Here is a 70931-nt window from a genome sequence, read left to right on the forward strand (position 1 = left end):
TTCTAAGTTGTCTGCGTAATCATGGCCATACACGCACCTGGGTGTCTTGATAACGCCATCATCCGGGAACTTGAAAGATTCCCCATATTTGTTGCAGTTCAGGTCTTCTGCTCCAAAGGCTTTCAATTGGTTCTCTATGGATTCTCCCATTTCACAAGTATCATCCGATCGAAGGTCATGGTGATATGCTGCGAACAGCTGAAACACTTTGCTCGCTTCCTTGTCGTTGCCAAGACAAACATTGAATATGGCGACAACCAGGGTTGAGAATCCATGCATTGGGACATTTGGTTCCAATATTTTAATACTCTCCTCAAGTCCTATGCTCGGTGCTGTAAGGAGACCTCCATAGTAGATTGCCTTTATGTTGCCAGCACTGACACACTTGAGATGAAACTCCCAGAACTGACAACCTTGGCGTATTTGACGAACCCGTCCTCCATTTCATTAACATCGCACTTCTTCAAGACTGAGGGCTCGTGTGCGAGGGCGTAACCGTGTTTTCTAGCCCGCAGAAAAGGGCCAAGATTGTAAAATGATTCCTCTCCGACAAGCTCAATGATTTTGCACACAATTTCCTGGGGAAGATTTGGGAGTACGTGAGCTTCCATACTATTGGGGTCACTTGTTGGAGTTTTTTTGTGGTCTGTTTTATGGTTGGTATGAGAGGGATTATAGAAATTTAATAGACAGGTTTGTAGAGAAAACGTGTAAGGTTAATACGAGAATTTATTGTCCCACCTACATTTGAAACCTAACACTGTCAAATCATGTTTTAAAGGGTCAATAAAAAATCCATTATTTCGTTTGTCTCGGTATAGGGTCAATGCGTCTCCTCGATATAAGGACTTATACGGGCGTGACCATCGTAAATAGACAACCCTTCGCTTGCCGCCGTCCGCTCACTATAATTACTGAATTTTGGACATCATTTGCACAACGCTGAAAACACAATCTGACTATAATGGCAGAGACGACTTTTCTAGATCTCCCTTCAGAAATCCAACAATTGATTGTCTCCTGTGTCGCAAAAAATTCCTTTCAAGATCTGTATAGACTCAGATCTACTTGTAAGTCAATGCGTACGCTGGCAGAGACGCCTGACGTCTATTCTTCATTTGATCTGTATAAATACCCTTGGTGGACAGGCTTGCGTGATACGTTGTTGAGAAGATGCTACGATGTCGGAAACCCAAGTACTCTTTACATCAAGGGTGTTGAGTATTTCTACGCCCTACAACGCCACGAAAGGTCTTGCTTTGATGAAGAGAGCAGCGGATGCTGGATACGAACGAGCGTTGTATACCTATGCAATGACTTGCAAACTCTACTGGGATGATGAGGAATACTTCGCTAGTTTTACGAGAGAAGCAGTTGGTACAATTGGATGGCTTGTTAGAATGGATGATGTTCCGTGGGTGCCGGTCGTTAACGAGGGGTTCTTAACAAAGAAGTTCATGTTCATGTCAACAGATCGACCCTTGTTTTATAATAGCCCCTGTGCACCTACGTTGGATTTCGATTGGGATCTGTGGCAGATGGAGTTAAGCAAGACTGAAGACATGTGTAACCGATGCTTCTGGATAAAAGAGGTTGGTCTTTTCCTCCGAGATTTTCTTTGCGCCACGAGTTTTCCGCCCTTCGACAGTTGGCAGTAATTATTATTTGTTGTAATGCATTTATCACATTAAGCATTGTTCTAATTCCGTTGTCGAGTATAACATTAGCTGTTATTTTGGAAAGTGACGTATACCATCAAAGCTAAGGAGACAAACTCCAACATCGGTTTATCGTTTCTTTACTCATACAGTTATCATGAAAAGATAAGACTCGGTGTACAACATTAAAACAACGGTGTACACGATTTATAAACAAAACAATGTGTTTTACATAATATAATACAACAACCGTTACAAGGTCTAAGAAAGTCAATACATATGGTTGATGTGAAATGTCAGACTTGGTGTGCATCATTACGCCAATGGTGTACGATTTTTAAAGACCAAACAAAACGTTTCACTTTATATTGTACACCAAACGTTACAAGGTCTACCACCGACAATACATGTAGTTCATTTTGTTCAATGATGTGACTTTTTATAATACAATCAAACATCACAAATAGTTCTAATTATAACACAATAACATTCGCAATTATTTTGTTCAATGATGTATACCTTCATGTAGTTACAACAACATTACAACAACGGTGTACGAGGGTTACAAGGTCTACCAAAGTCAACACATGTAGTTGGTGTGCAGCGTTTTAACTCAGGTGTACATATCTAGAAATACCAAAGTCAATACCGATAAACTTTTTTGTTTCTCGATGATCATAAACGCATAATCACACAAACACACCATAAATATACCATTAAGTTCCATTTCGTTCACAAAAACATAAGTACCATTGGGTTCGAACAACATTCTGACAAAGAAAACAACTTCAAGTTTACTCATTGTTTACTTTAGCATCGCCCACGAATTCTTCATAGCAGTCCATTGCATACTGCTCTCGAAATCTGTCAACATCTTTGTCGGTAATCCGACTCATTTCCTCCGTTAAGCCGGCAGCATGCATCTCTATGAACTTGGCAGCACATGGCCCACAGTCGCCACCCCTTTTGTTGTGATAAATGCCTTCTGCGCGGCTCCAAGAGTAAATTCGAAGACCTTCCTTCACCTTATAGCATTTATGCCCCGCATATTTTTCTAATATATAAGGCAACGACTGTACAACCGAACACATATGTCCTTCCGCAACCTCGATCTCAGTATGAGGAACATAGTAATCAAATACCGTCACATGACCTTCAGTCAGCTTAATGCAGAGACCAACCCAGTGATCTCCACCCCAATTCATCGGGGTGTACACGGTGTCGACATCGCGGCCAAGTCCCAACTTCATTTTCTGCCCCTTGCTCTTTCCTGTCACATACTGTGCTACGTTTTTCCCCCATTCGAACTGCAGCTTATCATTGTCTGCGCTAAAGGCACTCCAGTTTGACTGAATGATTTTTATAAAGTACTGATCCAAGATCACCATCCTCTCCTTCTGTAGATAAATCCCGCGACGCCTCCACAAAATGTTCATTATCACATGCATGTGCTGTCCCAAAAAAATATGTAACAAATATTAGTTACATAAGGTGACTGTCAAAGGTATAATGTGACGACTATGCAGAGCTTAATAGTACCTCGTCAGACATCCATTTCCCCGGTTCAGCAATTTCAAGGAAGAAGTGATCACACACAGAGTGACCGGTAGCGATATCCCACATCCTGCAAATTTAACCAACAATCAGGAACTTATGCACGAGTGTATGTATATAACCTTAAAAAGAGTTAGAAACTTACTGCTCGGGGTTTTCCCTCAAAATTTCGGCAAACTTCTTAAACTGTGTTCGATTCGTTTTGGCAATGGGCTTATACTCAACCTTCTCCTCGCTCTTAGACAACTTTTTCACCCTTGGGTCAGGGGTGTACACCCCTGAAATCTTGCTGGATCTCATGCGATGCCGTTTACCACCACTGCCCACATCTTCAGAGTCCGCATCCGTTTCACCACACAGATCACGTGGGTTCTCTTGTATCTGGCTATCAGTGGACATGTCGTCTTTACAACTGTCATATCTCTCTTCGTCCTCCGTCCCCTGTAATTCAGCGTTGATCTCCTTAACACTTGCCTCACCACCCGCCTTGGGAGGAGCAACTTTTCCAACCGCCTCCATAGGCTTTGGAAACTTCATATTTGATGTTTCAACGGAGTCAACAGATTGGGGCTGTTTGTGTGCCGTCCTCACTTCTTCACCACCGTCAGAATCCTCCTCAACGAACTCACCACCGTTGTCGCCACCCGTTTTCTAGATGGAGTCAGTAACCTATGTCAACAGGTGTACACCAAAAATAAAATGTACATGTGTACACCAATAATAAAATGCACACCACCTGCGCAAAGCCAATCCCCGCCGTTGGTGTCATGCGGGCAGCCACAGACTTGTTTTCTTTTGGTTGTGCACCCTCCCCACCCCTCGTTGCCCTTATTTCCTGAAATTTAAAATCAGTTAATTACGCTCTCTGAGAATTGTCGAACAACAACAGACCTAAACCATTGCCTAAGATATAACTACCTCGTCCACCCCCGGGATTTCAGGGTTGATCTCATTCACAAGTGCCTCAACAAACCCCATAGGAGCAGAGACTTATTCAAGCCTCTCTCCATCATTCTTATTTGATGTTTGACCGGACTCACCACCGTTGTCGGCACCCGTTTTCTAGATGGAGTCAGTAACCTATGTCAAGAGGTGTACACCCAAAATAAAATGTGAATGTGTACACCAATAATAAAATGCACATCACCTGCGCAAAGTCAATCCCGGCCGTTGGTGTCATGCGGGCAGCTACCGACTCGTTTTCTTTTGGCTGTGCACCCTCCCCACCCCTCGTTGCCCTTATTTCCTGCAATTTCAAATCAGTTAATTACGCGGTAATTGAGAATTGTCGAACAACAACAGACCTAAACCATTGCCTAAGATATAACTACCTCGTCCGCCCCCGGGATTTCAGAGTTGATCTCCTTCACAAGTGCCTCAACAAACCCCATAGGAGCAGAGACTTGTTCAAGCCCCTCTCCATCATTCTGATTTGATGTTTGACCGGACTCATAGCCCACCGGTGGAGCACCTACCCATTTTTGATGGCCCTCCCCACCTTCTGGAGCACTTCTTTCCTGCATCAGATCCGTTAATAACGCACTTCAAGTAATGTACAACAATAACAGACCAAACTTAATGTGACAGATATAACTACTGTCTATGATATAATCAGTAGCGGACACGTTTCAATTCCGGTGGATGCAACCTTAGATTTCGAGGAGGGGTTTCCATCCCATGAAGGATGAAAGGAGCGTACACTACCAACCGAACTGTAACAGTTCGGCTTTGTTTTCTCCCATGCGACTGGGGAGCCTTGCTCATACCGGTACGTTGGGTTTCTTTTCTGCCATGCCCCCGGGGAGGTTACCGCATGCTGGAAGGTAGAAGAAATCCGCAAATATTCACAACTATTGTTATTACCACTACTTAGCCAAACACTACACAACTAATTAAGATGCAAACGAACCTCTGCTGGTAACACATAGGACTCAGGCTCAACATCTAATACATCTCCAAACTGGACGAGGGCATTCGATTGTGTTTCTTGCTGCTGACCATCCCCCCAGCGTTGGGTTAGAAGTCTAAGCAATAACACAACAATAAAACTATCTATCACATTACCTGATCGCCTTTGTTTCCGCCGGATGGTGGAAAACGTGCATTGTCAGACTCGTTTTCTTTTGCATGATCATCATCATTCTGGTGACCACTTTCTCTCTCTGATGAGGGTGGGTTCTTCCTGCTCACTTCCTGGAAAACAGAAAAGGTGTCAGGACAGTAAATGACCACGAATTTGTATATTATGCGGAAAAAAAACTTCGGCGTACAACCTTTGTCACCTCCTTTCCACCTCCAGATCGACGCCGAGGCAACGTTTTTTTCCCAACATGCCGAGTGCCAACCGTTTTCCTTTTTTTCCCCTTCCTGTTTTGCCCCTCGGTTTCACTCACAATACTATCATCAGGAGACGGAGTGCGACGCACCTGCGGATCATCCATCGCTTTCCTCTTCCTAGCGTTGCGTTTGCTCCCCTCGGGCAGACCCAAACTCTTGCAAATCAGTGTCCGCAACTCTTCAATATTGTTCTCCATCCCCTCAAACCGCTGGGATATCCAATGTTTTAAATTTTCATGCGTACACCTCTCTGAGCATTGACGATTCTCTTCTCCGCTGTTTCCAGAAGAAGAAATATCTTCAACTTCAATGGGCGTTGTATTACGCGGTCGCAAATTTATCTGGCGTACGGGAGTGGGACAAGCTCCCTCCCCCTGGGCAGCGTCTGGAACCTTAAACTTGGGGGAAAATGACTGGTCACCACCTGGAAAGTCCTCAGGTTTGAATAATTCCCCACAAAGCAACTTCTGCACCAAAGAAGTAACTTGCCTATCTTCATTCTGGTCCACCAACAGCAGCCGTTCCTCATCAGGAATCACGGTGAAGTGGACAGAGAGCTGCAGCCAGGCAAAAAGCAACGGAAGACACGTTAACCACAAAAGCCGTAACCGTTTAACTTCACCGTATTTTTGCATCCGCTGTATTTAAAACAAAGGGAAAACAAACTTACGTCTGGGTCTTCCTCGACAGCAACTATTTCGTTGACTGTGAGAATAGTGGACGGCGAAGAGCAAGCTCCGGGGGAATCAATGAAAGTCGCGGTGTTCCCTGCGTCGGGAATTTTCTCCAATAGCAGAGGCACATCATCAAATACGAACAACTGCAGAGCAAGTGGAAACCCATAGCAAACTGTTGTCTTTTGCGATAGCCGATCACGCATAACTTGCAGTGGGTTCGCACCTGGTCCGACAACAAGGGGAGGCAGGAAACGCGGCACGGTCATCAAGAACGACTCTCGACCCCATGGATACGCTAAAAAGCACTCAACGTCTGACAGCATCTCAACGTACCTGGGCGTTAGTTTAAGATCTTTGTTACTGGGGCAGAGAACACCATCAACCAACACGATCAGAGCCAAAGGGAGCCGTTTCTCCACAGCTAGATATTCATTTCCCAACATGCGCAGTACACTCAGGACTGTTAACTTACCGACAGCCGTATCAAAGAGCTTGTTCCACATCGTCGGAGGAACAGATTCAGATGCTTCCGAATCCTGAACATCGAAAGCTCCACAGTTCAAACCTGTAACGTCTCAGAATTCATCCAGCGAGAAACGTAGTGGATCGGGCCCGAAGGTGAACCAGAACTCGTGTCTGCGAGCCGTAACGAGCTGTCGGCTGAGGAGGCAGCCGATGAGCTTCGTAGAGTTCTGGCAGCGTACAACGGGAAGCTGAAACAGCCCCCGAAACTGGGAAGCCATCAAAGTGTCCATCGCATCCGTCCCCTTTAGAGCAGCAGCAACAGAACCGATGACGTGTGATTTTGAGTAGATGTTTACTCGCAACTTTGTCGGGTACGCACCATATGCGAACAGTCTCCGGGGCAACACAGATGAGGGGACCCCATCAGAGAATTGTCCCCCTGAGGAATCACCACCACCGGGGCCGTCGTCAGATCCAGAATCTACAAATAGAAGAAAAATCGATAACTCAAATAAATGGCTTCGAACACAAAACGTTGTCGACTAATCATTACTTAAGAATCTGTCCGATGACATCCAAAGACGGAATCCACATGAACGGAGGTGGACGAAACACATACCCGGATAGCGCTGCTGTTTCGCAGGAGGGCGCTCCGGGAGCTCCTCGCCAGAGGATCTGGTCCGACGACGAACGGTTGTCTGACTTAGCTTGGACTTCTTCATCACTGCAGGCGTTGTCTGGGGTCTAATTATCGCCGGGGAAGATTCTCCAGCGGCTGCGACAGGCTAGGGAACACTGGTGGATCTAGGTCGAAAGACGAATAGTCCTCTCAGACTTTCACTGTAAAAGAATTTACCAGAAGGTCGTTTACCGCCCAATGCAGGTAAGACGACGAAGTTAATGACCCGGGTTTTTTGGGAACCGGGAAAGTCGCCGAAATTCTCACGTGCGAGAGATGAGTGGCATTTACGATATTCCGCAGCTGGAGTAAGGATCGTTTCGTCTTTTGCTTTCAAGTCGCATAGGGTCACAAATACACGCGACCCATTTGCCGAATTAAAACTCTGCGCAGCCCAAAGCCTGAATTATAAACTCGAAAGTGACCCACTTTGCCAATATTTCCGGTTTAGCCGTTTAGGTGGCATTCTTGCTGTTGAATACGTTCACGCCGTCTCAGTCTCACAAAATGTTTAAACTGACGTCTGAGAATATGTTGGTTAGTGTTGAAATCTCATAAAAACATTGTTACTCACTTAAATAACAGCCACATGATCAAGATTCTTGGACCCACGTTCGAACTAACAAATCATCAACTACGCACCAACAGAATGTTATGTTGGGTATATTAATGGGACTCACCCGAAAATTCATGAAGTCATTCTTCCCACTTATATTCAAACAAAGTCGTTTTAAACTCTTCGGCATTCATAAATGATCTTATACTAATCTAGCAAAAATATACTATTGAATTTGCTATCATCCAGCGTATAGGAAAAAAAATTGATTTTTAAATTAAAAAGTCGATCGTTACGACTTCTTTTTAGAGAAATTCTTTAAGATAGACATTTTTAAATCTTTATCACAAAAATAGCCCTCAATGAATAAAATGACCAAAATAAATTTTATTACAGGGTAAAAGATGGTTAACTAATGTAGACTTAGGGTTTAGACTTAAAGGATGAGGTTTTGGGGATATGTTTCAAATTTTAAAATTAAAAAAATAAATATTACAAATTTCAAAACAAAAAAAAAGACTATTTTTTTTCTTTCTTGAGTGTTATTTTTACGACAAAAACTTAAAAATAATTATTCGAGAGAATTGCCTATCTTTTTATCTCTATCTATTTTTTACTGCACGTCTATACTATACTATACAAATTTTTTTACTTACCATCGATTTAACAAACGGCATAAGTATACAAAAAAATTAGTTTGGTACTAAAAAACTTTTGCCCTTTGATGAAGTGAAAGCTTGCGTGAATAATAAACCCACGAAAAACGCTGTTTTTCTTCTTCAAAATACGTTGTTATTTTACTACCGCTTATGCGAGAAGAACTTGCGGTTGCGTAGATATAAAACGGCGGCGAGAACGGCGGCGATCGAGCAGAGCGTTCCCCAAAATATGAAAGTGGTTTGAAAGCAATACATCCCGTAACACTTTCCGTCAAAACGTCCGTCCAAGGCAGCTCTATCACGGTAAACTTTGGCGGCGAATAAACCAAAACCGAAAGAACCAATCGGAATGCTTCCGACAACGATGTTGTGGTTAACTCCAAAGTGTTTTGTCCCAAAAAGCTCGGCGGTCATTGTGACCGAGAGAGAAGTCAAAGCTCCTAAGAAGACACCGATAATCGCCGTGCTAGTGTAGAGAGCGATGTCGGAGTCAATGAGGAGGACTAGAAACGAAGCAACCATTGCTACCAATGAAACTGCCATAGAAACCGGGCTTGATGGCATGTACTTGTTCCTGTAATAATAGAGTTAGAATACATTCCGAGAAATAAGGGAAAATATTTTGTGACAAAAAAAAGAGGGAAAATATTTTGTGACAAAAAAAAGAGGGAAAATATTATAAAAATGGTGATCGATTTGTCGAAGGTTGTTCAATGAACTAGACCAACCACGTAGGTGCAACATGCAAGGAATACAACATATGTTATAATTGTCCCGGCTAGGTCAACGTAGTTGTATTATTAATGGGACAAATTATTAATGGGACAAATTATTAATGGGACGAGAGCATCATTAATGGGGGTTCTTAGAGTGAAATTTTTAGTAGAATATAAAAAACCGTCTTTTAAGTTTTAACTAAAAAAGCTAAGGTAAGAACCAATTTTTAAATATATTTCAAATATATTAGGGTGGAGTTCTTAGCTTTTAACTTTTAACTATAAAAGTTAAGAGACGGTTTCTTATATTTAAGAACCGGTCCTTAGTTTTTTTAGTTTAAAGTTAAAAGACGGTTTCTTATATTCCGCTAAGAAGATCTATCCTAAGAACCTCATTAATCATGCTTTAACTGATTAGTTTTTTTTAATTAGTACTATCTTTTTGATTAATAAAAAGGGCAACCGATAAAAGGTCAAAAGTGATTTTACCTAGAGAGGAAGTAATCAAGTAACGAAGGAAGCAAGCGGCCAAAAAACCCGAACGACGACGAGAGAGCGACCAAGGAAGTGGTCGCGGCACAGCCACGAGATTCAGCTATTTGACCAAGATTGTTCATAAACGCTAGCCCCACCGTTGGACCGAACAAATACAGACCGAAGTAAATCCAAAAATTGAGTTTCTTACATAGTTTTGTCCACTCAACCTCTTCTTTAACTCCAACTATCACCTTCTCATCAAACTGTTCTTCCTCTTCTTTATTTTGATCTTCTTCAACAGGAACTTCCAAGTCGTGTACCTTTTGTTGACTTCTTCTAGAGGATATAACCTCTTTGACTCCAACTCCAACTGGTATAGCGAGAGGAGCAAGAAGAAACAAAACAATGCCAACGAGTACTAAAACCGCAGGAACAGTGAGAAGACTCGTAGCCACAGCGTAAATCCCCGTGGCTATAGTCACAACAAACAAAACAATAAACCCCACGTTAATATCCCATGACGAAGACGACGTCGCTTTTGCTTCTCTCACCAGCATAGGAGCCGTCACGAGACAACCGACCAATGGAACGAGAGAGTTGAGCAAAAGATAGCCAGAGGCAGCTTCGCGTTGAGACGAGTAGAAGAACGTCTGAACCATGTCGGTGTAGATTTTCCCGCTCAAACCTTGATAACTCGCCGTGATCCCCACGGCAACTTGACGGTTCACCGGAAAACTGTTGATGGCTACGATGTAACAAGCCGTGTTGATCCAGCAGATACTGTTCCCCGCCAAGAAACTCAAGCCCCAGATATGGTAAAACGACAACGTGAACATCTTTTTGACGATGCAGAGATACTGGAGACCGTAGCCGGCGAAACCTAAAGAACCACCGGCGAGAAGGACGAGTGGTAAAGGAAGATAGACGGCGGCGATCCCGGAGATAAAACCGAGGACCTTTCCGGCGTCGGAGGCGAAAGAGAGGTAGTTGAGTTTGAGCTGAGAGATTGAGAGAAACTCTTTGAGCTGTGAAGAGTAAGCAGGGAAGCTCAAGTTGGTGCCGTTGATAGACTGAAGCCAGAGGATAGCGACGAGGCTAAACCACCGGAGAACGTTTGGAGACATGTTTTCTTGAGAGAGTGCTTAATTAACTCTGTTGAAAAATAGAAAATATGGAGATGATTCGTTGAGTGGATTCGAAGTCGATTTTATATTCCTAAAGGGATTTAGTGTTGTGGTAATGAGAAGGAACGTGTGGTTAGTTTCGTAATCAAGAAAAAGGAAAGAGCTAAATTAATGCATAAATTAAATGCTGATGTTGCCTGTTTTCTTTTAAAATTTTGGTTCAGTATTTACTAGTGTTTTACTTTTAAGTACATTTCTATTAAATGATTTAGTCTTCTATTTTATTTAAACCTTTTTTTTTCACTGCCAAATAATTATAATAAACATTAAATAATGATTTCACAATCGATAATTCTATTTAGCTTATGAAAATTTAGGTATTCTTTGAACTATGCTGAAGATTTACATATTTCTTTCACTAATAAGTGTGTAATTCATATTTTCTATGACTCGAAATCTAGACTTTCTAATATAGAAACATTGATGAACTCAAACCACCGGACTAAAATGATTTCCACAAGAACTTTTATTCTTACCGTCTAAAAATTAATTATGATTTAGTAAAGTTGTTAGATGGTAAAATAAATTAACTAACTACGATAGTAATAAATTTCACAAACTCACAAAGACCACTAATCTTTTATATATGGCATTCTTAAGTTATGTTACTTAGTACTTACGTACACCGGTATGGCGGTATATAAGTACATGACAACAGAAGTACGTATAAGAAACTTCGTATAAATATAACTAGTGATGGAGCGAGTTTCCTGACGTATCAGAATTATGTGTTTTCATCAAAGTAAAATGTTTACATAGAACGTTTCTATCATACCGGCAACCAACTCTTCATGTCTTTTTTATATCATCCCATGAGAAGAAACATATACTTTTGTGTGAGAATTAGATCACACCACAGTTTGCTAACCTAGTTTAAAAAGAGAGGAAATATACATTCGGGAAAGATGTTAGTACATGATCAAGTCAATATGTACATTAACATTATCGATGTCAATAAAATATTAAAAACTCACATATTGTTTATTAAATTTCTGAAGTGTAGCACACCAACATTTTTAACTCTGTCCGAACATGAAGAAATTGTGAAGCCCCTTCTTTGAGAATGCAACCAACCAAAGAATCTCGCAAACATCAAATACAAAACGATGTATTCAACCTTTGCAGAAGCCTTAACATAACATGATGCTTATATTAGGTAGATTTCCAGGAAATCAATGAATATCCGAGAGAAACAGACAGTAGCCCCTCATAAGTACCTTCTAGCATCTAAACAAGAGACTCATAATCCGCGTATGTCCTTTGAGTTCTAGCTAGAGAAAAATCTACAAAAATATTTTAGACGCTACTTTTAACATAATATAACACCTTTAAGGCTGCTTGATATAGTGTATACGATGAACTGATGAGATTCATGAGATCTGGCTGAGCCATAGTCGTGAGATATGGGCCAATGCAAAGGTATATCTCTAACATCTCTCTACATTTCAGACTGGAATCTACAAGGATAGAGGAGACTTGCAAGTAAACTTGTTTCATCTAATAATTTGATAACATCAAACAATTTCCAAACCAAATTATTCACTCTTTGATATCTCAAAAATTCAGCATGTCTAAAATACTAACATATATGATTCATACAGACGCTATATCTAAATTCAATATGGATAATGACACGATGATACTAGAAAAACTTAGAACATGATTATCCTAAATCTCCTCTTAGAACACCATTAACGGGACTGCTTAGAGGGGTGCTTAATATTTTTTAAATTAAAAAAAAAAAGAAAAATTCCATAATTAAGAAGCGTCGATGCTTAATTAAGCCCATTAAGCATCGGTGCTATTGGACACGCGTCTCTCTCTCAGCGCTCCTTTCTCTGTCTCTGTCTCTCTCTCGACGAACTCGAGAGCAATCTTTATCCGTTTCTTCATCTTCTTCCCGACGAAAATCTATTCATCTTCGCCAACCGGAGATCGATCCTGTTCGACTTCGTCAATCACCGAATCACTGGCTCCTCCGTGCTCCTCCCTCTCTTTTATTTCTGCTTCTGCTTCCAAGTCTAATTCTTTTGATTCAGATTGATAATAGTTTCCAGATTCTCATATAGTTGGCGATCAGGTACATCGTTGATGATTGGGTCATCATGTATGCTGATTTTGTTACTTTTACTCGTTTGATTGGAACGTAGAGAGATATGTATGGTGTTTATGTGGAATCATAGTTTCTCTTCTGTGTTGAATTGATCTTTGATTTTACTTAGCAAATGAGAATCTGACTTTTTCTGCTGATAATGTTAAAGCTTTAACTTGTTTGAACCTTGAAACGTTGTGAGAACATAAAAGAGAGAACTTTGATTTTTCATCTTGATGTATTATTGTTATCTTGTGGTGAAGGTTATAATGCCTTCAGGACAAGGACAGTGTTAAGTGCGAGTGTCCTCCAGGATTCAAAGGAGACGGTTTTAAGAAGTGTGAAGGTTAGACTCTCTTTTTTTTTTTGTCAAACTTGTATTTACAATACTTCTTAGTCGTTGTTGATTTAAGCATTTCAGTGCTTCTTTTGACAGACATCAACGAGTGCAAAGAGAGGAAAGCCTGTCAGTGCCCGGAATGTAGCTGCAAGAATACTTGGGGAAGCTATGAGTGCTCTTGTAGCGGGTTCACAAGTGAGATCAGCGTGGGCTGCCGTTTGGCTTATAATGTTATCATTGGGACTTGCAGCCGGTGGGGCGTACCTCGTTTACAAATATAGATTAAGGGTGAGCTTTTCTCCTCCATTTTCTCTCCCTTGTGGTAAAATCCCAAGATTAATCTTTTTGTTTTTGTTTTGTGGCCTGAGATGTGTATTAAAACATTGTCATGTGTCCTTGGTTTCACAACAATACATGGACTCAGAGATCAGAGCAATAATGGCACAGTACATGCCACTGGACAGCCAACCCGAGGTTCCAAACCACGTGAATGATGAACGTGCCTGAGTGAGCGGAATGATGATCCATCTATTTATTCCTCGTTAAGGGCTCAAGGTGACATGTTCTTTTAACCGTTTTGGCCCTTGATGCCTCTGTATCTCTGTAACTCTTTTACTAAATAGTGTGTTTGCTAAAACTTGATGTCTTTTACTTTAAATGGCTTATACTTTTTTTACTCGTATGTCTTTTACTTATGTTCATGGGACTTATGTAATAGGAAAAACTTGATTTAGCTTTGGAGATTTAGAAAAGAAAGATGATAGAATCTAAAGTTCAGTTTGTTGGTTTTTTTTTCCAAGATTAGTCCTCCTTGCAAACATTAAGCACCTTGCAAACATTAAGCACCTTGCATTGGAGGTGCAAAATATAGAAGTTTCTTAATCAAATGCTTAACACATATTTAATACTAAAAAAATGATTAAGCACCCCATTAAGGGTGCTATGGATAATGTTGCTCTTAGGGTCTCTTGTGATTTATTTAATAGTATTAAGTAATAAATGTGAGGATAAGAAACCTAATCAAGAGACCCCAAAATTTAGTGTCTCCATTGCAAGTCTCTTATTTTTCGGTTCTTAAAAAAAATAAATTTAAAAGATAATTTTTTTATTAAATAAAACATAAATTTAAATATAAAACTTAAAAACAAAGATTAATAAAAATACAATAAAAATAGAAAGATGCATCCGAGATCAATTGTTGTCTTCATCACGTCCAAATTTTCGTCATATATGTTTAATTAGATCAGCTTTGAGTTGTTGATGCATTTGTCTATCACGAATTCTAGTTCGAACACCCATCAAATTGGCGATATTTGTAGGCATATCTGTAGAATACGTGAGATCGACATGTGAACTTCCAGTGTCTTCTCCTTCTTGGAACTCTGAAATATCAAATTGAGTGTAGCCATCTCGTTCGTCTTCTACTATCATATTGTGGAGTATGACACATGCTCTCATAATCTTCCCAATTTTGACTTTATCCCAAAAAAGTGCCGGATTTTTAACTACGGCAAAGCGAGCTTGCAAGACTCTGAAAGCGCGCTCGACATCTTTGCGGACAGCTTCTTGCCGTTAAGCAAATAAAACTGCTTTCGGTCCTTGTGGTATTGGAATAGATTGGATAAAAATTGCCCCTTTTAGATAAATACCATCGGTGAGATAGTAAACCATATGATACTCTCTTCCATTGACGAAATAAGTGACTTGCGGAGCTTGACCGTTTATTATGTCATCAAAAACAGGTGAGCGATCGAGAACATTGATATCATTTAAGGTACCTGGAGGTCCAAAAAACGCATGCCATATCCAGAGATCGTATGATGCAACCACCTCTAAAACGATTGTCGGTTTACCCGAACCACGATAATATTTCCCTTTCCAATCGGTGGAACAATTCTTCCACTCCCAATGCATACAATCGATGTGTCCTATCATCCCGGAAAATCCACGATACTCTCCAATATCAAGTAGACGTTGAAGGTCAGCCGGTGTTGGTCTTCTTAGGTACTCATCGCCAAATAAATTTATTATTCCTTCCACAAAATTTTCGACACATAACCGAGTTGTAGTTTCACCGAGCCAGAGGTATTCGTCGACCGTATCAGCCGCAGTACCATACGCCAAGACACGAATGGCTGCAGTACACTTTTGGAGGGGAGAGAGACTCATCCTTCCGAGACCATCTTTCTTTTGCCAAAAGTATTGAATTTCGTTCGAGAGTCGATCAACAATGTGCATGAACAATGACTTGTTCATTCTAAAACGTCATCGGAAGAAATTTTCAGGATACGTTGGAGTTTCACTGAAATAATCAATCCATAAACGAATATGCCCTTCTTCACGATTTCTTTCGATATAAGCTCGTTTTTTTCTTTGTTTCCTTGCTTCTTCTTGATTACCAACGGTTAAATTCTCTAAAGTTTGATCAACATATTGATCAAAATATTGATCAAATGTATCATCAAGTGATTCTTCAAAAGGGTTTTGAGAAGAAGATGCCATATTTGTGATCCAAAAGAGAAATTAAGCTTGAATAAAGATAATGAGAAATAAAAAGAAGAGAAGATGATATTGTTTTTGAAGATGATTAATAATCTTCGTTTTATAAGAGTAGAAGAGAAGATGGTATATTGTTTTTGATTCTTTCGTTTGGTGAGAATGAGAGGAGATGACTCGTTTTCGGTGAGAAGGAGAGAAGATGATATTGTGTTTGATTGTTATGTTTGGTGAGAATTAGAGAACAAGAGAATGCGAACTATATATAAAACTTGGTTCACAAGACAACAAAAGTTTTACAAATCCGTGACACAACACAAGATAAAAAGTTAAACACAAGACACAAGACAACAAGACAAGATAAAAAGTTTTACAAATCCGTGACTGATACCCAAGACACAAGACAACCAGACAACAAAAGTTTTGGCCCGTGATACACAATGCCACACTCGTCTTGGCCCGTGACTGATACACAAGACAACAAAAGTTTCACACTCCATGAACTGACACAAGACAAGAATACAACGTCACACTATTCTTGGCCCGTGACTCCGTGAATCTACAATGCCACACTCGTCTTGACCTGAAAACAACACAAGAGATAACATGAGACAGTGAAAATAACACAATGCAATAACATTTATATCCGATCTTAGCTAACAAGAAAATTAACACAATGCCATAACAAGAACAACAGACTTTAACTACACAGCTTCATCTTCAGAACAAGAACAACAAATCTAAGCAGTTCAAGACACACCTAAACAGAACAAGACATACTTAAACTAATTAGACATCAGCTCATCAACGAGCTTCTTCTTCAGAGCTTCTTCATAATCTGCTAAGGGTCCTTGCTTTCCAATGAGACTGTCAAGGAGCTTAATCTTCGACAGCCTCTCCTTCATATCCAAGTTTTGCTTCTTAATGCTCCACACAGTCTTAAAATCAGACAGCTCCACGGGCTTTTTACCACGACATTTTGCAGCCTTAACACCCGGAGGGCGAGTGGTGCCTTCATCATCTAGAGCACTGTCAGTTTCATTTCCTTTAGAGCTTGCAGACTGTGAACCTTCCTCACACTTCCTCTTTTTGGAGCTTCCATCATGTCTAGCTGTTGAGAGATCACACCACTTCTGGTCATTTCTAAGCTCCTTCCAAGCATGTTCAAGGGTGAACTTCTTTTTGTCGTTATTAAAGAAGATTTCGTGGGCAAGTTTGAGAACATAATTCTCACTTTGCCCACTACTCTTCTGTCTCGTTGCTGCCTCATAAGCACCACAAAACTTACACACTAAGTCATTCATCTTGTGCCACCTCTGCTTACAGTGAGTAGCCTCTCTTTTTTCACACCCAGCCAGCTTCGGACTAGCATTGAAGTACGTTGCAATTCTTTTCCAGAAGGCAACAGACTTTTGCTCATTCCCAACAACCGGATCTTTGCTCGTGTTTAACCACGAGCTGATCAGCACCACATCATCTGTTGGTGTCCAAGTCCTTCTTTCTTTGCGCACTGGAGGACCCTCTTGTTCGCAGTGTGCAGCTTCTTCAATAATATCTTCCCCTAAACGACACACTCTCTTGTTGACTATTAAGAAGGTCAACAAAGTTTGGTGGCTGCATATATGGATTGTAATCCATATCCGAAATTGTGAAGAAGAGATATAGAAAAGGAGAAAGACAGAGTAGACAATGTCTTGGATCTGGAAGAGAAGAACACAATTTGTAATGTGTTCAAGAAGGAGAAGAAGGACAAAGTTTATAGAAGGAAGACGCATTCAACTCAACCAACCAACCTTCCTCTACATTAAACTCTACAAAATATTATATGGAAGACATAAAGTATAAACTCTGCTATATCTTTATGGAAGACAGAAAGTATAAACACAGTTTTACTTCCACAACCAATTCGAGTTGACATAAAACTAAGTCATTAACCACAGTTAAGCATCTATTTCAACCTAACCAGACGAGATTCAGAATCAATTCTTCTACCTAACTCATTAATCACAATAAATGTATTCAAACCAGCCGAGAGTAGACACAATTCAAACCAGAATCCTACAAACATTGATACAGATCAAAGGTTGAAGCAAAGAGAAACAAAGAGAAACACAAACCAAAATGAATCAGAACTTAGTAATATATCAACACACAATCCTGTTATGCAATTCGTTCCAGACCACAATCAATTCTTCTACCTAACTAATTAATCACCATGAATTTATTTCAAACCAGACGAGATCAGACACAATTCAGACAAGAATCCTACAAACATTGATCAAAGGTAGAAGATGTACCTGTAGTGTAATTGTTCCGTGACCTTCTTTGAAGAAGCTTCATGCCTCTGGATCCGACCATCTAGAGAAACAAATGCAGAGACAAACCAAAATGAATCAGAACTGATCGATATATCAACACACAATCCTCTAATGCAATTCGTTCCAGACCACAATCCTATTAACATCTAACAGATCAAACATCTAACACAAGAAGCCATCATCTGTTGAATCAAAGACATATACATAAACAAACACAAGAGACTTCTTATGTTGAATCCAAGACAGAGACATAAACAAAGACAAGATACGCATGCAACACAACAAACGAATCAAAATAACAAAGAAGGTTTCAAACTTTAAAGGACAAATACATAGCCTTACCTTTGGATTTGATTTCGTCGAGGTGAGCCGTCGAGGAGAGCCGTGGAGGAGAGCCAGAGAGACATGGAGGCGTCGACGAGATCGAGAGAGACGAGGAGTCGTCGAGGAGATCGAGAGAGAGACGCGGAGGCGTCGACGCGATCGAGAGAGACGAGGAGTCCTCGAGGAGATCGAGAGAGAGAGAGAGACGGAGGCGTCAACGCGATCGAGAGAGACGAGGAGTCGTCAAGGAGATCAAGAGAGAGACGGAGGCGTCGAGGAGAGCGACAGAAATGACGATTCAACCGCTAGAAACACCGGCTTATTCCGTCGACGACTCCTCATCGGTTGATTCCGTCGCGAGGAGGTCATCGCCGAGGAGAGATCACCAGATGCCTTCGGAGTCGTCGAGGAGACACGAGAGAAAGAGAGAGGAAGTTTCGGTGGAGAGCGAGAGAGAGGGTTGATATTATGACACGTGTGCACAACAAACGTCTCTTGTGTGCCTTCATTAAGCTACGTATCCTGTTTACTTAAGCAATTTTTATTTTATTTTAATTCTAAAAAGACAGGATATGCAGTTCAAGAGTCCGCGATAACAATGCTCTTATAAACTGCAACGTCTGGTACTTATTTTTCGTTTTCATATAAAGTTGTACCTTCGACTATATATTATTATATTAGAATAACATATCAATACATAAATGCACCATTTGAATTTCAAAATCAACATTATTGGAAACACTTACAACAAAACACATATTGTGACAAAACATATATGTTTATTTGTAGGGAATAAATATGACGTTCTAATTAAACGCTAAATTTTCTATTTTTCACAATGATAAGTTACATTCAACTACTATTTAATTAAAGTCTAACCAATTAATGAGTACGGTCGCAAAATAATTCGAATTCCTGATATAAAATAAAACTCACTAATTCACAATTGGCATATAAATATGTACTAAAACAATATAATGTTCACAACTAAATTAAAAATCGTGATTGATACTTTCATTCTGTTTCACGTTTCATGATAAAAGAAGTAGCGTTAATTAATGTCCTTGTTTCTAGGAAACGCGCACCATGACACATGTTTAGGATCAAAACTGACTCTCCCGTCATTGACCTAATTTCTTGCGTATTGTGCAATTTGTTCTTTTATTTCGACGTAGAAATTGTAGATTGGACCGACTCGTCCGTCATTGAAAATTTTCTTGCCTATTTGTCATCTTGCCCTATGTTTTGGTCTTTTGGACGACGTGAGAATGGTAGCTCAGGAAGAAATGATGTTTAAAAACACAGCAAAAGAAAGAAGTCGTAGCTCGTTGGTTGATATCCAGCTGTGTGTTCTTCATCAGACAATTTCCAATAATTTCATACCGACACCAACTCCAGTGGTACTCCAGTTGCCAATTCGGCTTACCTTCAAGTTCAGCCCTTTTTAAAGACTTCTAACACGTTTATTTTATTCAAATTAAACATTTAGAACATTAGAGATTCTTTTAAAAAAAATTGATCAGGAAGGCTTTTTCTTTTTAACATCTCTATTAATTTACCTTTTTATAAATAAAACTTTAAATTTATAGAACAATAGTGAAAAATATTCACATACATAATACTGTGAGTCGTCTGTGACTATGATAAAGAATAAAGAATGGAAACAAACAACCATACACAGAAACTAAGAGCACCATTATCACTAGCACTTCTAATGGTAGCTTAATCATTTTTTTACTAATCAATGTGTGTTAAGCACTTTATTTAAGAAACCTCTATTTTTTTTGCCTCCAATGCAAGTTGCTTATTTTGGGATTCTTAAAAAAAATATTAAACATTATTTCATTTAAGATAAATTTTATTTATTATATAAGACATATTAAAAGGATAACATTTAAAACATAGAATTTTTTTTAAAAACATAAAAACTTAGATTAGTAAAATAATCAAGAATAATTTCAAAGAAACATCTGAGCTCAATTGTTGTCTTCATCACATCCAAATTTACGCCATACATGTTCAACCAAATCAGCTTTCAATTGTTCATGCATTTGTCTATCACGAATTCTAGTTCGAACACCCATCATATTGGTGATATTTGTAGGGATATCTGTAGAATACGTGAAATCGACATGTGAACTTCCGTTGTCTTCTCCTTGTTGGAACTCGGAAACATCAAATTGAGTGTATCCATCTCGTTCGTCTTCTACTATCATATTATGAAGTATGATACATGCTCTCATAATCTTACCAATTTTGACTTTATCTCAAAAAAATGCTGATTTTTTAACGATGGCAAAGGATTAAAATCCATTTCCACAGTGAAAGAGGAGATAAATAACAGATAGGAATCTCTTGGAGATGGAAGAGAAGGTAGGAGTTATAAAGATGGAAGAGATATCACACTTCTTTTACATATAGCATTCAACAACTAACAACAAACAGTTTCGAGTTGACATGTATCTAACTTATATTAATTACCATTTCACAACAATTATCAAAGACAGAGCAAATCATTAATTTTCGACAATTCAATTCATTATCAAACACAAAGCAATTCATTTAACTCTCTTCCTCAACCATAACCAATCCTTTATTCATTTCAACACATCAAAGAGACAATCAATTCTATTTATTACACGGGTTTATAACCAACAGAGCAAAACATTAACTCCCTAACTCAACCATAACATCAAAGAGACAATCAATTCTATTAAAAGAAGCATAACGTTTACCTATATTGACGATCCTTCCTCATTTGCCTTGACCCATGCATATGCACTCCTCTGCTTTGACTATCATGCGTCATTTGCCTTGATCCATGCAGCTCAACAGAGAAACAAACAGAAGCAAATCACAAATGAGAGCCAAAAAAGCAAACACATACGCACTAACCTAACATCATCTAATCAATACAGACAAGAACAACAATCAATTCATTTGAGACCACAGTCCTAAAAACACACACTCAATATCATAAACGACAAACAAATAATTTGACAATCTATTCATTTGAGACCACAGTCCTAACATCATCTAATCAATACAAACAAGAACAAACATTCAATCCATTTCAAAAATAAACACAAGAGACAGAGACATATGTTTACCTTTTTGCAGTTGTAGTCATCTTCTTCAACGAACCTTCGTGTCTGTTGATCCTTCCATCTTAAGAAATACAGACATAACAAATTAAAATTAATCACAAGTAGCCGACACAACAAACAAATCAAATAACAAAGAGAGAGAGAGGTACAAGTTCTCACCGTCTATGAGATCCACCGAAGGAGAGGACAGAGGCGAAGTCTTCATCGTCGGGGGAGATGAGGAGACAGAGGCGGAGTCTTCATCGTCGGGGGAAGATCATGAGACAGAGGCGGGCTCTTCATCATCGGGGGAAGATCACAAGAGAAACGGGGAGTCATCGAGGGAGAGAAAGAGAGAAGCGGAGTCGTCAAGGGAGAGAATCAAGGAAGGCAAAGCCGCCGAGGAAGAGAAAGAGAGAAGCGGATTGGTCGAGGTTTCACCAACACGAGGCGGAGTCGTCGAGGGAGAGAATCGAGGAAGACGGAGCCGCCGAGGAAGAGAAAGAGAGAAGCGGATTTGTCGACTTTAACGGAGAGCGACGCGGAGTCGTCGACGATCCAATCGACAAACGAGTCGCCGAGGGAGAGAGAGAATCAAGTGGAGTCGTCGAGGGAGAGAATGAGGAAACCGAGTCGTCAAGGGAGAGAAGGACGCGTCTAATGACACGTGTCTCATTAGAAGCGTTGTTTGTGCCGCTTAATTAAGCAGTGTCTCTTCGCTTATTACATTATTTCTTTTTTTTTAATCCGAAAATTATTAAATACCACCCCCTCCCCCCCAAGCTCATGCATTAATCGTGCTCTAAAGAGTAAGATAGACTCAAAAGCACTGCATCTACATTTAGAAGCATAATACTTCTTATTTTGATCAACAGAAGCATCATATTTCAAACCATCTTTCTTAGGAGAGAATCTAAACTTGTGTGGAGTATAGGCAATCAAAACTACATTATGTTAAAGTCCACCTTTTCTCTAAGACGAATGAGATGTTTAAGCGGAAAATGACCCAGCTGATTCCATGTCACCTAGAATTCTCTCCAGTCACACATAATAAGTCGTTGCTTAATTGGAACAAACATTTCAGAATGAATATGGTCCATTTGAAATCAGTTTATGTATATTTCTTAACCAGGGTGTTTCTATGTTTGTTTTGTGCTTTCTAATTATAATTCAAAATGTTAAAGTGTTTGATCATGTTTTGACATGATCATAGCGAAATATGCAAAAAATCAACTGATGCTGTCCAAATACTTTACTCGGTAATATATTATCAATTATGTTATTCTTAAGAATATCATCACCTATCTTCATTGAAAATAATTTAGTCGTAAACGCACACCTCTTTGTTTATTTGTCAAGACAAATCATCATATCTATTAATATAAAAGCTTTATTCTCTTCTCCTCTTGCCACCTAATAAAATAGGGGTAGGAGAGCATTACACGTGTCCCATCGTTTTGATCTAACCTGTCCGATTTTTTTTGGTTTGGTCCATTGATCCATATTGATTCATATTTGGGCTTTTGGTGCCTGAGGCCCGTAACATTGTGACGTCGACAGAATCATCCGGATGAAATGCCGTGTTTCCTCCATTAGGTTTAACGCGAGATCGTCGTCACAACTCTAAAGCTCATGGCTATTCGTTTGCGCAGTAGAGATCTTTCATCTTCTTCCTAACAGTACCAGTAACCGATTATCCTCATAAAAACCTCCATTAATCGACATCCACGATCTATATTCAATACGGCTCTTGAGACTGCGAGCCGATTCCGTTTGACTATAAAAGGTATGAATTTCTGCATTTACAATCATCTCTCATCTATTCTAAAGTTAAAAAGCAAACCAAAAATTCTGAGTTATGGCTAACGCTTTGGTTTTCTTCTCTGATCTACATACTGGCCGCTCTTCCTCCACCGTCCAAGTTCGCCTGCTCCATTTCTTGGAGGCCAGGAGTTACGCTGTGGTGGAGATTACATGGGAGTCGACATGCTCCTCCTTGATTCTCAGGTTATATATTTAGCTCCGCCTTTAGTTTTGGTTTCACCAGTTAAATGATAGATAGATTTCACACTGAGTTCTTTTTCAGCTTCTGGTGATTGCTGTGTAAATATTTGATGTTCATACACTTTCACCATCTGAATAAATCACCGGTGCAATGTTTTACACATCTCCGCTTCCTTAAATTTAGATTATGTTAAGTATTTGATGTTCATACACTTGAATTCCATGTTTGATCAACTCCACCGTAGAAGCTTTCTTTTATAATTTTGTTAATTTTGATGCTTCATTTGTTAATTTATTCTGTGTTTATTTCTTTGTATTGAGGCGACAATGATGCCGGCGAATGTGAGTGTCAACCGGCTTGCACTACACCGGCCTAATCTGAAAGCGGTTTCGGTCTACCCCCTAACCGATTTTGATGTCACCTGGTGTGATCATGATTACCGTCTGTTAGACTCTTCCTTATTAATCCGGTTTAGCGACTCAACCTCTTTCAATGAGGTCACTGAACCGGCTGTTCCGATACCTCATGAGTCATTCCGCTTCCTTAACCACAGTGGGATGCTTGGTCTTGCGGACTCTAACAATCAGCTTCCAGGTAATGCTTCTCATATCATCTCCTCTGACTACTGAATTGGAAATATGATACACTTTTCCACGAACCTTATTAGGGAGATTACTGCTGTCAAGATTATTGTTACTGACCCTCCTCAAGACAAGAATCGTGTCATGGCAACGATCAAGATGGAGAAGTAAGTTTTTGAGTTTTGTTATGTCCACAACTATTTAGACTTAATAACTACATTTTTCTAACTGTTCTGATTTCGAATGATATCAGTGACGCATCTGTGACCATGAGCCTCTTTGACGCTCAGGCTGTTAAGATCCATAATCAACTCGAGAAGATGGGAGGTGATCCAAGGGTTGTCGTTATAACCCGCGTGAACCCGAGAATGGTGGGAGGTAAGCAACCAGTTTGACACATACATGGCCAGTTTTATAATGATGTCAAGATTGTTTAAGCATTATTCATAACGAATGATAGTCAGTCGAATAGGTGACAGGATAGTAGAAGTTGAGATCATGACTGGAACAAAGGTAGGAAAACATGTATTGATCCCTCGGATACAGCTTACCCCTCTCGATACTTTGCATCCTGTCACATTTAATCGACGTCAATATCCACTGCGGCTATGTTATACGATGACAATCAACAAAAGTCAAGGACAAAGTCTCAAACAAGCTGCTTTATATCTCCCTAGGAAGGTCTTCACTCGCAGCCAGTTGTACGTTGCGTTATCTCGAGTGACATCACGAGAGGGTCTTAAGATACTAGACGATAGCTCTGACTCAGATGGTGCTGATGGAGTAACCAATATAGTCTACAAGGAGATCTTCCAGGGCCTCCAAGACACAAAGGTTAGCATTTTACTAGTTTGGTTGGTATGCTATTTCTGAAACGTTATGTTCTCAATTACTGATATCATCACTATCATCGCAGGGAAAGAAGCCAATGTGGTCTAGAACAATTATGGAGTTCGACCAAGACAACGTTATTATCTTTTCTGAGCATCATTTTACACACGCTCGACTCTCTCTGCAGCTGGTGAACCGTGACTAGAATCTCCCGTAGATTTACGTCCTTTTTTCCTCCATTTACCCATTTTAGTTGACGTTTCTTAAATTCAGTTTCCTTTTACTTTTCTCCTACTGCTTATGATCATGACATCTACCCTTATCTAAACTAATGATTTCAGCTTCTGTTTTAAATAGTGCACATTTTATTAACATCTGTTAAAGCCTATGGGGTTGATTGGCAAGTGCTTTAGAAGTGCTGTAAGATCTCTCTACAACCCAAATTTTTGTCAATGTAAAGATTTTTTAAAACTACATATTTTTCTTTCTTTTTTATTTATTTTTAGCTGTGGAAAGGTATAAATCTTGAGCACTTATTTTTTGCTTTAGAAAATTTATACATAAGTCATTGAGTCTTTTTAAACCTACAGATAATATTATACAGCAAAATTATCTACAGCCACAACAAAACAAATCTACAGTTTTATTTTTAAAGCAAAAATATAAAGTTATAGCTCATTTCAATCATTCCCTATGTGAATACGAATCATAAAAACGAAATCAGACTTATGAATCAATACCAAAACCGAACAACAGTTTTCTCAAATAATAAAATATAATGGCGTTGGGCTACTTAGGATTCCCAATTATCTAAAAGAAGTTGTTAATGGACCTAAAATAATGAAAGTAGGTATCGAATTATAAAACTTGGCAAAAATTGCAAATATGTTAAATGGTTCTAGCGTATTGTATGTAAATATTACAATAAAAACTCCACAACACCACAACACCACAACGTCTAACGTTACAATAGGAGGCTCAAACTCTAACCTATAACTTACATTACAATAGGAGGCTCAAACTCAACCTATAACTTACATCTGAACTACATAAAAACACCACAACACAACAGAGAACCTACATATCCTCTACTCCAATCGCAATGAACGCAGAACCAAATTAGGCTCTTGCCTTTGACTCTTACACAGAACCAGCGACATCGCCTCCAGAAAGAGATCTCACGATAAACATAAAGAGGGAGACTACGAACCAAACAGACATATCCATTAAAATACATATCCATTAAAAAGTAAATTAAACCCCGCCCGTTTCATATACAAAAATCAAAAACCAAAACTCAAATAGAAAAACCAAAGATCATTTCAAAAGCCACATTGTATATTAGTGTTATTGGTCCATTCAGCCCAATATCATAAACCTTTTAGTATTTACTATTTAGAAAAGGGAAGCAAAATTTGAGGAGAAAAAATGAACAAAGCGAACACAACTAGACAACATTCGCAATTCGGTTCGGGTATCCCAAATAACCCAATCGGGTGGGTCCGGATGCTTAACCGAATATTTGCGTATCGGTTTAATTAGATTTTAGGGTTTAGTCTTGTTGAATCTGGTCTGTGCGAGTCCTTCTTGATTTCTCGAAGCAGAGCTGCTTCGTTGTCTCCGGCGAACAGAACCCTGACCCCGGCGACTTGGACTCCGGCTCTGGAAACTCAGCAGACCTCGATTCGAAGGTGATCGACCCCTCTCTCTCAATTGTTCTTGATTTGAGAAGCGAATGAAACAAAAAACTCAGAGTGTGCTTAGGCTTAGGGAATTCTGAAGGTTTGACAATGGATGGTGAGGGTGAAAGCTCTTCGGTAGGAGAGAAGCCTGTGGTTGTTAGGGTTAAGCGTAAAGTAGGACAATCTCCGCTCGATGCTTTCTGTAAGTTTCAGTAGAAACTCTCTTTGAATCTTTACGCATGCTATCTCCTAATTGCAAATGTTGTGGCAATTAGGGTTGGAGATAAATGAAAGACCTTTCAAACGACCCTTCCTCGACTTCTCTAAGCTATCTTTATCCAATTCCGAAAAGAAAGGTAGTTTTATCATCATCTCTCAAGCTTAATCTACTTGGTATCATATGATGAATATTGAATCATGTTCATGTGGCAGAGGATGTGAAGCCCAAGAAGGTGCTAGTGCGGCATTTGGAGACCGTCACGGACTCTGAAACCACTGTTGATATCATCCACTCTTTATTTGTGAGTGAACTTTTCTTTTTTCTGGTTGAAAGTATAAACCTTTGCACGTGGTTGTTGTTTTATATCTTCTGATTGTTGTTACTGTGTGTTCTGCAGGAGTCTGATCTTGATGAGCAGAGTTGCAGTAAAGGAAAGTTTGAGGATCGAAAAATTGCCTTCAAGAAAGACAACGTATGTATTGTTTTAGTCATGTATCTTCACTGCTACTCGAGTGCTAGCTTTAAGTTCGTTTTGTTTTTTGGGTCTGCAGAGAAAGGAACAGCTCTTGACAAAAGCTGTACTGCAGCAACAGGTAACATTTTCGTACAGTTTCTTTGAGATTTAACATTTTAGGAGGAGATCTCGGTACTCTTTTTTTAGGTATCTAATTCAAGACTTGTGTAATCAATTTAATCAAAAGTTCAACAATTCTGTTTAGACCGCTGCACAGAATGCTCGGTTTGAGCAAATATGGCGGAGTAGGAAGGGAAACAAGGAAGACATCAATGATAAAGAACTTCATGAGAGGTGTAGTTTCTACGATGTTATTCGTGTTGATGCTGAAGAAAGACCAGGCGATGGACCACCAGAGTAAGTTCCCTTGTAACATGCATTTGTATTTTAAATCCCAATACCAATAGTTTAGCTTTGGCTGAAGTATTTTATATCTATTGCTTTAGGGTTGAATCCTTGGAGGACCAGAAAATGCTGGCTAGTTTCTTGCCTCTCCTTAGAGAATGTATTCCAACAGCAGCTGAAGAGATTGAAGCTGGTATCCATTCCAGTCATACCGAAGACTATGTTTATGATTTCTATGCTGTAAACGAAGAGATGGATACCAGTGAAGACAGTTCTAAGCACCAGTTTCCTCTGTGCGTAGTTTTTTCATAGTGAACTCCTTTCATTTATTCGTCTTTTTTGTGTGTCACCTACTAATTTTGGTTCTTGGGGTTATTTTAGTGTCGTAGTCGAGGAGGAAGAAGAGTTCTACGATGGACCTGATGATGAATCAGACTATGACTCTGATGATTCAAACGGTACACTTTTACCGCCATTCTTGTTGTACTCTGTTGCGTCCTAGAAACAGAAAGTCAAGAAAGAAGTAATGCTAAACTGTATAAATCTTTGTATGACTCAGCTGAAGATCATCCAAGGAATGATTACCCAGACGAGATCTCTGAAGAGGAGGAGGAAGAAGAAGATGAGGAAGATGAAGATGAAGAAGAGAAGAGTGAAGCCTCTGACGATGAATCAAAAGACGAGGAGAGTTTAGAAAGACGTGTGAGAGTGGTCCTTGATGAGGATGAGGAGTTCTTTGATGGTTATGCAGAGGATGATGTGAATGTTTATGGGGACAGCGATGATGAGGAGTTTGAGGACATTAAGTGGTCTTACCGGTGAGATTGGTGTAGCAAATGAAGATGCTAATAAAAGACTTTAGTGCAAGGCTCTGTGAATCAAAATTGTTCATCTACTGTTAAAACAAAACAAACCAAGTTTGGTAGATTTCGGGGTATTATAAGAGATGAAAAACTCTTTCATGTTATTCACTTTCGTATAGTTCTTACAGAAAAAGACAAAAATAGCACTAAATCAAGTTTTTGTTCCCAAACTATCACTCAAGGTCAAAAGTCACAAAAATAACACTTAATGTTTTATCAAAAGTCACAAACTTAGGGTTTAGAGTTAAAGGGTGGGGTTTAGGATTTATGAATTAGGGTTTAAGGTTTAGAGTTTAGGGTTTAGGGTTTAGAATTTAGGGTTTAGTGTTTAGGGTTTAGGGTTTAGAGTTTAGGGTTTAGTGTTTAGAGTTTAGGGTTTAGGGTTTAGAGTTGAGAAATGAGGTTTTGGGGATAAGATTTCAAATTTTGAAAAATAAAAAAATTAAATTTTTAAAAGATAAAATGCTATTTTGGTCATTTTAGTTTTTGAGTGCTATTTTTGTGATATAAACTTAGAAAAGCGATATTTTGGAGATTTGCCCTAGTTCTTATGCCAAGAGAAAAAAAAAAAGAAGTGACCCTGATATAGTGCTTAAAAATATTTAATCTTGTTGCTGTGAGCTCACTATTCATAAAAGAAAAATTAAATCTTAATAAAATCATCTTTATTATTTTATAAAAAGAAATATATTAAAAACTTATAAAAATTTCAGTCGGCGATTCGATTCCCGGTTCGACCGGTCCAAATGAAACAACCATTGGGAATCGAACAACAAACGAGACGACATCGTTTAAAGGTCACGAATAGCGAATTCTTAGGGCTTCCGCGTCTCTCTTTCAAAATCACATTTAGGGGCTCTCTCAGACTCGGGTATCGTCATCGTCATCGTCATCGTCTTCGCCCCCGCGAAGCTCAGTCGAAGATGTTAACGGCGGATATACCACCGAATCAGTCAATCTACATCAAAAACCTCAATGAAAGAATCAAGAAAGAAGGTATACTCTCTTCTTCTCTCTATCTGATTTCGTCAATCGATTTCAATACTCGTTGAGCTGCCCTGTACCAATAATCTCCCATAAGATTCCCTAACCCAACTTGCGAGATTGTTTAGTGTTGTATCTAAGTTTGCCTTTAGTTGCTATAGAGTGTTCGTTTCTAGCTTCCTAGGGTTTTCAGAATCGTATTGAATCTAATGGCGAGGTTATGTGTTTATATATAAGTAGAAGTAGTGTTGGCTCGGGGTGGGGCAGTATCAGTCTCGTGTTGTTTAGATCTAACGTGGTTTTTGTTTTGCCAGAATTGAAGAGATCTCTTTACTGTTTGTTCTCACAGTTTGGGAGGATACTTGATGTGGTTGCTTTGAAGACTCCTAAGCTCCGTGGCCAAGCTTGGGTTGCCTTTAGTGATGTCACTGCTGCTACTAATGCTGTTCGCCAGATGCAGAACTTCCCTTTCTACGATAAGCCGATGGTCAGTTTCCCCTCATAGTTATCTTCTGTGTGTTATATGGATTGATAAGACTGCTGTAGTATTGTTTTTTAGTTTCAGCTGTCATAATCTTTGATTCTGTTTCTTGCATGCATTGTACAACTAAATCTTGCCTCTTTCGGGTGTATGGACTATTTATTTTCTTCCACTCATGTGTATGAAACTAATGTGTGGTCTTTTGAGTGCAGCGCATACAATTCGCAAAAGAAAAGTCAGATTGTATTGCTAGAGAGGAAGGAACTTTCGTTCCCAAAGATAAGAAGAGGAAGAAAGAAGAGAAAGGTAAACTGATCCCAGACTTATGCTTAGATTAAGATGATGGTTTAGTTTTGGTGTTTATTTTATTAATTAGGGTTTTTGATTGATAAGAAATCAACTTCCAAGAGTTAACCTTAATCTCCAAGATAGTTTATAGTTAATAGGAAGCTTAGCTTAAATCTCTTTCTTAAGCAAAAGTGGATTCATATCAGTAACTTTGATTTTACTTTCTGCATTTTGTCTTTGAGATGTTGGATACAATGGTAAACTTAAATAAACTTTCACTTGCAGCTGAAAGAAAGCGTGAAGAAACCCAACGACCAAACACAGCTAATGGCCCAACTCCACAGAACGGTGCCCCTCCGGTAAGTGCCTTCTTCAGAACAATAATCTTCTTTCTAATTGCTATCCTGAGACTTGTCCATAAACATGCATATATTGTATCTGGAAAAATGATGATGATCTTTGTTTTATCTTTACATCTTGAAAAAGCCATCATCGTTCAAGCCGAGCGGACAAGAAGCGATGCCACCAAACAACATACTCTTCATTCAGAATCTTCCGCACGATACAACAACCGCTATGCTTGAATTTCTCTTCCGTCAGTATCCGGGATTCAAAGAGATAAGAATGGTCGCCGCTAAACCAGGGATTGCATTTGCGGAGTTCGAAGACGATGCTAAATCTTCCATGGCTATGCAAGGTCTTCAGGACTTCAAAATCACTCCCCAGTACCCAATGCTCATCTCTTTTGCCAAGAAATGAAGAGAAACTGCCTGTGTTTTGTTTGTCTTTTAAGATGATGACAGTGAGACTTGGTGTGTATAACCGACGGTTTAATGTTTCGGTTCGATTGACTCCGGTTTGGTTTAGTCACGCGGTTTCACATAATTTCGTAGACGACTCAACAGAAAAGAATGTCATTTGCATTGGTCAACCATTTATATAAATATTAAATCATTTATATAAATATTAAATTATAAATGATATTTTTGACAAGGCAGAAAAAGACAAAATAGACAAACCTTGCTCGATACGCAACCGTCGTCTTCTTTATCCTCTTCTCGTAGATCATTTCTCTGAGGAAAGTTTCTTTTTTTAGCAAATACTTTTGTTCCCGTGAGCTTCAAAGTTGTCTCCTTTTGTTTAGACCATGTCGTCCACTTCTTTCACCGACCTCCTTGCTTCCTCCGGCGTTGACTGCTACGAACAAGACGAAGACTTTCTTGGTGGGTTTTACCCGGAGAGAACCGGGTCGGGTTTACCCAAGTTCAAGACGGCTCAGCCTCCTCCTCTTCCGATTTCACAAGCTTCTCATGGTTTCTCCTTCTCCGACTTGCTTGACTCTCCTCTTCTTCTCAGCTCCTCTCATGTAAAGCTTCCAACTTTCTTTATCATCTCATCGCCTTTCAGGCTTTCATCAATCTATATCAATTTTTCATTTTAAAATCCATGACAATCGGAAAACTATGATTCACTTGTGATGTTCTGTTCTTTGACTTGTGGTTAATAAGTTGCAGAGTTTGATATCTCCGACGACAGGAGCCTTTCCATATCAATGCTTCAATGGAACAAACAATCACTCAGATTTTCCCTGGCAGCTACAAACGCAACCGCAACCGCCAAACGCTTCTTCTGTATGTGTTTTCCTTTACCGTTTCTGAGACCATCTACACTTCCCTTATACTGAAATCAAAACTTGTTTCCTTTACCCTTTCTTTATACAGGCTTTGCAAGAAACATATGCTGTTCAAGATCTCCAGAAGAAGCAGGAGGATCCGGTTCATCGTGAGTTTGGATCAGATCGCCAGGTTAAGGTACCATCATACATGGTGGTGAGTAGGAACTCTAATGATGGTTATGGTTGGAAAAAATACGGTCAGAAACAAGTGAAGAAGAGCGAGAACCCTAGGAGTTACTTCAAGTGTACGTATCCTAATTGTGTTTCCAAGAAGATTGTTGAGACTGCTTCTGATGGACAGATCACTGAGATCATCTACAAAGGAAGTCACAACCATCCTAAGCCTGAGTTCACCAAGAGACCATCAGGATCAAGAAGAATGTTTAACACTTCTTCTGTTGTTAGTGAAACTCATGAACAGTCAGAGAACTCGTCGATTTAGTTCGAGTACAGTGATCTTGAGCAGAAGAGCTTTAAATCTGAATATGGTGAGGTAGAAGAAGAGGAGGAACAACTTGAGATTAAGAGACTGTAAGTAGTTTTTTTAGTTAGTGGAAGCAAAAAAGGTTTTTAAGAAAGAATTTTTTTTGACATTTGAGTTTTTTTGGTTAACAGGAAAAGAGAAGGTGAAGATGAAGGAATGTCTGTAGAAGTAAGCAGAGGAGTGAAAGAACCAAGAGTTGTTGTTCAAACAATAAGTGAAATTGATGTTCTTCTAGATGGCTTTAGATGGAGGAAGTATGGTCAGAAAGTTGTTAAGGGAAATACTAACCCAAGGTTACAAATCTTTTAAATAGTTTCTTAAATTTTTTAAAAGTTGTTTTCATGTTATTTTAATCGGCTTTGTTATATATGACAGGAGCTACTACAAGTGCACATACCAAGGTTGTGGAGTGTGGAAGCAAGTAGAAAGATCGGCGGAAGATGAGAGAGCAGTTCTCACTACCTACGAAGGAAGACACAATCACGACGTCCCAACCTCGCTGCGTCGGTCATGAAAACAATACATTCCTGGGACTTAAAGTCACTAGTAATAACATTTTAGGATTTGGTAAAACACATACTATATGGCTATCTTTTGTGCTCATTACAGTTTGTTTATTTGTTTGTTTGTAACACAGTAAGTAAGCAGTACATTGTGTCGTACAGATTGGTGGTTAGTATTTATTTTTATCTTCATATCCATGGAGAACCTCACTATCCATTTGTGTGACTTCAAACACTTAGTCCCATTTTAGTTTCTTGTGTTTGTCTTTTTCTTGATTTCTTTTGTGTCCATTACACATTCAAGATTGATAAGCATAATAGTGGAATGTAATCAATTTTCATGATATCGTCACATTGTGCATTATGACACCCCACTCTTTAATACTTTTTTACAAAAATTTTAAATCCTTAATATAGGTGGTGATTAGCTAAGGCTGTAGAAGTTGTACACAACATTATTGTACCTATACAGCACTGATTTGACAGCATTTAGACTTTATTAACTTTTTTTTACAGCACTGATTTAAATTTACGGCTGTACAGCTCTAGAGAGCAATATATCTACAACCTAGTTTTATGGGCTTTCAAAGTATATTTACAGAAGCTTTATTCCAATATTAATTTGTAAACATTAAAACCCTAGTTCTTCGTATCATTCATCTGTTTTTCTTTTCTTTTCTGCTTTTAAGTTTGATTTGACAATTAATATCCTATTGTTATTCTTATGGTTATGTATTTGTGTATTATGTCAAATTTATTTTTATTAAATTTTTTAATTAGTCTATTTTATGGAAAATTTTAAATTGTCATTTTATTAATTAATTAAAACTAGAAATTATATAAATCTTATGATGCATTTATTAATAAAAAAATTATACATGTATATAATACAATATACTGCTAAGTTATACCAATCATACTTAAAAAAAAAAACTAAAGCTAAAATTTTACGGCAAAAATTCTACAGCAATAAAATATACAGTTACAGCAAAAAAAAGGACAGTAATAATCATACAGTAAAAAAAGTAAAGTTAATGTTTCTACCAATCAACCCCGTACTATCAGAGTTTACAAATAGTGTAATCAATAGCCACTTACAAAAAAAAAATAGAAAGAAACACAAAAATATATAGGCTCATATTTCTTCTCTTCGCTCATATACCTTACTCTTTCTCTGTGTCTTCTTTATTTGACCTCACCAAAGTCTTGGAACCAACCTTAAGTCATCCTTTATCACCCCAAGTAAAAACAGAGTCCTCTGTCTTCTTCTCCATTTCTTTAACGTTCACATTGCACTCCCATTCTTAATGCATTCTCCATTACATTTCTCCTCAAAATGAAAATATAACTTAATAGTTTAACCCTAAGCGTGCTCTCTCTACTCACTTTCTTGTTCATATGGACGACACTATCTCAAATGATGAAATCCTTCAGCTGAAGTGGGATCTTTGCTCGGCCTTCAGAGACGAAGAACTGTATTGGAAGCAAAAGAGTAGGGCTAACTGGCTCAAGGAGGGAAATAGGAATACAAAATTCTTTCATGCCACGACGAAACAAAAGCGCGCCCGGAACAGGCTCACAAAACTAAAGAACCCCCCCGGGGGGGGGGGGGGGGGAATGGGCAGAGAGAGAAGAAGATATCGAAAAGGTAGTAGAGGAATACTTCAAAGTTCTGTTCACCACCTCCAATCCCGGGAATTTCGATAAAGCCCTCCGGTATGTTACCGCGAAAGTTACCACAAATATAAATGAGACACTTACTTGTGCCCCATCAGACGAGGAAATAAAAAAAGCTCTCTTTGATATTAACCCAGACAGAGCTCCTGGGCCAGATGGGATGACGAGTTTGTTTTACCAAAAATTTTGAAGTATCACTGCAGGAGAGATATTCCGTACGGTGCGAGAATTCTTTACGGCGGAAACCCTTGATCCAAGACTGAACCAGACGAACATTTGTCTTATCCCTAAGACGGATCGGCCGTGTGAGATGACGGAGTTTCAGCCAATAAGCTTATGTAATGTAAGCTATAAAATTGTCTCGAAAATTCTTAGTAACCGCCTTAAACGCCATCTCCCGAGTCTGATTTCGGAGACTCATTCAGCCTTTGTGGCTAAGAGACTTATTACTGATAACATCTTAATTGCACAAGAAGTCTTCCATGCCTTACAGACAAATCCGAGCTGTAAATCAAAGTTTGTGGCGATTAAGACCGACATGAGTAAAGCCTATGATAGAGTGGAATGGTCTTTCCTAGAGGCACTGATGCGAAAAATGGGCTTTGCGGTCCGCTGGATAGCGTGGATACACTTATGCATCTCCTCTGTATCATATAATGTACTCATCAATGGAGAACCAAAAGGCAACATCAACCCTTCCTGGGGGCTCAGACAGGGAGATCCGCTATCCCCTTTTCTCTTCATAATCTTAACGGAGGCACTAATATCCCAAATCCAGGGAGCGGAAAGCGAAGGAAGACTTACGGGTCTAAAGATTGAGAGAGATAGCCCTCCAATCTCTCACCTCTTTTTCGCGGATGATAGTCTTTTCTTCTGCAAAGCTGAAATTCAGTAGTGCCGTGAGTTCATGAAGATTATTGAGGAATACGGTAGTGTATCTGGGCAACAATTAAATGTTTCAAAATCCTCAATTTTCTTCGGCAATAAGGTCCCTCCTGCTCTCTAGACTAAACTTAAAGAAGCTTTAGGAATAACTCGAGAGGGAGGTATGGGCGTTTATGTTGGCCTCCCGGAAAAGATCTGCGGGTCTAAGAGACATGCCTTTGCTTTCATCCAGGAACGGCTAATGAGTCGGCTGAACTCTTGGTCAGCAAAACATTAAGTCTGTCGCGCAAGCCCTGCCATCCTATGTAATGTTTTGCTTCCTACTGCCGCAAGATATTATTAAAAAATTGACTAGCGCGATAGCAAGATTCTGGTGGAGTACTGAGCAAAATAATCGGGGCCTGCATTGGGTAGCGTGGAATAAAATTTGCATACCTACTGAAAAAGGTGGACTGGTTTTCGGGATCTGAAAAACTTTAACCTAGCCTTGCTGGCGAAGCAACTATGGCGGCTGGTGCAATACCCTTCCTCACTACTGGCCAAGGTACTGAAGGGAATATATTTTTGCAACTCCAATCCGATTGATGTCGAGAAAGTTAGCCAAACGTCATATGTATGGCGTAGCCTAATGGCGACCAAGCCACTACTGAAATCAGGTCTGAGAAAATCTATTGGATCTGGATAGAATACCAGGGTATGGGACGAACCTTGGATTCCTTCAAATCCACCTAGACCACCAACTGGAGTGGCACCGATCCAGAACCTGAACCTACTGGTTTTTGAACTCATCGACCGCAACTCTAAGAGTTGGAATGTGGAAGCGCTAAAAGGCTTGATAGCCCCTGAAGACATACACCATTGATATGTAGCCTTCGTATCAGTAGATCATTCAAGGTTGATAGCTTTTGTTGGATCCATACGAAATCAGGAGCATACTCCGTCAAAACAGCTCCGTCAAAACAGGATATGACGAGATATGTCGCTTAGCAAATGAGCAGAACACTGAGCTCTGCACAGAGCCTAGCGTCACAAGCCTTATTAATCAAGTGTGGTCCTCCAATACGGCGTGCAAAATAAAGCACTTCATGTGGCAAGCTTTATCGAATTGTGTTCCTGTTTGCAGTCGACTGGCGGACTTGCATTGTCATTCAGATCGTACCTGCCAAAGATGTGGGCACGACGACGAGACAATAAATCAAATGCTTTTTGAATGTCCGCCGGCCACACAAACATGGGCGCTCGCGCTGCATCTTTCACTCCGTGGGGGGGGGGGGAGTTCCCGAGCTCCTCTATCTACAACAATTTCGATTACCTCGTAAACAGAGTTATAAAACAGGACGTGCCGGACGAGGTTTTAGCTAGAATCCCATGGATCCTATGGTTCCTGTCGAAAGCACGCAACAGCAAAGTCTTCGAAGGAAAGGACTCAACGCCACTGGATGTTCTCCAGTCAGCGACGTCGGATGATGCTAGTTGGAGCTTGGCTCACGTTGTTCCAGAGAAGCGGGAGGTGGATGATAGAACCCCCTTACCCATACTACAAGCATCACCATCATTGCGACCGTGTTACAGGTTTGACGAATCTTGGAAAGATGATGACGCTCGGTACGGTGGTGGCTTCGTGTTGGAGAAGGAGGATGGGATCACAATATTTGGTTCATTTGCTAGTGACCGAGTATTGTCCCCCCTACACGCCGAGTTTAACACTCTACTCTGGGCCATGAAATCCTCACTACTTCTCGGTCACGTCTCGATGGCGTTTGAATCAGATTGCCTGCAACTGGTTAAGCTAATCGAGGAAGAAGAAGAATGACCAAGTCTAATGGCTGAAATTGATGAGTTTGTCGATCTTCGCTCTAAGTTTATTTCTTACTCCATATCGTTTGTATCTCGATCTAAGAACCTCCGAGCTGACCGCCTTGCGAAAGGTGCTAGATCTCGTGGTCTTTGCTTTTCCATGTACACTCTGAGGTCCCAACTTGGCTGGTGCTAGACATCACTTGGTTGGAATCATCTTAATAAGAATATGGAGCTCTTGTTGTAAAAAAAAAAAAAAAAAAGTAAATTCAAAAATGGTATCAGATATGAGGTAAAGATCGCCTGTTCTCGGTTTAAATCAATACTCAGGAGAAAGTCAATAGCACATTTTTTTTAAAACCATTTACGTTTTCAGTAATTTTTTTCCCAATTTCTTTTGGTGGGAAGGAAAATTAACGGAAAAGGTACAGGAGAAGTAGTATTCTTTTGTTTTTTTAAAAAATTTTAACGTAAAACCCCCTAGCTAAATTTGTTTTGGGTAAAAATCCTCAAACTAAGTATTTAACGAAAAAACTCCTAAATTAATTTTATTTAATGAATTAAATCCTATCAGGTCATAATTATCATTACTACCGGTAAATTTTTTGTTTAGGGGTTTCTACATTAAATAAACATAATTGTGGGGTTTTACCATTAAAAATCAAAAAAATCAAAATTTTATAATATTATCTGAAAAATAGTAACTTAAATTTTCAAAATTAGCATTTTTAATTATTTTTTTGTAAATATATGAGTTTGATGTGTTTTTAACATTAACATTATATATGTATAAATTAAAAATGTAGAAACCGAGAAAATATAATAAAAGTTATATAAAGAATTCAGACGCAGTAAGACTTTCTTCCCTAACTTTCGGATCAGACATATTCCAAGAGCACAAAATACTATGGCGGACAAGCTTGAACGTGGTGCGAGGAGTTCTTCTTCAGCTATGTTATATATTGATTCAATACTTTCGGTTTGGCTTTCTAAATCGCGCGGTCCAATTACTTAGTTCTCGCTTATGTTGTAAAAAAAAGTTACTAATTATTAAATAATATTATAAAATTTTGAATTTTTTTGATTTTTTAGATTTTTAGTGGTAAAATCCCTTAACTATGTTTACTTAATGTAGAAACTCCTAAACTAAAGATTTACTGGTAGTAGTGGTAATTAGGATTTTTAACGTTAAAGCCCCTCAATTATGTTTGTTTTGGGTAAAAACCCTCAAACTAAGTATTTAACGTAAAAGCCCCCAAACTAGTTTTATTTAATGAAGTAAACCCTAAAAGGTCATAATTACCAATACTACCGGTAAATCTTTAGTTGAGGGGTTTCTACATTAAGTAAACATAGTTGAGGGGTTTTACTATTAAAAATAAAAAAAATCAATTTTATAATATTATCTAAAAATTAGTAACTTAAATATATGAGTTTGATATGTTTTAACATCAACATTATATATGTATAAATTAAAAATGTAAAAACCAAGAAAATATAACAAAAATTATATAAAGAATTTAGACGCAGTAAGACTTTCTTCCCTAACTTCTAGATCAGACATATTTCAAGAGCACAAAATACTATGGCGGACAAGCTTGCAAGTGGTACGAGAAGTTCTCCTTCAGCTTCAATACTTTCGGTTTGGCTTCCTGAATCGTGCGGTCCAATTACTTAGTTCTTGCTTATGTTGTAAAAAAAAAGTTACTAATTTTTAAATAATATTATAAAATTTTTTATTTTTTTAAAAAAATATTTTTAATGGTAAAACCTTTCAACTATGTTTACATAATGTAGAAACCCATAAATTAAAGATTTACCGGTAAAAATGATAATTATGACCTGCTAGGGTTTAATTCATTAAATAACGCTAGTTTGAGAGTTATTTCATTAAATACTTAGTTTGAGGGTTTTTATCCAAAACAAACTTAGTTAAGGGGTTTTAATATTAAAAATCCTGGTAATTATGATTTGCTAGGGTTTAATTCACTAAATAACTTTAGTGTGGAGTTTTTTTCGTTAAATACTTAGTTATGGAGTTTTTACTCGAAACAAATTCATTGCAAGAGTTTTAACGTTAAAAATCATTTTTTTAATCCATTGTTATCGGTTCCTTCATGCATAATTATTGAGGCCTTTATTAATTTGTCCATATATAGTAAATAGTATTAACTTTCACGGACGTTATATGATTGAAAATTTTATATTATTTGAACCATATGGTTTGTTTATCAGCTTCAAATTAATGCTTTACGATTGGTCCACCTACAAGACTACATCTACATGTGATAACCTGCATGATTGGTCCACTGATCTTTCTTTAAACCCTTTATTTCCCGTCTTGAGTTCGTATTATTTTTTTTGTAAACTAAAGTTCGTATTATTGTCAATAAGTAATCAAAACAATATTTATATTTACCCACCGAAACTTTAAAACCAAACAAACTGGTCTAAATACGTTGCATTACAGTTGAACATGCAGTTCTTCTGATGCTTTCAAACATTATTTTGATATTATAATGAGTTAAGACCACAGTTTAAAGAAAGTCTCATTTATAATTTAACTAGTTGGTCCAATACTGTGATTTAGTTTCAGTTTAACTATTCAGTTTCATTATTACTTGACATTTAACTATTTAGTTACTCATCCACACACGATTGATTGTTTTTTACCCACCCACACACGATTTTACCTTTCGTATTATTTGGTTCGACTGAAAAAAAGTTTTGTTTTGTATTTGGGAATTCTATCCTTAATTGTATTACAATTCGATTCCTGTCCTATGATCCAATTACATATGCATAGTGATTTAAAACTAAAGATCATATGATCTTGTCCTCATTGCCACGGAAGACTAAAAATTAGATTACCGATTTAACATAGATCTTGTACACATTAGTACATTACAAAAGCTTTTTGTTTTTAATCATATACCAAAATAAATTTAAAAAATGAAAATATTCCCTCCGGGAATGTTAATAAGAATCTATTTTCGGATCTGAAAAGAAATAAGAAATTAAGAAAATAGAGACAGAATTAACGAAGAATGAAAACATTAAAACACTAATTAAAATCCTCAGAGATGCTATCAAGGTGAGGCTGCCACATAGACACCGACGCCGACCGACTATGTCTTCGACGGTGACGGTTCTCTTTACCGGCCGAACATTTCTTCTCGGATGACGACAACATAACATCTTCCAAATATTTCTCACACAACGTCAAATCAAGATCCTTATTACTAGTACTTACCATGTGATTACTATTGATGTCGTTGGCGTTTCCAAGAGTCTTTCTCCGACGTTGGACATCCTTTTTCTTCTTTGTTTTCTTCTTCTCCGGCAAGGAAGTATCCGGTATAAGAAAATAGATGCTCCCACGCTTGAGCTCAGATTCAGGAGACAAGATCAAGATCTTACGTACAACTCCTTGAGAACATGGTTTGCTTAAGACATGGTTAGGGTTCGCCTGAAGGATCTCACCGGCGGTCATTGGACGAGTGATCTCATCGACGTGGCCGTTGAGATGTACGATTCGGATCAAATCTAAGGCTCCACATGGAAGTACACAAGCTAAACAGCACCGTAAACTGTTTCCCATATCTTTTTTTGCTAAAAAATCTTATAAGTTTTCTTATCAAAAAAAAAAAAAAAGAAAAAGATTGAGTAAGTTTTTAAAATTGTTCTTTGTCGTTGTTGTTGTTGTTGTGTGTATTGTTTTGTGACGAAGACGAGCTTACGTATATATAGAGACTAGAGTAAACAAAAGGGATTCATTAAAGGGAGCTTAACCATACGTATACGGATGTTTTATTTACTGGAATACCCTTCCTTCTTGTCGTGATTAACTTAAGCAGCCCACCTATTAGTGTTCACTTTTAGATCTTTTATTCCACTCAATTAACGACCTGTTTAAGTTTGCTGTCTAATCTTTTGATAGCTAAAAGTACTATTGAAAATTTATCGTTTGACAAATGACTGAAAATATTAATTGAAAGTAATATGATTATTTCCGGAACTTAATCATACAGAAATGACATTTAGACTTTGGCAAAAAGACTTGCACCAAACTACTAAGTGTTACAACATATGCTTATCCAATAATGAATTCGTAACAAATTTGAACAATTTAATCTTCAAAAAAAAAAAAAAAAAAAAAAACAAATTTGAACAAAAAAAAAAATTCGTAACAGATAATTGCGGACCCTCATTCATTCGCAAAACACTATTAGTCTACTACTATATAGGAAAAAGAAAAACATATATACCTACGTAAACCTATGTATAACATCCATTAGTTTTTCCCAGTGTCATCAGTTTGTTTATAATTTGTTATAAAAAATTAATTCAGTTAATTATTATTATTATTTTTAATCATACAAACAAAAACTTCTTATTTTTTAATATCTTTTTTTTTAAATCATAACTCATATATGGTGATTTAGATTTAAAATCAAAATATTAATGTTATATTTAAAGTCAAAATATTAATTTTGTATTTAAAGTCAAATATTAATTTTGTATTTAATTTTCATTTGGTTTGTACTTAATTTCTTCATAATTTTTTTTTATTAAAAACTTTAATAACTAAACTTAATTATATTTCTATAAGTTACCGAAGATAACTAATATTATTTTATGACTGAGCTCAATTGAATTCAGTCAAAACATTTTCGGTTCACTTACCAGTCAGATTTTTTAAAACATTGGTTTTTCAATTTTTTTTCTTTTTAAAAAAAAAAGAAAGAAAAGAGAATGTATAATATGAACTTTAATATTACCGTATAATATGAACTTTCTGGTGATTTGGGAGGGGATCTAAAGAGAATGTAAATGAACTTATTTTGATATAAAGAAAATGTAAATGAACTTAAGACCTGTTTATCCTAAAGCAAAGGAAGGTTAATTTGATGTTTCTTTTTCATATTGGGTTTTATTAATTGTTTGGGTACAACAATATCTGTTGAGTTATAGTTTTTTGGGGAAGTTAAAAAAAGGATTTTAGATATAGAAAAAAGCTCCTTAAACTAATACAGCCAATATACATACTTTGGACTTTATTCTATATTGCCCTACTACCTCCCTCCCATGTTTATTCTAACATATCCCTTACTAAATTTAATTTCTTTTTTATTTTATTTTTTGACCAAAACAAAGTAAAAAACACAAAAAGGTTTAATGAATTTGATAATTTACCGACTCAACCATAAGATAAACGGATTGCCCACCCGAACCCAGTTAAAACGGATCTTATCCTATTAATTTATTAAAAAACTATGTGTCTTCCTGCACCATGTGCAGTAAAAAAAATTAAAATATTTTTTAATAGATAAATATAAATTATATTTTAAAATAAAATTTTATTAATATTGTAAATTTTCTTTTTCGTATCAATATTTTAATTAAACATAAAAATTATATTTAAAAATATGCATGTATATATTTGAAATTATAATCTTAGATAGATTTTTTCTATCTATTTATTTTAATTAAATATATTAAATAAATTTGTAAAAGTTGCATAATTACCAAAAATTAAAATTAAACAATATTTATAAAATTTGTAGATATATAAGAAAATAATGATTTTATGATTAAATTTTTATAATTTTCTTAAAAAATTGTATACATTTTTGAAAATTTTAGTAATAAAATTGTATAATTTAAAAATATATAATTAAATTATATTTAAAAATTTATAATGTCATATTTGAATATATTTATTTTAATGATGATTTATGAGTTATTTCCATATTTTAAAAAAAAATTCCAAAAATATAAATTGACATTAAATATAATATATGAGTTATTATCATATTTTAAAAAGTTTACCAAAAGTATAAATTAACATTAAATACAATTGTCCATGTCATATTAACTTATAAGACATGTCATCAATTTCAGTAGCTATGTCATATTTATTTTGTGAAATTGATCTAGAAAAGACGTGGCAAAATCACTTCGCAAATATAGAGCAAATATAGTGGAGGGGATTGAAAACCACGGGACAAAAACAAAATCTCTTGTCGTTTTAGATCCAATCGGTTTCTAGGGTTCTCGATAAAAACCAGCCATTGATCTGAGATGAGATGGCTGATATCATGAAGCAAATCTTAGCGAAGCCGATCCAACTGTCTGACCAGGTGATGAAAGCGGCTGATTAGGCTAGTTCGTTCAAGCAGGAGTGCACGGAACTCAAGGCTAAGACTGAGAAGCTTGCTGCTCTTCTCCACACCGGATCCCTTGAAGACCGCTCCGATGCTGCCGCTTCCCTCGTTTCTCTTACCCGTCATAACGATTGCTACACTAAGCTTATCATCGCGGAAGGAGGCATAGGGCCTCTCTTTACAGCAGGGGAACAAGTGTCGAGAGAAACATTGGGTGTGTAGAACTAGAAGCTCATCGGAGTTTTAGCTCACTTATCCATTCCATCCGCAGCTAAGAGAGTTTTTATCAAGTCGAGGGTTTGGCGTGAGATGTTCTGTTTCGCTCGATAGAGATACTCCCATTACTGATTCGTTCTCTTCTCACGGGAGTATGTAGTCTCCTTCTTTGTTGGCCAAAAGTTTTCATTTTTATTAATTGTTAGTGTTGCTTTGTTGGTTTACTGAGTGATTATGGATCTTAGTATAACAGATTTCTTCACTCGAGCTAAACAAGTGAAGAGAATTGAGATCAGTGATCAGCATAGGTAATGCGACTAAAATCAGTGTGTGGTGGTCATCTATGTGTAAGTGTGGTTTAAGTAGTCTTGTTTGTTTCTCAATTGAGCCTGAGTTTATGGAAGCATGGAAGATTGATTACATCTATTGCGTATATTTTGGGTTTTGGGGGCGTTAATTAGCTTCGTTTTGGGTTTAATTTCAAATCTTTTGTTGTAGGTTTTCAATGTTGTTTAGTGACATATCGTGAGAAGAGACATTCATACATGTACTTGACCTACTTCGCTACTGGTGGAGCTCTCTAGCTGTATATTTATCTGGTCATGTTCCTGAGTTATGTTAGTGGAACGAACAGAAGAGCTTTCTTTTGTTTCTTCATTCTTAAACCAACTTTTGTTTTTTTTTTTTGCTCAGCTTGGCTACTCAAAAGAAATATTTGTATGCTCTTTGATCCATCACAGTGGGTGCAAATTACTTTCACCGAAAGGAAGACCAATGAGATCGAAGAGCCAAAGAAAAAGCATAAAAGAAAGGCTAAGGCTTAGAAGATTTGTGGGTTAACATATTTTGGATGTTTATTATGTATCTCGGTTTTTCTTTTGAACTTATGTAGGATGATATGTAACTCTTGCTTGTGTTGAATCCATGTAGGATGATATGTAAGACTATTGCTTGTGTTGCAGGTTTGGACTACTAGAATTCTAGGTATTATTGTGTGCTAAAAACAAAAATTTGAACTACTAGATTGGATAGGTATTTACTTAAAAGACAAAAAAATTTGTCTAAAACGTTATAAAAAGAGATAAAACATGTATGAATATTTACACTTAGAAGTACTCAAGATAGTAGTAATATTTTTTTCTTCGTAGTAATACTTTTGCAAAATAAAATTTTTTTTAGTAATTCAACATAAAAAAAATCATATTTATTGGTAATACCAATGTATTTAAACAGCTTTAGATTGTATATAACACATTGCGAGAAAAAGTTTTTAAAAATATGTATTTTCTGTTATTCATCTCTTTATGACATTCTCATCGAGACATTAGTATGGAAGTACAAGGATGTTTTCTATGGAAATGAGAAGTATTCTATCAACTTGAGAAATTAAGAGTATCTTATGTCAAATTTGACAAATAAACACATATATGGGCATATTATCACGTAATATATGATATACATCTTCTAAAAATAAAAATTAAGACGAAAATTAAGATTCTTATAAAGATGCATAATACATAGTAATTCAAAGTATTTAAAGGTAGTTCACAATACTACCTAATCGTTCATATTAGTAGTACACACCATTGTAATGTATTATTTTGCTTCAAAAGAATGCAAATAAGCAGAAATATACAAAATAGTCCTTAAACATCATTTTTGTATTTGTTTCATACCAATACACCTAAAACTTTAGTTTTCATCAGTTTAAGTGTTTTTAAACGACCAAGAATGTGTTACAGAACCCAAATTATCGTCTAACACACATAATCTTCATTAAACTTATTTACATTTTTTTTAAATCCCACTATTCTTAAAATTTAATTTTAAAAAAATATTTTATATAAGTATTTTATTTAATTGTTTTTGAAATCAATTCTTGGTTAAAGAATTATTGAAATACATTTTTATTAAATTTGTATTTTTGAAATATTGTTGTAATAATTTATATAAATATTTCTGAAATTAATTGCTCATTAAAATATGAAATATATAATTTAAATTTAATAATTTTTATATAAAAGAGATAAAATTTTAGTTTAAACAAAAATAATTTATATAATTTTTTATTAAATTTATTTTTGTAATTAATTGTTGATTAAAATATAATTGAAATACATATTCTATTAAATTTTTGTTTTTTGAAATATTTTTATACAACCAATTTTTTATAAATATCTTATAAAATTATTTTTAAATTAATTGTTCAATAATTATTATTGAAATACATATTTATTAAATTTTTATTTTTGAAATGTTTTAAAATAATTTATATAAATATTTTTGAAATTAATAGTTGATTAAAATATAAAATATCTTATTTTAAATTTGATCATTATATGAACGAGGTAGATTTTAGTTTAAAAAATTTCGTTTATATATGTATTTTATTATATTTATTTTCAATATTTATTTTTTATTAAAATAATATTGAAATAATTTATTTTGTTATTTTACTTCTTACAAAAATATTATGTTAAGATAAATGGAAATTGTTTTTGTTTCTATAATTTTTAGTTGTATTAATCATTAAATAATTAAAACACAAATTTGGTTGGAGAATAAAGAAAAAGATGGATACGTGTGGGAAGGAGAGTGAGCCTCTAAAAGTGGGAACTGCAACTAGATTTGGATTTAATGTATGAGCTTTATAAGAGAGGGGGGGTCTGCGAGATATTAAAATATTGGAACAAAGTGGGATCCGCGAGCATAGTGTGCTAGCACAAATGAATATTCCGTAGATTACTAAAGGCAAGGAAGAGGTGTGCTTCAAAGCATCCGAAAAGCAAAGAAGAATGGTACAGCACATCGGTCGAAAAGATGGTCTATTCCCGGTAAAGGTCTTTTCTATTCATTGGACACAGCATAGCAGCCCGGATATTCCTTTGAAAAAAGAATAAACCCCAAAAAAGAAATAAATGACAGGCTAGAAAAACAAAGGGAATGTGGCATGATATGTTCTCTCCTTCCGGCGCCGAAGCTATCGAAAAAACCCGAGTGGGGTCCACAGATAACTTAAAAATATTATAAGAAAAGGAATAAGAGGGGAAGGAGAAAAAGTGTGGGATAATAAGAAAAAAGTGGGGTAGTTGAAATAATTGTTTTTTAACTGGGGCGTTTTAGATAACTTTCCACGTACTTTTGGGTTATAGTTGAATGATTGAATTAGAAGGGAAAGTAAAACACAAAGAAAGTAATTTATTATTGACAATTCAATTCATTTTCAAAAAACAAAGCAACTCATTCAACTACCTAACTCAACCACACGCAATCTTTTTCTCATTTCAACATCACTTCTATTAATTACAAATTTGAAGAAGAAGATATTGATTTGATGGAGGAGGACGACCTACTTGGTGAGGAGCTACGGATTGAGAACGAGAAGCATCTCCAAATTGATGATTCTGGAATCGTAAGGGCTGAAGGAGGAGCGAATCTAGATATCACAGACGGCTCTGGCTCTGGATCGGGCAAGGTGGTTGATTCCACTGTCGACTCTGAGGAAAAAACACCTACGAAAGGGGCCAGTTTTTCATCAGATCATGTCTCAGGTTCATCGGCGTCCGTGAAGAAAAAGAGAGGGTCGCGTAGTCCGTCGACCTTTGGAGTTTCGCTAAGACAGCGCAATCTCAAAGCTGGGCTTGGATCTCCAAAGTTCCTCTCAGCAGGCTCTGGGCCAAATGGATCAAAAGCAAAACAATCAGGCCCATCTCCCTCAACTAATCAGAGAAAAGCCCGAGAGGCAGCATCGCTCAAGAACACTAACTCTAAAGTGGCAAGTGGAAGGCCACCGAAAGTCCCGTGATGAATACTATTGCTTGGAATTGTCAAGGAGCTGGGGCTCCATTGACAAAGGAACACCTTCAAGAACTTCATCACTGTTTTCTACCTAGGTTTTTATTTTTATCGGAGACAAAAAACAATCGACCTTTTTTGCAAGATGTGCAAGTTTCTTATGGATATGATCGAGTCTACACCGTCGATCCACGTGGTCGCAGCGGTGGTTTAGCTCTTTTTTATATGGATGATCCTGGTGTTACTATTTTGTATGCGGATGAGCACATGATTGATATTGAATCTACTTTTGAAGGACATTTTATCTATATGACCTTTGTTTATGGTGATCCGGTTATAAGAAATCGTGATTTGGTTTGGGAGCGACTAACACGAATGAGTTTAAACTGGAACCAAGCTTGGTTTATGATTGGTGATTTCAACGAGATTACGGGAAATCATGAAAAGAGAGGAGGAAGGAGAAGACCGGAAAATTCTTTCCTCCCCTTCCGCACCATGCTGGATAACTGTGGGATGCTTACCTTTCCATATAAGGGAAACTCATTTTCGTGGGTGGGAAGGAGACGATCTGGAAAAGTAAAATGTAAATTAGACAGAGCCGTGGCGAATGAAGAATGGCACTCACTCTTCCCGGCCACCAATGTGGAGTTTCTACAGCTTTGGGGATCAGATCACCGACCGGTGTTAGCACGTATACAATCCGTATACAGAAGATCGAAGAAGAGTTTTAGATTTGACAAAAGATTTCTGGGAAAACCCGGATTTAAGGAGGCAATTGTTTCAGGTTGGGGCCCTTTCAGTGAAGCCTATGATATGGACTTTCACCATAAAGTTGCCTCTTGCCGACGAAACATAATTTCTTGGCGAAAGAATAATCCGACAAACTCAGCAAGACTTATTGAAGAGCTGAAAAGTAAGATTGATATAGCCCAGGAAGATGACCATACTACCCTTGAGGAGTTAGAAGATTTACGCCGTCAACTTATCACCGCTTTCAGAGAAGAGGACGAATACTGGCAATAAAAAAGTAGAACACAATGGCATCGAGCTGGTGATAGAAACACAAAATTTCACCATGGGATCACCAAACAAAGACGAGCTAGGAATCGGGTCATTTGTATCAAGGATAAAGAGGGCAGGATGGTAGAGAGCGATGGCGGAATAGAAAAGGTGGCTGTCGAGTATTTCCAAGATCTCTTCTCTACCTATATACCTACAGATATGGATGCTTCTTTGCGCTTTATAAAAAATAAAGTATCAGCAACCACAAATGACACTCTTACAGCTGAACCGACGGAGCAGGAAATCAAAAAAGCTTTATTTGATATTAACCCGGATAAAGCCCCAGGCCCAGATGGTATGACGAGCAGACTTTTCTAGAGGTTTTGGCATGTTATGCAAAAAGATATCATCAGATTAGTGAAAGACTTCTTTATTGATGGGAATTTTGACCCGAGACTGAATCAGACCAATATTTGTTTGATCCCAAAGAAGGAAAGACCGAGAGAAATGACGGAATTCAGACCTATTAGCCTATGTAACGTCAGTTACAAGATCATCTCGAAACTGCTATCTAAAAGACTCAAGAGAGTTCTCCCTGAGCTGATTTCAGAGACCCAATCTGCCTTTGTGGCACGACGGTTGATCACAGATAATATTCTACTTGCGCAAGAGAACTTCCACGCCCTTCGGACAAACACTAGAGCTAGAGAAGAATTTATGGCCATTAAGACGGACATGAGCAAAGCATACGACAGGGTGGAATGGAGTTTTATCCGAACTTTGATGCTACGCTTGGGGTTTGCAGAGAAGATGGTTGATCTCCTTATGTTTTGTGTTATATCAGTTTCCTATCAAGTGATCATTAATGGAGAACCCAGGGGTAGAATTATACCCACGAGAGGTTTGAGGCAGGGAGATCCATTATCCCCATTCCTTTTCATTTTGTGCACTGAAGCTCTGATCTCCCTCCTTAAAGGAGCGGAGGATGAGCAGCGCATCTTAGGACTACGTGTCGCTCAGGCCAGCCCCCGGATATCTCACCTTCTCTTTGCGGACGACAGCCTTTTTTCTGTAAAGCAGAAGTGAGACAGTACAAGGAAATTTTAGACATCTTGGACTCATATGGAAAGGCCTCGGGACAACAACTAAATGCAACTAAATCTTCCATCATTTTTGGAAATAAGGTCGGCCAAAACATAAAACAGGATATAAAGACCATTCTTGGGATTACTACTGAAGGTGGGATGGGCAAATATCTTGGTCTCCCTGAGGAAATTTGTGGCTTGAAGATGAAAGTTTTCTCTTACGTACAAGACCGTCTCAACGGATGTGTCACCTCGTGGTCGGCTAGATTACTCTCGAAAGGGGGTAAAGAGGTTCAAATAAAATCTGTGGCGCAATCTGTGCCGACATACAGTATGTCGTGCTACTTGCTTCCACAAGGCATTGTGGAAAAACTAAAGAGTGCTATCTCAAATTTTTGGTGGAGCTCGAGCCAAAACAACCGAGGGTTACACTGGATTGCATGGGACAAGATACGCGTTCCACATGATCAAGGTGGACTTGGCTTCTTGGATTTACATGACTTTAATATTGCCCTATTAGCAAAACAACTTTGGAGATTGATTCAGTTTCCAAACTCACTGCTTGCCCGAGTCTTGAGAGGACGGTATTACAATCGATCATGCCCTTTGGAAGATCGAAAGGTCTACTCACCCTCATATGGCTGGCGTAGTATTATGGCAGCAAAACAACTCCTAAAATCGGGCCTACGAAAGACTATTGGGGCAGGACAAAACACATGTGTTTGGTCCGAGCCTTGGGTCCCGGACTTTGAGGCTCGTCCACCGAGACCGTCTGATCGAATTACTCATAGACACCCAAAACTCCTTGTCCACTCCTTCATTAGGCGTGATACAAGGGATTGGGATACTAACATGTTACTAGAATACTTTCATCCTGAGGATATCCCGTTAATACTCAAACTACGACCAAGTAATACGTGGTCGATGGATGGGTACGCGTGGAACTTTACAAAATCGGGCGCTTATTCAGTAAAATCAGGATATCACCGTTTACAAAAGGCGAAATTGGGTGATGATGAAGCTCATATTGTACAACCGAGTATTACTGGTTTACAGAGCCATGTGTGGAGTATCCCCGCTCCTGGGAAGATGAAACACTTTATGTGGCAAGCTTTGACAGGATGTATAGCGACAACTGAGAGACTCGCCTATAGACACTTGGGCACCGATAGGAGCTGTCCTAGATGTGGTGACCCTGAGGAAACCATTAACCACCTCCTCTTTGAATGCCCCCCAGCCCTCCAGGTGTGGGCTTTATCGGACTATCCGTCCCTTCCGGGTTACTTCCCGAGTACCTCTGTTTATCAAAACATGAACTTCCTTTTTTGGAAGAAGAGAAACGTGGCCTCTATGGAACCACTTATTGAGACTTTCCCATGGATCTTATGGTACATTTGGAAGGCTGGCAATGATAAAATTTTCAATGGTAAGGATATCTCCCCTTTGGATACCCTTCAGCTAGCTTCCCTTGAAGCTGAATGTTGGAGAAAAGCTAATTTACTGGAGGAGGGAGAAGAAGAGGAGCAACATCTTGCTCCGTCGCTGGTTTCGACTCTTCCTGTCGACCCCCAACGTCCGACCTGCCAAATCGATGCATCATGGATCGATAATAGCACGGTTAGTGGCTTAGGGTGGTTCTACAAAGATCAACTGGGAGTCGAAAGATTTGGACTACAAGGTTGCAGGAAAAGCCTATCAAGCCTCCATGCAGAGATGGAAGGACTCATATGGGCGATGTCCTGTTTGCGAGAATTACAGTACACCATGATTCATATCGAGACGGACTGTTCCGACATGGTAGATATGATTGCTAACCCTACTGACTGGCCGGCCTTTGCCTATGAGTTAGCTTCCTTCCGATTTCAACGAGCCGGTTTCTTGGAGTTCAACATCAGCCATATACCGAGGAATAGGAATTCTCGTGCAGATTCTCTCGCCAAGGAGGCAAGGTGTACCAGTGTTCTTTTTTCCCATATAGATCAGACTCAGCCGGATAGAGCGTCTCTTCGGAACGACTCAAGCCCGACTACCAATTGATCTTAAAAGATGGGCGTCGACAAAAAAAAAAAAAAAAAAAAAATTACAAACATCAATGCCAACTCACCAAAACATTAACTACCTAACTCAACCATAAAACTTTCAATGAACGATTAAAAGATGAAGACATTTACCTGTATTGCTCCAGTAAATGCAATCCTGTGCTGTGACGATCCTTCCTCAGTCTCCTTGATCCATGCAACTCAAGAGACAAACACACAGAAAAAAAACAAAAATGAGTAACAGATCAAGGAATCAAATTCATGACACTCGATTCAATTGAGACCAGAAGCTAAATCATATAATTGAACTCTTAAACAATTCAGACCAGAACCATTCATCACCCTCGATTCAGTTCAGTTACGGATCAATTGGTGTACATAACACATAGACACAAATCACATGATCATAAACAATCTATTCAACTCAGACAAGAACGACAATCAATTCATTTGAGACCACACTCGTAAACACTTTCAATCAATATCATAAACGACTAACGAATAAAACACAAAGCTTTTTTAAAAGCGTTCAATCAATTTCAAAAACAAACAAAAGAGACAGAGACAAAGACAATGACAAATGAAACCTTTATGTCTATTGATCCGTCCTTGGTAAGAAACAAAGACAGAGACAAATGTTTTACCTGTTTTGCAGTTGTAGTGATCTTCTGTAACGAACCTTAATGTCTATTGATCCGTCTTTATTGATTCGTCTTTATTGATCCGTCCTTAGTAAGAAACAAAGACAGAGACAAAGGAAAATTAATCAAAACTAACCGAGACAACAAACAAATCAAATAACATAGAAGGATTCATACAAGGAATAATACATACGTTAACCTTGCGATTTGATTTTCTCGAAGACAGCCACCAAGAGAGCGGTACAAGTTTGTCATCGTCGAGGAGATCCACCGAGAGAGAGGACAGCACCGTCGAGGAGAGCGACAGAGATGAGGAGTCCACCGAGAGAGATGCCGACTGCTTCATCATCGGGGGAAGATCACGAGACAGAGGCGGAGTCTTTGAGGTTTCGCGAGAACGAGGCGGAGTCGTCGAGGTTACACGATAGAAACGGGGAGTCGTCAAGGGAGAGAAAGAGAGATCCGGAGTCGTTGAGGTTTCACGAGGAGTCGCGGAGTCATCGAAGTTTCAATCGAGGAACACGGAGTCGCCGAGGGAGAGAAGGAAAGAAGCGGAGTCCTCGAGGGAGAGAAAGAGAGAAGACGAATCCTCGTTTCTGAGATAGACGCGTCTAATGACACGTGTCCGCGAAAATTCGTTTCTTTCTTCTGCTTAATTAAGCATCGTGGCTTAGATTAATACATTTATATTCTTTTTTTTTTTTTTAAATTCGAAAATCATTAAACACCCCCTCTAAGCTACTGCATTAATCCTGCTCTGAGAGGGTAACAGAGTTCGGCAGGCCAATTGAAAATCCAATTAAACCACTTCATTTAAACTTTAAAATCTATATAAAATCTAAATACAGTTATTATTTATATATAAAGTAAAATAAAAGAAGTAAACTCTCAAACTATATTAACTTTAAACCTAATTCATTTTGTTTCTTCCCTACCGTCATTATTTTGATGCTCTCTCTCGAATGTCAGAAATGAAGGTGGAAGAGGAGATTAGCCCCGAGCAACGAGCAGAAGAAGGGAAAGATCCTCAGAGAACCCCGTGGCTGTGTATCTCTTCGGTGCTCTGATTCTACTTACCGTCCCAGCTTCTCCCTAAAGCTAAAAGCAACTTTTTTTTGACCCTCCAAACAATTCTTTTAAAGAAAAACAAATCAGTTATAAGATCGTGGACTTGGATTCGAAATTTGCACCATACACACTTTATCAACCAAGTTTTACCACGCGTAGAAACAACTCAATATGTTCGAAGCCATATATACAGATTACCAAGTGTTGCATTATGAGTTTCTCTAGATAAGGTGTTTAGAATATTTTATAACAGTAGGTAAACCGTATAAGATGTTTAAAAAAAAACAAGACACTTTTTTTTTCATATCTGAGGTCCTCTACGCCGTGTTGTGAGAGGGTCCTCCTTCTTCTTGTCTTTTCAAGTTTAAGTTGATTTTATTTTGTTTGGTATTTGTTTTTCCGCTGTCGTTTTGGTGCGATTTTCCGGTGAAGGATTTTGCCTGATATCAAGTGATGTTGGAATTCAACGTTAGTAAGTGCACCCTCTGTTTTAGAGGTGTTAATTTTTGGTGACTATTGTGGTGTGAGGCTTTGTTGTCTTGTGTGGTTGTATGATTTCTTGCGTGGTGTATGGTATCTCGTCTCTTCCCTTGAAGAAAATGAGTTTCTGGAATAGAGACTAAAATCTCAGGATTAAGTAGAGAATCTGGAATCGGTCTCCACCTACTATCTCTTCAGATTTTGGTTTCTGAAGCGATATTTATATGGTTTGTATTTTGCAGATCAAATTTGTTCAACAGTAGCTTAACAAAAGCTAATTCGAAACAAAATTTATAAATGCAATTAAAGAAGAAGACTTATCTACGTTATGAGAATTTTTGTCTTGATTTTGTTAAAGATATTAGAAGTCCGTTTATTACTGTTGGAAAATTTGTTTTATTTCAATACAAGACCGGTTTGGTATTGCTAATGTGTCATCATTGATGTTTATCCTTGCTAGTTTCCGATGCAGAAAGACCATTAGTTTCTCATTTTTATCTTGTCATATTTTCTTTTATGATGTAATGAATTGCAAATCATTATCAATAAAACAAAGTGTTAAAAAAAAATTAAGACTGAAAACCAGGTGTGATTATTGTTTAGATTAAAAAGACTGAAAATCAGTTGTTATTAATGTTTAGATTAACCTCCAAGAAAAAAAAAACCTCCAAGAAAAAGACAATTAGTGTCCCCTTAGATTAACTTTCTATCTGGTAGCCCTGCTTTTTGTTTTTTTGTTTTTTAATCACTCCACATCTCCAATTCTAAAGTTCATAGATTTGTAAACATATTTTTTTCTTTAGAAAGCCGTCTATATTTTCTGGAGCGAATTTCAATTCTATAGAAGAATTAAAATTTTCATAAAAAAGGATTTGAACATTCTTGTTGTAATTCATGAAAAATCTCGACAGACAATGGACAAGTCCAGCTAGCAGTGTGACATTGCGATGAGAAAACTGACATACGGCGATGAGTTAAGGTTTTGCTTCCGTCTTGGTCAATGATTTCGAATAATAAACAATTTAAAGCCGAGCATTTCGTGAGAAAAATAACATTAAAAATAGATTAAAAATAGGAAGAAGGGCTGTCCTAAACTGCAAAACAATAATGCAGAATAAGGATTTTAAATCTATTGATATCTAGATGACTAGTACAACATTATACGCCGATATTCCTTGATGTATCATGAGTATTCCACATAAGCCAAAGGCTCAAAAGCAGCTACCACATAGTTAGTGAGTCCAGTTTAATTATACCTCTGGAAATGAAACATTATTCTAATATGTGGGTAGTATTAATATATTTGGGTGCTTGATTATATAGAGTCGTTTAAAATAAATTTCTAGTAATTTAAATAACATAACATAATAAATTAACGTTAATTTGTTTTTGTTTTTTTGAATGTTTAAAGGTTCTGGACCCGAAAATTCGTATATCCTTTAAGACGAGACTCATACTAATTTTAAATTAACTCTCTTTAGAAGATTAGACCCTTCTGTTCGAGAATTGAATCCATGCGACCCCCTTAAATACCTTTTAGATAATCTAAAATTTTTATCCACTAGACCAATTCCTCTTGGTCTAATTTGTTTTTGAAATTATTATGTTATATGTTATTTGTATTTAGTTCCACTAACACCCTTGCATCTGTGAGTTCATATTTTTTCTCTGAACAAATGCATCAGTGAATTCATTACTATACGGTGAAAGTGTAAGAATATTTTATATTCTGTGTGACCTATGTGTCTATTGGTTTAATATAAAGTTCAAGTTCATATTAATGTTTTATATTCTAATATAAGAGTTGATACCGTGATGGATCGGTTTCGAGTAATGAGTTAGAATATGAGTGTATTGATAACCCTCCTGCTTTACCTTCGCTTATAAATATCCTTAATCCTATGATTATATACATATATATACAAGGTAGTAATAATAGAATATATTACCATAATGTAATATATATGTGAGTATATGTTGTAGTTCGGTAATAAAGAAGAGTTGTGTTACAAACATCCGTTTGATGGATATAAACCAACACGTCTCTTAGATTATTATAAAAGGAGTAATATGAGAAGTCTCTTTACAACACTACACTAATAGTTTTTACTAAAAGAAGAGATTAAGGAAGGTTTGGGATTTCCTGTCCATCAAGGAAATCATCAAAGAGAAGGTTAAAGAGGAGAAGATCAATTGGTGGGATTGCATCCAAACATGGATCAAGGTTAGTGTTTCTACCTTCTTTAGAAATGTGTTAGGGTTGAATTAAATCAAATCTAGATCAGTTCTTGATGTTGAAGTAAAATAACATGTGGTATCAGAGCCATTCTAGATTTAATTAATTCACCAATTAGGCGTTTGGAAAAGTTATGAACATATACGGCTTAACCGTTTTAAAGAGTGTTCATGATCGGGAAAGTACGAACTCGTAATCTCATAAGAACGGCATCGTAACTATGCGGTAGTGTGCTTAATATTGACGGAAATTATGCCATCACGAAAAGCGTTGTTGTCTTTAAAAGTTATTAGTGACGACTTGGTGTACACCATTAATATAAAGTAAAACAACAACGAAGAAGATAAATATGTGTGATAAAAGTTTTTTCTTAATTAATGCAAAGGTGTGCATAAATGAACGTAGCATGTCGTATAAGAGTATAATCTATTTATTTAAAAGTTTCATCGTGAAATCTGGGTTTCAAGTAACAAAACGTAGGCACATGCATGATTACAGAATTTTGTGTAGTGCTGTTCCAAAAGGATTGGTTAGAATTAATTATCTTACTTAATTAGTTACGGCGACATAAATTGCTGGTTGTATGGATTCATGAATGTGAATGAATTCAGAATTATAAGTAAAATAATTGATTCAGTTGGTTAAAATCCTGGACGTGTTGACGGTTACTACACACATGTATGAAAAGTCAGAAATGAGAAGTTGTGTCATGGAATAAACGTGTGCATGCATGGTTTAATAAAAAGAATTTGTCATTCGCATGACAATTTAATAAATGTGCACAAGTATTTTTTTTTCTGAATTGGCATGACACAAGGAGCCGAGTGTTGTGTCTTTACGGTTAAATGCTTCCACTGCATTTTATTAATAGGTAACTTGTGTTATGAAATATTTAAAAAAAAATATATATTAAATTATGTTATGAAATATAACATAATATTAAGATAAATTTACCTATTAATATTTTAATGTTTGTATAGTTTATAACATGTTAGTCACCAAAGTGATCTTGTTATTTACTTACAAATATTAAAATCTATAGAATTTATAATTGATCTTGATCAAGGATGCTAAATGACATAAAAGTTTGATTGATCAATTAAATTATTATTTATATTTTAGGAGATCACCGAAAGGTGGATCATTAAATATAATTAATAATAAGAAAATAATTAATCATTTTTCTACTATAGTGAATAATATGTATATCCAAAGATAAAATATTTATTTGACTAGTGTTGATTTGATTAATATTAAAGAATATATAATTAGCATCAAGTACTTATATTTAAATATTGCCCAAAGGTTATTTAAAATATAAGTGTTTAAAGTTTCTATTAGTCTGAATATATATTAAAGTCTCAAAGCACTAACGGGTAAACATGTATGAATGCTTGCAGCTTCATCAAATGTGTTTGCATCTGCTAACTCTGTTGTAAAGTTTAATGGCCTCAACTATGGTGAGTGGTTCGAGCAAATCCGGTTTACACTGGGTGTAATGGCTTTGGACTCTGCCATACTAACTGATGAGGAACCCTCAGCTATTAGAGTAGATAGCTCCAAATCTGAAAAGTCTCGTTATGAGAGATGGGAGCGATCTAACAGGCTGAGCTTGAACCTTATGAGGTTGACGATGGCAGAAAGTATTAAGCCATCAATGCCTAAGACAGAGAAAGCAAGGGAATTCATAGAGAAAATTAAGGAGTGTTCACAATCGGAATTGGCTGACAAGTCGATTGTAGGAAGTCTCATGAATGAGCTAACTACAAAGAAGTTTGACTGGTCTCAGCCAATCCATGATCATTTGACGCACATGTCTAATTTGGCAGCAAAGTTAACGACCTTGGGAATGGAGGTACATGAGCAATTCTTGGTCCAATTCATCATGAACTCTTTACCTCTTGAATTTAGCCAGTTCCAGGTGAATTACAACACCATTAAGGATAAATGGAACTTTAAAGAATTAAAGGCTATGCTAATTCAAGAGGAAGGGAGACTAAGGAAGATGAAAGATCAAGTTGCTAACTTCGTAGGTCTTGGAAGTGCCAGTAGCAGCAAAAGAACATCAAGTAAGAAGGACAAAAGGAATGTAAGGAACTTCGTGAAAGGACCTCAAAGTCAAATCCAGAAGGAAAAGAAGTGTTTCTTTTGTAAGCAAGTAGGACACTTCAAGAAGGATTGTCCTAAAAGGAAGGATTGGTTCGACAAGAAAGGTAAACATTACAGCTTTGTTTGCTATGAAATGAATCTTGTTGAAGTTCCTAATAATACTTGGTGGCTAGATTCTGGTGCTACTACTCATGTGTCTCATATTAAACAGGGATTCAGTTCGATCCAGCCCATAAGAGGACCTGAACAGTACTTTTTCATGGGAAACAGGATGAATGCACGTCACTACAAGAAAACATAATCTTAACGAGGGCGGTTTTCCTTGCTAATTCGTCGTAAAAGAGGCTTTACGACGAATTAGCGAGGAAACGCGTTTGCTCGTTACACGTCTGTCGTAACACATATTTCCTCGCTAATTCGTCGTAACTTAATGAGGAATATATTTCGTCGTAAAGACGAAGTAGGACGATTCGTCGTAAAGACCACATCAATATTCCACGTAAGGACGTCGCTATAATTCCTCGTAAATACCTCGAAAATAGTTCCTCGTAACCTACACGTAAATACCTTGAAAAAGTTTCCTCGCAAAATACACGTAACAACCACGAAATGATTTCCTCGTAAAATGGTCGTAAACTTTTTCTCGTTATTTCCTCGTAAATGATTCCTCGTAAAATACTCGTTAAATTTTTCTCGTCATTTCCTCGTAAGGTTTCCACGTAAAGAGGTCGTACATTGGCTACGAATTTACTTCGTTTTTATTATTTTACAGAATTAAAAAATATAATTAAAAAATAATTAAAATTATTTAATTTAATAATAAATTAAAATTCAAAATAAAAATAAATCAATATGAAAATATTTTATATATAAATAAGTTTTGAATTTATATAATACAACAACCAAAAAAAAAAACTAAGGGTCGTTCATCGCCCGGTAGAATTCATCACTCCTCCTCGTAACATCCGTCTCGTTATGTACGTCGGATGACTCGCCTTGAATGGGATGTTGTTGTCGCATGTTCCTCAACATGGACTCCCATTCCAGATTTGTGGCCGCAATAACGTCCAAGAAGCCCTCGACTCCACCCATACGAGATTTTGTCGCGGTCAACTCGTTACGCAGCTGAGCGGACTCTCTACGCAGCTCCGTGACTTCATCATCCCGTCGCTGACCATAAGACGATGTCGCTCTCGGAACATCGTTGACGGAACCAATACCCAACGTCCGTCCCTTTTTTTTAGGGACAACCTTAAAAACAAAAAATAAATATTGTAAGTAAAAATTTAAAGTTAAATTAAATGAATAATTAAAAATTAAGTTTTTTGAAAATTTACCTCCTCGTAAATCTTATCCACTTCAAGTGTGGATAAGGTGACGGGTAATCCGTCGGTAGACTGCTGGGTCAGCTGAGTCTGGCGGTCTTCAACCCGAGCAACTACATCGTTGTAGATTTGCTCGGACTTGCCATCTACAAATACGCCCGCCTTGTTCTTGTGGGTCATCTCGTAAAGTTCCATAAGAGACGGGAGATGTCCCGTCTCTTTGGCCTAAAAAACAGTTAAGAAAGTTAGAATAAATTAATATATGTATTAAAAAAATTATTTAATAAAATATTTAATTACCATATCCAAACGGACACCGGCGTGGGGGTTTTGGCCCGTAGTGTGAAGCATCGGCCCATTCCCGTGCTCATCGACCGTGTTACGGGAGTTAGAGCAAGCCTGGGCGATTCTAATGGAATCAGGAAGGCGTCAATAATGGATGAGGCCATCCCACACATCCATGGTGAGCTCAGCGGGTTTGCCACGCTCAACCCCTTCACGATCCAGTCACCCTTCCAGTTGGAGACCGTGTCCAACAAGCGAACTTTCGCTTTCGCGTTAAACTTCTTCCTCACCCTCTCAGTGATCCCCAAGGCCCAATTATATTTTTGCTGTTGGAAAAAATAAATTAACAATTAGTTTTTTAGAAAGTATATATATAAATCATGAAAAAATTAAAATATATATAATTAATTAATAGAAACTTACATCGTAAATTTTGAACCACGTCTTTCTGACGTAGTGAGGCGTCTTACTCCAGTTTGGATGTGCCATGGAGAAGTAACCCTTGATCGTGTCGGTTACGTCTGATGCAAGACATCCATCAACCCCCCACCTGGAAAATACAAATTTAAAATATAAATTATTTTTTAATGTTATAAAAGAAATTTAAACGAATTAAAAATTTTTTAATGCAACATACCACAACGTTCCGTCCGGTCGGTCTGGGTCGATGACTGGTAAACCTTCTCTGCCTGGCAGACTGAGAATGTCCTCTACAGTGTACTGCGAGTAAGGAGCACTCGGAGGCACCATCAGATCAGGATGAATATCGGCGACCATCGGATGTGCCATCGGAGGAGGCACAGGAGGAGGCATCGGAGGAGGCACATGAGGAGCCGATGGTGCACTAGAAGAAGTAGACCCAGAGACTCTCTGAGTGTACTGAGTCTCGGGGACAGTCTCCTGGCCCGAAGAACTGGGAGCGGAACAAGAGGCCGGGTCTAAACGACTACCCGGCTCACCGAAGATCTCTCTGTAATGGGCAGTAAGTCTTCCTTTTCGAACCTGGGAAAAAAATGAAAATTTTAAAATTAACATCAACAATATATTTCCCAACATTATCCACCTAATCAACACTAAATAACATAAAATCCGCAAACCTATCTAAATTCCCTATACTAACCACCTAATCTATCCTAAACTAACCAAATTAGAGAGGAATCAGAGAGGCTTACCATTGCTACGAAATGGAGAGGAAGTAGAGAGGAAGAAGAGAGGAAAGAAAGAGTGAGCGCTCAGGTGTATATATAAGATTACATATCGTCGCAAATTCGTCCTAAGTTTACGACGAAATAGCGAGCAGTTACAAAGGCCCGTATTTTTTTTCTTACGAGGAAATTGCGAGGAATCACAAAGGCCCGTGTTTTTGTTTACGAGGTATTAACGACGATTTTGCATACGTGGAATTAACGAGACTTGCTTTCCTATAAATATACCCACAACTCTCATTCTCAAACCACACATAAACTCCCAAATCACACACCTATCTGAAATCACATTCCTCAGCAAAATCATATTCAAATTATAAATATTTGAAAAAAATAGGAAAAGGATAAGATATTAGAATTCATGTGGGCGAGACTTACGTATTATAATTGCTGGAAGTCTTGCCACATGTTATTCTGGTATTTTTTATCCTTTTCCCTTTTTTCTAGTTTTTACACTACGAGGTATTTACGACGATTTATGCTTACGTGGAATTAACGTGTTTTATGTTTAAATCTTTTTACGTGGTCTTTACGACGATTTCTGCTTACGTGGTCTTTACGACGATTTCTGGTTACGTGGTCTTTACGACGATTTATGCTTACGTGGTATTTACGACGATTTCATCCTACGTGGAATTAACGAGTGTTATGTTTAAATCCCTAGAATTCGAAACCCGAAACCCCACACCCAAAACCCCAAACCCCAACCCCCAAACCCAAAACCCGAAAGCCCAAACCCGAAACCCAAAACCCAAACCCCCATCTTTAATTTTCTACTTCATATATTCCAAACCCCATATTCCTAAACCTTAAACCCTAAACCCCAACCCCCAAACCCGAAACCCGAAAGCCCAAACCCGAAACCCGAAACCCCAACCCCGAAACCCAAAACCCGAAACCCGAAACCTCATACCCGAAACCCCAAACCCCAACCCCCAAACCCGAAACCCGAAAGCCCAAACCCGAAACCCGAAACCCAAACCCCCATCTTTAATTTTCTACTTCATATATTCCAAACCCCATATTTAATTTTAAGTTACGTCGTTATTTTTAACGAGTGTTATGGTTAAATCCCTAGAACCCCAAACCCGAAACACGAAACCCGAAACCCGAAATCCAAAACCCGAAACCCAAACCCCGAACCCCTAAACCCGAAACCCCAAACTCGAAACCTCAAACCCGAAACCCGAAACCCGAAATCCAAAACCCGAAACCCGAAACCCCGAACCCCTAAACCCGAAACCCTAAACTCCGAACCCCTAAACCCCGAACCCCAAACCCCAAACCCCGAACCCCTAAACCCGAAACCCGAAACTAAAAACTCGAAACCCCAAACCCCAAACCCGAAACCCGAAACCCGAAATCCCAAACCCCAAACCCCATATTCCTTATTTTCTACTTCATATATTCCAAACCCCATCTTTATTTTTAGGTTTCGTCGTTATTTCCTCGTTGTCTTACGTTGTATTTACGACGATTTCATCCTACGTGGTTTTTACGACGAATTCATCGTACGTGGTATTTACGACGATTTTGTCCTACGTGGAATTAACGAGTCCCGCGTTCTTTATTTTTATATTTCCTCGTTATTTCCTCGTTGACCTACGAGTCCTTTACGACGATTTTTTGTTACGTGGAATTAACCAGTGTTATGTTTAAATCCCTTGAATCCGAAACCCCAAACCCCATATTCCTTATTTTCTACTTCATATACTCCAAACCCCATCTTTATTTCCATTCCAAACCACAATTCCCACATTTGCTTATTCATAAAACAAACTCCCGGCATTACCTTATTCATAAAACAAACCCCACATTATCTTATTCATAAAACAAACTCCCTCATCTTATTCATAAAACAAATACATCAATCGGATACATCGACATTCTCGTCATCACTAGAAACATCATCATTTTCATTAAACTCGTCTCCAACAGCTTCGTCTGTGGCATCATCGGTAAGATCTTCGTACTCGTGATTATGTGGATCAATGAGAAGGATGTCATCAATTTCTTGTTCAGGTTCCTCAACTTCATTTATCTGTTCTTCTCCACTGATGATTCGTCCTCGAGGTGTAACTTTGATCACTGCTAACCAATTTATACCTGAATCTCTCATCCGAGGGTATGGAAGGAAGCTAACTTGGTCTGCTTGTGAAGCTAAGATGAATGGCTCGAATTTGTTGTACCTTCGTCCACCGTTGACATCAACTACACCGAATTTGTTAGACCAAACACCTCTGTTGACGACGGGGTCGAACCATTCACATTTGAAGAGGACGCATTTCAGCTTCAGTATCCCTGGAAATTCGACTTCAATAATCTCCGTCAAGATCCCGTAGAAATCTGTTTCCCCTTTCACACATATTCCATAGTTACTGGTCGCCCGCTGTCTACCATAGTCATATGTATGAAAAGTATAGCCTCGTGTGAAATACATCTGTGATGTGGTGACCTTTACAAGTAGAGATTGAATTATTTCGTGTAACCACTTAGGATAATCTGCATCGTCGTCGTCATAATCAACCTGCAAAAATAAAGAGAATGTTAATGAAATACAGATAATGTATGAAAAAAACGTTTTAGTTAATACCTGATTCCGCAACCACTTAATGAAGTGTTGATCTTTCCTTTTGTCTACGTCACTTGTGGATATACCAGGAAATGTTTCTTCGTTGAATAAATACATGACAATCATGACTCTTCATCCCGGAGAACTTTTGACCCTTTTCAACACATCTAGAGAGATTCGAAACATACCCATCGGGGAACTTCACTTCTGATGCCACCCAGTTGAACAACACCGACTTTTTTTCTGAAGATAATCTGAATATCGGAACGGGAACTTGTCCATTGCTTTTAATATGTAACTCGCTTCTTGAGCAAATATCCGGCAAGTACAACCTCGATTTTATGTTGTCTTTTGTCTTCCCTGGGACATTCAATATTGTATTCATGATGTTCTCAAAGAAATTCTTCTCTATATGCATCACATCGAGGTTGTGGCGCAGAAGAAGATCCTTCCAATATGGCAACTCCCAAAACATACTCTTCTTGTGCCAGTTGTGATGAACACCGTAAGAATCTGGCATATTACGAGGGACATGCCAATTACCACCCCAACGAACTGTTTCGTTAGCTCCGTAGTAGTCGATTTGCGCTTCAATTTGTTCTCCAGTTAGATATGGAGGAGGAGTGTCTCTCACAACCCTTTTGTGCCTAAACAAATTCTTGTTTCTTCGGCAAGGATGGCCAATGGGAAGAAATCGACGGTGACAATCAAACCAACTTGTCTTCCTACCATTCTTCAGTTGAAACGCATCTGTCGTTCCATTACAATATGGACAAGCTAATCTCCCATGTGTAGTCCATCCAGACAACATCCCATAGGCAGGAAAATCACTTATGGTCCACAAAAGCATCGCTCGCATCGTAAAATTTGTCTTCGTTGAACAGTCATACGTCTTCACCCCTGTTGACCACAAATCCTTCAACTCTTTTATCAGTGGTTGTAGGAAAACATCCAGGGACCTTTTTGGATGGTTCGGACCAGGTATTAATATGGTCAAGAATAGTAACTCCCGTTGCATGCACATCTCCGGTGGCAGGTTGTATGGAGTAAGAAAGACTGGCCACAATGAATATTGTCTCCCTGACATTCCGAATGGACTAAATCCATCTGTGCATAATCCAAGATACACATTCCGGATATTGCTAGCGAAATCTGGATGTACTTTGTTGAAATGTTTCCAGGCTCTTGCATCTGATGGATGAGTCATCTCACCATCCGTCTGAGTATGCTCGGCATGCCATCTCATCTTTCGAGCAGTCTGCTCTGATTGATACAATCTTTTCAATCTGTCTGTAATTGGTAGGTACCACATCCTTTGGTACGGTACCCTATTACGTCCCCGTCCTTGCGGCTTGAATCGTGGCTTCTTGCAGAATCGACATTCTTCTAGCTTCTCATCATCTCCCCAATAAATCATGCAGTTGTCGATGCAAACATCTATCATCTCCGAAGGCAACCCAAGACTATAAACCAGTTTTTGAATCTCATAATAAGAATCAGCAGACACATTGTCTTCCGGCAAATACTCTTTAAACAAGTCCGCCCATTCGTTCATGCAACTTTCAGGTAGATTGTGATCAGTTTTAATATTCATCATTCTAGCAGCTAACGACAATTTAGAGAGACCTTCTCTACAACCACTGTAAAGTGGTTGATTCGCCGCGTTTAACATTTCGTAAAACTTTTTCGCATCTATATTAGGTTCTTCATCTTCATCATGAGCTACGAATGCATCAGCTACCATATCATGAACCCTATCATAATCTACCATCTCCTCCTGATGGTAACTATGTTCATTATGTAAATGACGATCAACCGGTTCTTTTTCCTGAAAATTGCTATTACTACTACTAGCTTCGTTCTGAACATAATTAAAACCTTCTCCATGTTGAAACCAGATATAGTAATTTGGCGTGAAACCTCTATTTATTAAATGCTTCCAAACATTTTCACGGTTTGCCAGTTTCGAATTGTTGCATTTCCGACAAGGACAGAACATCTTACCACTTTCTTGGACGAGCGGTGTTGAATCTGCTCGATGCATAAATGTCTCCAGGCCCGCAAGGTATTCTTTCGTCACTCTCCCGTTAGCATCTCTATGCATATACATCCACTTCCGCAACTCGTAAATAGTCCCGGAGCCAACCATTTTTTTTCTTTCACGTTTTTTGTTGTTGGTGTGTTTAAAATGATGTTCAAACATCCATATTTATAGGAAAATTCGAATCTGGTAGTTGTAATTTTGCTATGAATTTACGACGAAAATTAATTAGGTGGGCAAAAAAAACGTGTAACACCTATGAAGTTGGTGGATTCAAAAATTTCCTCGCTAAATACACGTAAACTATTCTCTCGTAAATACCACACAAAGTTTACGTCGTATTTACGAGGAAATAGTTTTTCCTCGTAAAATACTCGTAAAATTACATCCACTTTACGACGAAACAGTTTTGTTGTTACGTTACGAGGAAATAATGATGATTTTAGTTTTTCACGTAAATTCGTCGTAAACTCGACGCAAATTTACGAGGATTGTTTTTCCTCGTTAATTTTCGTCGTTAAGCATGTGTTTTCTTGCAGTGCACAAATAGAAGGAATTGGGATGTATAGATTGATCTTGGACACTGGAAGTCATGTGGATCTTGAAGGGTGTCTCTATGTACCTGAGTGTGCTAGAAATTTTGTTTCTGTTAGTAGGTTGGACAATTTAGGTTTTAGTATTAAGGTTGCACATGGTGTTTTCTCATTGTACCGAAATGATTACTTTTATGGTAGTGGTATTTTATTTGATTCACTTTATAAGTTCAACCTTGATGCAAAGTTTTCTGAATCCCTATTTAATGTTGAAACTCGAGGCATTAAGCGTAGCGCAATTAATGAAAGTTCTACTTTCTTGTGGCATAAACGACTAGGTCATATTTCCAAAGAAAGAATTAAGAGGTTAATAAATAATGAAATTCTTTCTCAGTTGGATTTTAGTGACTTAGATGTATGCATAGACTGCATTAAAGGTAAGCAGACGAAACATACTTTAAAGAAACCAGCCACAAGAAGCACTAAGCTTCTTGAGTTAATACACACCGACATATGTGGCCCTTTCGATGCTCCTTCATGGAGTGGCGAAAAATATTTCATCACATTTATTGATGATTACTCACGGTATGGATATACCTATATACTGCATGAAAAGTCTAAGTCTGTGATTGTCCTAGAGGTATTCATTGACGAGGTGGAAAGGCAGTTGGATAAAAAGGTGAAAGTAGTGAGATCTGACAGAGGTGGTGAATTTTATGGAAAATTCGATGAAAGTGGACAATGTCCTGGTCCATTTGCAAAGTTACTTGAAAGTAGGGGCATATGTGCACAATACACAATGCCTGGTACTCCTCAGCAGAATGGTGTAGCTGAGAGGCGGAACCGTACTTTAATAGAGATGGTTAGGAGCATGTTGAGTAATTACTCATTACCCCTTTCTTTGTGGATATATGCATTAAAAACTGCAACTTATGTGCTGAACCGGGTTCCTAGTAAGGCAGTTCCTAAGACTCCTTATGAGCTGTGGACGGGAAGGAAACCTAGTTTAAGACATCTACGTGTCTGGGGTTGTCCAGCAGAAGTAAGGCTATATAATCCACATGAAAAGAAACTTGATTCTAGGACTGTCAGTGGATTTTTCATTGGCTATCCTGAGAAATCAAAAGGGTATACATTTTATTGTCCTAACCATAGTACGAGAATAGTTGATTCGGGTAATGCTAGGTTCATTGAAAACGGTGAAACTAGTGGGAGTGGTGAACCACGAAAAGTGGACATTAATGAAGTTCAGGTTGAAGTTACTTCACCTGTAGTTCCACCTGAAGTAGTTGTTCCTATTGTTGCATCAGACTCTAATGACACAATACGACAACATAATGATGAGCCAATTCCACTAGCTGAAAATACTGTTGATGAACATGTCATAATTCAAGAAGAGAATAGTGAACCACAAATACTTTTTAGGCGATCTGGAAGAGAAAGAAGATCTGCCATTTCAAACGATTACGTGGTTTACACTATTAAAAATGAATGTGACTTAAGCATGGATGACGATCCGATCTCATTCAAAATGGCCATGGAAAGTGACAATTCTGAAGAGTGGTTTGATGCCTCAAAAGAAGAAATGAAATCTATGGATGATAATCATGTATGGGACTTAGTAGAGTTGCCTGATGGTTTCAAAACCATTGGTTGTAAATGGGTCTATAAGACTAAACGTGACTCGAAAGGTAAACCTGAAAGACGCAAGTCTCGCCTTGTTGCTAAAGGTTTCACCCAGAAAGATGGCATTGAATATAAAGAGACCTTTTCTCCGGTTTCAAAGAAGGATTCTCTTAGAATTGTTTTGGCTTTGGTGGCTCATTATGATCTTGAGCTTCACCAGATGGATGTGAAAACCGCCTTTCTGAATGGAGATCTTGAGGAGGAAGTATATATTGACCAACCAGAAGGATTCGTGGTCACAGGAAAAGAAAATTTGGTGTGTAAGCTGAGAAAGTCAATATATAGACTAAAACAAGCTTCTCGACAATGGTATATAAAGTTTAACGATACCATCACATCATATGGTTTTGTAGAGATCATTGTTGATCGATGTATCTACATTAAGATCAGTGGGAGTAAGTTTGTGATTTTAGTCCTATATGTTGATGATATTTTGCTTGCTGCAAATGACATGAGTATGTTACATGATGTGAAGAAGTATCTCTCTAAGAACTTTGAAATGAAAGATATGGGTGAGGCATCTTATGTGATCGGGATAGAAATATTTCGAGATAGATCACAAGGACTGTTAAGTTTGTCTCAGGAAGGATATATCAATAAGATCTTAAAGAGATATAAAATGGAGAAATGCTCTGCAGGAATAACTCCAATTCAGAAGGGGGACAAGTTCAGTAAAATGCAATGTCCTAAAAATGAATTGGAGCGTAAAGAAATGGAATGAATTCCCTATGCATCGGTGGTTGGTAGTTTGAACTATGTTCAAACATGTACTCGACCTGATATCAACTTTGCTGTTGGAATGTTGGGTCGATATCAAAGTAATCCCGGAATGGACCACTGGAAAGCTGCAAAGAAGGTTCTCAGGTACTTGCAAGGCACCAAAGAGAACATGCTTACATATAGGAGATCTGATCAGCTGGAAGTCATTGGATATTCAGATTCAGACTATGCCGGATGCGTTGATAGCAGAAAATCGACGTTTGGCTACTTGTTCCTATTAGCTGGGGGAGCAATATCATGGAAGAGTGGAAAGCAGTCTGTCATTGCTACTTCCACTATGGAGGCTGAATTTGTGGCATGCTTTGAGGCCACAATTCATGCACTATGGCTGCGGAACTTTATCTCAGGGCTTCGGATTGTCGACACAATAGCCAAGCCGCTGAGAATTTACTGCGATAATTCTGCAGCTGTCTTCTTTTCGAAGAACGACAAGTACTCGAAGGGTGCTAAGCACATGGAGTTAAAGTACCTATCTGTTAAAGAAGAAGTTCAGAAACAGAGAGTGTCATTCGAGCACATAAGGACAGACATGATGGTAGCGGATCCGCTAACTAAAGGTTTACCACCCAAGGCGTTCAATGGCCATGTAGAACGTATGGGTATTATAGATAAGGCTTTGCTATTTTAGTTATGGGATGCTCATTATGTATTTGACAATGAGAATTCACATAAAGTTATGTTTCTGATTTATTTATTATGTTATCATTAAAGTATGTGTATACACTTATGGTTTGTAGATAATATATGGTTGGTTTGAGAAATAAAAATTCTTCTCATATAAGGATTGATATAAAATTAGAATTGATTTGTGATACATGGAAGGGACTATGTCGTTTAATGGCATACAACCGCCATGATTCGATCAATCCAAATTTTAGTAAAGATCAAGTGAACTCGATAGAGAAGTGCACATTAAAGTTATTGAACCCTTAAGTCGATACAAAGGTCAAGTGGGAGAATGTAGGAATATTTTATATTCTGTGTGACCTATGTGTCTATTGGTTTAATATAAAGTTCAAGTTCATATTAATGTTTTATATTCTAATATAAGAGTTGATACTTTGATGGATCGGTTTCGAGTAATGAGTTAGAATATGGATGTATTGATAACCCTCCTGCTTTACCTTCGCTTATAAATATCCTTAATCCTATGATTATACACATATATATATACAAGGTAGTAATAATAGAATATATTACCATAATGTAATATATATGTGAGTATATGTCGTAGTTCGGTAATAAAGAAGAGTTGTGTTACAAACATCTGTTTGATGGATATAAACCAACACGTCTCTTAGATTATTATAAAATGACTCGTACTCCTTTTATCAATAATATGAGAAGTCTCTTTACAACACTACCCTAATAGTTTTTACTAAAAGAGGAGATTAAGGAATGTTTGGGATTTCCTGTCCATCAAGAAAATCATCAAAAAGAAGGTTAAAGAGGAGAAGATCAATTGGTGGGATTGCATTCAAGCATGGATCAAAGTTAGTGTTTCTACCTTCTTTAGAAATGTGTTAGGGTTGAATTAAATCAAATCTAGATTGATGTCGAAATAAATTAACAGAAAGGACCCATTCTTGAAAAAAAAAACGAAGAAAATTTAGTTAAAAGATCCGTTACGCCTACTGGTTACGATATCGAAAGGAAATACTATATATAACTCACTTGCAAATAAAATATAATGCTCCAATATAAGGTGAATTAACTGATTTTCCTATATAACTTTCCAGGATGGCGTGATGGTAAGAGATCTTTATCATCACTAGATATCGTAAGTTTGGAGTTTTTATGTGATATATTGTTACGTCCACAATATTAGTATACTAGAGATGTTATAGATAAGCTCTGAATCAAATGAAATTCAAGTAAATCTAAAAGCTTAAAAGTGTCCGTTAGATATATATGTTATCCGAACGGGAACGGAATCAAAATTCTATTCAACGCTATTAAGCTATAGTTGTTATTTGTCACCTACTAGGCTACTACTATAACATTAATGTTCAAAAAGTACTATATTAAAGTCGAATTATTTGAAGAGTCTACGGAAAATAGTGCTTTGTCCTCGTTTTCTAATGGGAGTATAATTAGAAAGCCTTTTATCACATGTCTCATCTCGAAAGACAAAAAAAATTCAAGATTTGAACAGTAGTACGTTATATTCGATGTTAATTACGACGCTGTTACAAGGAGATAGAAAAGTCATGCATGTACCAAAATGTACGAG

The 70931-nt window shown here is 37.7% G+C and overlaps 7 protein-coding genes, 2 long non-coding RNA genes and 1 pseudogene across 13 annotated transcripts; 6 read left to right on the forward strand and 4 right to left on the reverse strand.

The window, feature by feature from the left end:
* Window positions 1-2452: 2452 nt before the first annotated feature.
* Window positions 2453-4190, reverse strand: LOC106424921. The gene is made up of 5 exons (XM_013865669.1): window positions 4131-4190; window positions 3949-4047; window positions 3358-3863; window positions 3198-3282; window positions 2453-3109 (listed from the first exon to the last, which is right to left on the reverse strand). The coding sequence occupies exons 1-5, from the start codon at window positions 4188-4190 to the stop codon at window positions 2453-2455; spliced, it is 1407 nt and encodes a 468-aa protein (XP_013721123.1).
* Window positions 4191-8425: 4235 nt separating this feature from the next.
* On the reverse strand, window positions 8426-11355 carry LOC106424922 (protein NUCLEAR FUSION DEFECTIVE 4-like). The gene is made up of 2 exons (XM_013865670.3): window positions 9791-11355; window positions 8426-9159 (listed from the first exon to the last, which is right to left on the reverse strand). Exons 1-2 carry the CDS (start codon window positions 10900-10902, stop codon window positions 8727-8729), a joined length of 1545 nt encoding a protein of 514 aa, XP_013721124.1. The 5' UTR covers window positions 10903-11355; the 3' UTR covers window positions 8426-8726.
* Window positions 11356-12752: 1397 nt separating this feature from the next.
* LOC106424944 lies at window positions 12753-14069 on the forward strand. Its single transcript, XR_002660361.2, has 4 exons — window positions 12753-13042; window positions 13318-13400; window positions 13491-13682; window positions 13819-14069. It is a non-coding gene; the product is annotated as an uncharacterized LOC106424944 (long non-coding RNA).
* A 2606-nt stretch (window positions 14070-16675) lies between these two features.
* Window positions 16676-21844, reverse strand: LOC106424923 (glutathione S-transferase T3-like). The gene is made up of 4 exons (XM_013865671.1): window positions 21789-21844; window positions 21643-21700; window positions 18188-18248; window positions 16676-17451 (listed from the first exon to the last, which is right to left on the reverse strand). Exons 1-4 carry the CDS (start codon window positions 21842-21844, stop codon window positions 16676-16678), a joined length of 951 nt encoding a protein of 316 aa, XP_013721125.1.
* Window positions 21845-26484: 4640 nt separating this feature from the next.
* Window positions 26485-28763, forward strand: LOC106424912 (RNA-directed DNA methylation 4). Of its 3 annotated transcripts, none has more exons than XM_013865660.3 (10): window positions 26485-26726; window positions 26800-26919; window positions 26993-27073; window positions 27150-27238; window positions 27335-27409; window positions 27489-27530; window positions 27657-27808; window positions 27898-28089; window positions 28178-28254; window positions 28356-28763. In XM_013865660.3, exons 2-10 carry the CDS (start codon window positions 26826-26828, stop codon window positions 28616-28618), a joined length of 1065 nt encoding a protein of 354 aa, XP_013721114.1. In that variant the 5' UTR covers window positions 26485-26726; window positions 26800-26825; the 3' UTR covers window positions 28619-28763. The 3 variants fall into 3 exon arrangements, with proteins under 3 accessions (XP_013721114.1, XP_013721115.1, XP_013721116.1); XM_013865661.3 differs by having other exon boundaries at window positions 26604-26726; window positions 26806-26919; XM_013865662.3 differs by having other exon boundaries at window positions 26604-26726; window positions 26818-26919.
* Window positions 28764-29441: 678 nt separating this feature from the next.
* Window positions 29442-31278, forward strand: LOC106424909 (U2 small nuclear ribonucleoprotein B''). Of its 2 annotated transcripts, none has more exons than XM_013865655.3 (5): window positions 29442-29655; window positions 29958-30130; window positions 30337-30430; window positions 30698-30771; window positions 30899-31278. In XM_013865655.3, the coding sequence occupies exons 1-5, from the start codon at window positions 29583-29585 to the stop codon at window positions 31169-31171; spliced, it is 687 nt and encodes a 228-aa protein (XP_013721109.1). In that variant the 5' UTR covers window positions 29442-29582; the 3' UTR covers window positions 31172-31278. The 2 variants fall into 2 exon arrangements, with proteins under 2 accessions (XP_013721109.1, XP_048610276.1); XM_048754319.1 differs by having other exon boundaries at window positions 29477-29655; window positions 29993-30130.
* A 138-nt stretch (window positions 31279-31416) lies between these two features.
* LOC106424914 lies at window positions 31417-33291 on the forward strand (annotated as a pseudogene).
* Window positions 33292-36867: 3576 nt separating this feature from the next.
* Window positions 36868-37449, forward strand: LOC106424924. The gene has a single exon (XM_013865672.2). It carries the CDS (start codon window positions 36868-36870, stop codon window positions 37447-37449), a length of 582 nt encoding a protein of 193 aa, XP_013721126.2.
* Window positions 37450-39858: 2409 nt separating this feature from the next.
* On the reverse strand, window positions 39859-41159 carry LOC106345406. The gene has a single exon (XM_013784608.3). It carries the CDS (start codon window positions 41032-41034, stop codon window positions 40498-40500), a length of 537 nt encoding a protein of 178 aa, XP_013640062.2. The 5' UTR covers window positions 41035-41159; the 3' UTR covers window positions 39859-40497.
* Window positions 41160-43414: 2255 nt separating this feature from the next.
* On the forward strand, window positions 43415-44777 carry LOC125585379. Of its 2 annotated transcripts, none has more exons than XR_007322303.1 (2): window positions 43415-44433; window positions 44510-44777. It is a non-coding gene; the product is annotated as an uncharacterized LOC125585379 (long non-coding RNA). The 2 variants fall into 2 exon arrangements; XR_007322304.1 differs by having other exon boundaries at window positions 43415-44363.
* Window positions 44778-70931: the final 26154 nt, after the last annotated feature.

The sequence above is a fragment of the Brassica napus genome, chromosome C4 (assembly GCF_020379485.1).
Source record: "Brassica napus cultivar Da-Ae chromosome C4, Da-Ae, whole genome shotgun sequence".
Classification (NCBI taxonomy): Eukaryota; Viridiplantae; Streptophyta; class Magnoliopsida; order Brassicales; family Brassicaceae; genus Brassica; species Brassica napus.

Bases quoted from the DNA above. Each gene is read 5' to 3' on its own strand.
- LOC106424921 (XM_013865669.1), bottom strand. From the start codon at position 4,190: ATGGGGTTTGTTGAGGCACTTGTGAATGAGATCAACCCTGAAATCCCG. The intron at 3,864-3,948 runs GTGGTGTGCATT...GACTCCATCTAG, and splicing joins CGGGGATTGGCTTTGCGCAG to AAAACGGGTGGCGACAACGG. The intron at 3,283-3,357 runs GTAAGTTTCTAA...TTAAATTTGCAG, and splicing joins TTGAGGGAAAACCCCGAGCA to GATGTGGGATATCGCTACCG.
- LOC106424922 (XM_013865670.3), bottom strand. From the start codon at position 10,902: ATGTCTCCAAACGTTCTCCGGTGGTTTAGCCTCGTCGCTATCCTCTGG. The intron at 9,160-9,790 runs GTAAAATCACTT...CTATTATTACAG, and splicing joins CTTGATTACTTCCTCTCTAG to GAACAAGTACATGCCATCAA.
- LOC106424923 (XM_013865671.1), bottom strand. From the start codon at position 21,844: ATGAAGACTTCGCCTCTGTCCTCTCCTTCGGTGGATCTCATAGACGGT. The intron at 21,701-21,788 runs GTACCTCTCTCT...GTATTTCTTAAG, and splicing joins CTCATAGACGGTGAGAACTT to ATGGAAGGATCAACAGACAC. The intron at 17,452-18,187 runs GTACATCTTCTA...TGTGTCGTTTAG, and splicing joins ACGGAACAATTACACTACAG to GGGAAGATATTATTGAAGAA.
- LOC106424912 (XM_013865660.3), top strand. From the start codon at position 26,826: ATGGATGGTGAGGGTGAAAGCTCTTCGGTAGGAGAGAAGCCTGTGGTT. The intron at 27,809-27,897 runs GTAAGTTCCCTT...CTATTGCTTTAG, and splicing joins CCAGGCGATGGACCACCAGA to GGTTGAATCCTTGGAGGACC. The intron at 28,255-28,355 runs GTACACTTTTAC...TGTATGACTCAG, and splicing joins TGACTCTGATGATTCAAACG to CTGAAGATCATCCAAGGAAT.
- LOC106424909 (XM_013865655.3), top strand. From the start codon at position 29,583: ATGTTAACGGCGGATATACCACCGAATCAGTCAATCTACATCAAAAAC. The intron at 30,131-30,336 runs GTCAGTTTCCCC...TTTTGAGTGCAG, and splicing joins CTTTCTACGATAAGCCGATG to CGCATACAATTCGCAAAAGA. The intron at 30,772-30,898 runs GTAAGTGCCTTC...ATCTTGAAAAAG, and splicing joins CACAGAACGGTGCCCCTCCG to CCATCATCGTTCAAGCCGAG.
- LOC106424924 (XM_013865672.2), top strand. From the start codon at position 36,868: ATGGGCGCTCGCGCTGCATCTTTCACTCCGTGGGGGGGGGGGGAGTTC.
- LOC106345406 (XM_013784608.3), bottom strand. From the start codon at position 41,034: ATGGGAAACAGTTTACGGTGCTGTTTAGCTTGTGTACTTCCATGTGGA.